Source organism: Ranitomeya imitator, chromosome 1 (genome assembly GCF_032444005.1).
Source record: "Ranitomeya imitator isolate aRanImi1 chromosome 1, aRanImi1.pri, whole genome shotgun sequence".
Lineage (NCBI taxonomy): Eukaryota > Metazoa > Chordata > Amphibia > Anura > Dendrobatidae > Ranitomeya > Ranitomeya imitator.
The window spans coordinates 839,951,633-840,023,721 of record NC_091282.1 but is presented as its reverse complement, the minus strand read 5'-3'; the positions used below and the strand labels follow the sequence as shown (position 1 = coordinate 840,023,721).

The following is a 72,089-nucleotide window of genomic DNA, read 5'->3' as shown; positions in this document are numbered from 1 at the left end:
TCCTATCAGAAATAGATGAAATATGTTCCTGAGCATGTGTATTTGTGATATTTCACCCATAATCCCCATACAGAACAATAATTATACTCATATTCCTATCAGAAGTAGATGAAATATGTCCCTGAGCATGTGTATTTGTGATATTTCACCCATAATCCCCATACAGATCAATAGATATACCCATATTCCTATCAGAAGTAGATGAAGTATGTTCCTGAGCATGTGTATTTGTGATATTTCACCCATAATCCCCATACAGATCAATAGATATACCCATATTCCTATCAGTAGTAGATGAAGTATGTTCCTGGGCATGTGTATTTGTGATATTTCACCCATAATCCCCATACAGAACAATAATTATACCCATATTCCTATCAGTAGTAGATGAAGTATGTTCCTGGGCATGTGTATTTGTGATATTTCACCCATAATCCCCATACAGAACAATAATTATACCCATATTCCTATCAGAAGTAGATGAAGTATGTTCCTGAGCATGTTTATTTGTGATATTTCACCCATAATCCCCATACAGAACAATAATTATACCCATATTCCTATCAGTAGTAGATGAAGTATGTTCCTGGGCATGTGTATTTGTGATATTTCACCCATAATCCCCATACAGAACAATAATTATACTCATATTCCTATCAGAAGTAGATGAAATATGTTCCTGAGCATGTGTATTTGTGATATTTCACCCATAATCCCCATACAGAACAATAGATATACCCATATTCCTATCAGAAGTAGATGAAGTATGTTCCTGGGCATGTGTATTTGTGATATTTCACCCATAATCCCCATACAGAACAATAATTATACCCATATTCCTATCAGAAGTAGATGAAGTATGTTCCTGGGCATGTGTATTTGTGATATTTCACCCATAATCCCCATACAGAACAATAGATATACCCATATTCCTATCAGAAGTAGATGAAGTATGTTCCTGGGCATGTGTATTTGTGATATTTCACCCATAATCCCCATACAGAACAATAGATATACCCATATTCCTATCAGAAGTAGATGAAGTATGTTCCTGGGCATGTGTATTTGTGATATTTCACCCATAATCCCCATACAGAACAATAATTATACCCATATTCCTATCAGAAGTAGATGAAGTATGTTCCTGGGCATGTGTATTTGTGATATTTCACCCATAATCCCCATACAGAACAATAATTATACCCATATTCCTATCAGAAGTAGATGAAGTATGTTCCTGGGCATGTGTATTTGTGATATTTCACCCATAATCCCCATACAGAACAATATTTATACCCATATTCCTATCAGAAGTAGATGAAGTATGTTCCTGGGCATGTGTATTTGTGATATTTCACCCATAATCCCCATACAGAACAATAGATATACCCATATTCCTATCAGAAGTAGATGAAGTATGCTCCTGGGCATGTGTATTTGTGATATTTCACCCATAATCCCCATACAGATCAATAGATATACCCATATTCCTATCAGAAGTAGATGAAATATGTTCCTGAGCATGTGTATTTGTGATATTTCACCCATAATCCCCATACAGATCAATAGATATACCCATATTCCTATCAGAAGTAGATGAAGTATGTTCCTGAGCATGTGTATTTGTGATATTTCACCTATAATCCCCATACAGAACAATAATTATACCCATATTCCTATCAGAAGTAGATGAAATATGTTCCTGAGCATGTGTATTTGTGATATTTCACCCATAATCCCCATACAGATCAATAGATATACCCATATTCCTATCAGAAGTAGATGAAGTATGTTCCTGGGCATGTGTATTTGTGATATTTCACCCATAATCCCCATACAGAACAATAGATATACCCATATTCCTATCAGAAGTAGATGAAGTATGTTCCTGGGCATGTGTATTTGTGATATTTCACCCATAATCCCCATACAGATCAATAGATATACCCATATTCCTATCAGAAGTAGATGAAGTATGTTCCTGAGCATGTGTATTTGTGATATTTCACCCATAATCCCCATACAGAACAATAGATATATCCATATTCCTATCAGAAGTAGATGAAGTATGTTCCTGGGCATGTGTATTTGTGATATTTCACCCATAATCCCCATACAGATCAATAGATATACCCATATTCCTATCAGAAGTAGATGAAATATGTTCCTGAGCATGTGTATTTGTGATATTTCACCCATAATCCCCATACAGATCAATAGATATACCCATATTCCTATCAGAAGTAGATGAAGTATGTTCCTGAGCATGTGTATTTGTGATATTTCACCCATAATCCCCATACAGAACAATAGATATACCCATATTCCTATCAGAAGTAGATGAAGTATGTTCCTGGGCATGTGTATTTGTGATATTTCACCCATAATCCCCATACAGAACAATAGATATACCCATATTCCTATCAGAAGTAGATGAAGTATGTTCCTGGGCATGTGTATTTGTGATATTTCACCCATAATCCCCATACAGAACAATAGATATACCCATATTCCTATCAGAAGTAGATGAAGTATGTTCCTGAGCATGTGTATTTGTGATATTTCACCCATAATCCCCATACAGATCAATAATTATACCCATATTCCTATCAGAAGTAGATGAAGTATGTTCCTGGGCAGGTGTATTTGTGATATTTCACCCATAATCCCCATACAGAACAATAATTATACCCATATTCCTATCAGAAGTAGATGAAGTATGTTCCTGGGCATGTGTATTTGTGATATTTCACCCATAATCCCCATACAGAACAATAATTATACCCATATTCCTATCAGAAGTAGATGAAGTATGTTCCTGAGCATGTGTATTTGTGATATTTCACCCATAATCCCCATACAGAACAATAATTATACCCATATTCCTATCAGAAGTAGATGAAGTATGTTCCTGGGCATGTGTATTTGTGATATTTCACCCATAATCCCCATACAGAACAATAATTATACCCATATTCCTATCAGAAGTAGATGAAGTATGTTCCTGGGCATGTGTATTTGTGATATTTCACCCATAATCCCCATACAGAACAATAATTATACCCATATTCCTATCAGAAGTAGATGAAGTATGTTCCTGGGCATGTGTATTTGTGATATTTCACCCATAATCCCCATACAGAACAATAATTATACCCATATTCCTATCAGAAGTAGATGAAGTATGTTCCTGAGCATGTGTATTTGTGATATTTCACCCATAATCCCCATACAGAACAATAGATGTACCCATATTCCTATCAGAAGTAGGTGAAATATGTTCCTAGGCATGTGTATTTTTGATATTTCACCCATAATCCCCATACAGAACAATAATTATACCCATATTCCTATCAGAAGTAGATGAAGTATGTTCCTGAGCATGTGTATTTGTGATATTTCACCCATAATCCCCATACAGAACAATAATTATACCCATATTCCTATCAGAAGTAGATGAAATATGTTCCTGGGCATGTGTATTTGTGATATTTCTCCCATAATCCCCATACAGAACAATAATTATACCCATATTCCTATCAGAAGTAGATGAAATATGTTCCTGGGCATGTGTATTTGTGATATTTCACCCATAATCCCCATACAGAACAATAATTATACCCATATTCCTATCAGAAGTAGATGAAATATGTTCCTGAGCATGTGTATCTGTGATATTTCACCCATAATCCCCATACAGAACAATAATTATACCCATATTCCTATCAGTAGTAGATGAAATATGTTCCTGGGCATGTGTATTTGTGATATTTCTCCCATAATCCCCATACAGAACAATAATTATACCCATATTCCTATCAGAAGTAGATGAAGTATGTTCCTGGGCATGTGTATTTGTGATATTTCACCCATAATCCCCATACAGAACAATAGATATACCCATATTCCTATCAGAAGTAGATGAAATATGTTCCTGAGCATGTGTATTTTTGATATTTCACCCATAATCCCCATACAGAACAATAATTATACTCAAATTCCTATCAGTAGTAGATGAAGTATGTACCTGGGCATGTGTATTTGTGATATTTCACCCATAATCCCCATACAGATCAATAATTATACCCATATTCCTATCAGAAGTAGATGAAGTATGTTCCTGAGCATGTGTATTTGTGATATTTCACCCATAATCCCCATACAGATCAATAGATATTTCATCTACTTCTGATAGGAATATGGGTATATGTTCCTGGGCATGTGTATTTGTGATATTTCACCCATAATCCCCATACAAAACAATAATTATACTCATATTCCTATCAGAAGTAGATGAAATATGTTCCTGAGCATGTGTATTTGTGATATTTCACCCATAATCCCCATACAGAACAATAGATATACCCATATACCTATCAGAAGTAGATGAAGTATGTTCCTGGGCATGTGTATTTGTGATATTTCACCCATAATCCCCATACAGAACAATAATTATACCCATATTCCTATCAGAAGTAGATGAAGTATGTTCCTGAGCATGTGTATTTGTGATATTTCACCCATAATCCCCATACAGAACAATAGATGTACCCATATTCCTATCAGAAGTAGGTGAAATATGTTCCTAGGCATGTGTATTTGTGATATTTCACCCATAATCCCCATACAGAACAATAATTATACCCATATTCCTATCAGAAGTAGATGAAGTATGTTCCTGAGCATGTGTATTTGTGATATTTCACCCATAATCCCCATACAGAACAATAATTATACCCATATTCCTATCAGAAGTAGATGAAATATGTTCCTGGGCATGTGTATTTGTGATATTTCTCCCATAATCCCCATACAGAACAATAATTATACCCATATTCCTATCAGAAGTAGATGAAATATGTTCCTGGGCATGTGTATTTGTGATATTTCACCCATAATCCCCATACAGAACAATAATGATACCCATATTCCTATCAGAAGTAGATGAAATATGTTCCTGAGCATGTGTATCTGTGATATTTCACCCATAATCCCCATACAGAACAATAATTATACCCATATTCCTATCAGTAGTAGATGAAATATGTTCCTGGGCATGTGTATTTGTGATATTTCTCCCATAATCCCCATACAGAACAATAATTATACCCATATTCCTATCAGAAGTAGATGAAGTATGTTCCTGGGCATGTGTATTTGTGATATTTCACCCATAATCCCCATACAGAACAATAGATATACCCATATTCCTATCAGAAGTAGATGAAATATGTTCCTGAGCATGTGTATTTTTGATATTTCACCCATAATCCCCATACAGAACAATAATTATACTCAAATTCCTATCAGTAGTAGATGAAGTATGTACCTGGGCATGTGTATTTGTGATATTTCACCCATAATCCCCATACAGATCAATAATTATACCCATATTCCTATCAGAAGTAGATGAAGTATGTTCCTGAGCATGTGTATTTGTGATATTTCACCCATAATCCCCATACAGATCAATAGATATTTCATCTACTTCTGATAGGAATATGGGTATATGTTCCTGGCCATGTGTATTTGTGATATTTCACCCATAATCCCCATACAGAACAATAATTATACTCATATTCCTATCAGAAGTAGATGAAATATGTTCCTGAGCATGTGTATTTGTGATATTTCACCCATAATCCCCATACAGAACAATAGATATACCCATATTCCTATCAGAAGTAGATGAAGTATGTTCCTGGGCATGTGTATTTGTGATATTTCACCCATAATCCCCATACAGAACAATAATTATACCCATATTCCTATCAGAAGTAGATGAAGTATGTTCCTGGGCATGTGTATTTGTGATATTTCACCCATAATCCCCATACAGAACAATAGATATACCCATATTCCTATCAGAAGTAGATGAAGTACGGTATGTTCCTGGGCATGTGTATTTGTGATATTTCACCCATAATCCCATACAGAACAATAATTATACCCATATTCCTATCAGAAGTAGATGAAGTATGTTCCTGAGCATGTGTATTTGTGATATTTCACCCATAATCTCCATACAGAACAATAGATATACCCATATTCCTATCAGAAGTAGATGAAGTATGTTCCTGGGCATGTGTATTTGTGATATTTCACCCATAATCCCCATACAGAACAATAATTATACCCATATTCCTATCAGAAGTAGATGAAGTATGTTCCTGAGCATGTGTATTTGTGATATTTCACCCATAATCCCCATACAGAACAATAATTATACCAATATTCCTATCAGAAGTAGATGAAGTATGTTCCTGGGCATGTGTATTTGTGATATTTCACCCATAATCCCCATACAGAACAATAATTATACCCATATTCCTATCAGAAGTAGATGAAGTATGTTCCTGGGCATGTGTATTTGTGATATTTCTCCCATAATCCTCATACAGAACAATAATTATACCCATATTCCTATCAGAAGTAGATGAAGTATGTTCCTGGGCATGTGTATTTGTGATATTTCACCCATAATCCCCATACAGAACAATAGATATACCCATATTCCTATCAGAAGTAGATGAAATATGTTCCTGAGCATGTGTATTTTTGATATTTCACCCATAATCCCCATACAGAACAATAATTATACTCATATTCCTATCAGTAGTAGATGAAGTATGTACCTGGGCATGTGTATTTGTGATATTTCACCCATAATCCCCATACAGATCAATAATTATACCCATATTCCTATCAGAAGTAGATGAAGTATGTTCCTGAGCATGTGTATTTGTGATATTTCACCCATAATCCCCATACAGATCAATAGATATACCCATATTCCTATCAGAAGTAGATGAAATATGTTCCTGAGCATGTGTATTTGTGATATTTCACCCATAATCCCCATACAGAACAATAATTATACTCATATTCCTATCAGAAGTAGATGAAATATGTTCCTGAGCATGTGTATTTGTGATATTTCACCCATAATCCCCATACAGAACAATAGATATACCCATATTCCTATCAGAAGTAGATGAAGTATGTTCCTGGGCATGTGTAATTGTGATATTTCACCCATAATCCCCATACAGAACAATAATTATACCCATATTCCTATCAGAAGTAGATGAAGTATGTTCCTGGGCATGTGTATTTGTGATATTTCACCCATAATCCCCATACAGAACAATAGATATACCCATATTCCTATCAGAAGTAGATGAAGTATGTTCCTGGGCATGTGTATTTGTGATATTTCACCCATAATCCCCATACAGAACAATAGATATACCCATATTCCTATCAGAAGTAGATGAAGTATGTTCCTGGGCATGTGTATTTGTGATATTTCACCCATAATCCCCATACAGAACAATAATTATACCCATATTCCTATCAGAAGTAGATGAAGTATGTTCCTGGGCATGTGTATTTGTGATATTTCACCCATAATCCCCATACAGAATAATAATTATACCCATATTCCTATCAGAAGTAGATGAAGTATGTTCCTGGGCATGTGTATTTGTGATATTTCACCCATAATCCCCATACAGAACAATAATTATACCCATATTCCTATCAGAAGTAGATGAAGTATGTTCCTGGGCATGTGTATTTGTGATTTTTCACCCATAATCCCCATACAGAACAATAGATATACCCATATTCCTATCAGAAGTAGATGAAGTATGCTCCTGGGCATGTGTATTTGTGATATTTCACCCATAATCCCCATACAGATCAATAGATATACCCATATTCCTATCAGAAGTAGATGAAATATGTTCCTGAGCATGTGTATTTGTGATATTTCACCCATAATCCCCATACAGATCAATAGATATACCCATATTCCTATCAGAAGTAGATGAAGTATGTTCCTGAGCATGTGTATTTGTGATATTTCACTCATAATCCCCATACAGAACAATAATTATACCCATATTCTTATCAGAAGTAGATGAAATATGTTCCTGAGCATGTGTATTTGTGATATTTCACCCATAATCCCCATACAGATCAATAGATATACCCATATTCCTATCAGAAGTAGATGAAGTATGTTCCTGAGCATGTGTATTTGTGATATTTCACCCATAATCCCCATACAGAACAATAGATATACCCATATTCCTATCAGAAGTAGATGAAGTATGTTCCTGAGCATGTGTATTTGTGATATTTCACCCATAATCCCCATACAGATCAATAGATATACCCATATTCCTATCAGAAGTAGATGAAGTATGTTCCTGAGCATGTGTATTTGTGATATTTCACCCATAATCCCCATACAGAACAATAGATATACCCATATTCCTATCAGTAGTAGATGAAGTATGTTCCTGGGCATGTGTATTTGTGATATTTCACCCATAATCCCCATACAGAACAATAGATATACCCATATTCCTATCAGAAGTAGATGAAGTATGTTCCTGGGCATGTGTATTTGTGATATTTCACCCATAATCCCCATACAGAACAATAGATATACCCATATTCCTATCAGAAGTAGATGAAGTATGTTCCTGAGCATGTGTATTTGTGATATTTCACCCATAATCCCCATACAGAACAATAATTATACCCATATTCCTATCAGAAGTAGATGAAGTATGTTCCTGAGCATGTGTATTTGTGATATTTCACCCATAATCCCCATACAGAACAATAATTATACCCATATTCCTATCAGAAGTAGATGAAGTATGTTCCTGGGCATGTGTATTTGTGATATTTCACCCATAATCCCCATACAGAACAATAATTATACCCATATTCCTATCAGAAGTAGATGAAGTATGTTCCTGGGCATGTGTATTTGTGATATTTCACCCATAATCCCCATACAGAACAATAATTATACCCATATTCCTATCAGAAGTAGATGAAGTATGTTCCTGGGCATGTGTATTTGTGATATTTCACCCATAATCCCCATACAGAACAATAGATATACCCATATTCCTATCAGAAGTAGATGAAGTATGTTCCTGAGCATGTGTATTTGTGATATTTCACCCATAATCCCCATACAGATCAATAATTATACCCATATTCCTATCAGAAGTAGATGAAGTATGTTCCTGGGCATGTGTATTTGTGACATTTCACCCATAATCCCCATACAGAACAATAATTATACCCATATTCCTATCAGAAGTAGATGAAGTATGTTCCTGAGCATGTGTATTTGTGATATTTCACCCATAATCCCCATACAGAACAATAGATGTACCCATATTCCTATCAGAAGTATGTGAAATATGTTCCTGGGCATGTGTATTTGTGATATTTCACCCATAATCCCCATACAGAACAATAATTATACCCATATTCCTATCAGAAGTAGATGAAGTATGTTCCTGAGCATGTGTATTTGTGATATTTCACCCATAATCCCCATACAGAACAATAATTATACCCATATTCCTATCAGAAGTAGATGAAATATGTTCCTGGGCATGTGTATTTGTGATATTTCTCCCATAATCCCCATACAGAACAATAATTATACCCATATTCCTATCAGAAGTAGATGAAATATGTTCCTGGGCATGTGTATTTGTGATATTTCACCCATAATCCCCATACAGAACAATAATTATACCCATAATCCTATCAGAAGTAGATGAAATATGTTCCTGAGCATGTGTATCTGTGATATTTCACCCATAATCCCCATACAGAAGAATAATTATACCCATATTCCTATCAGAAGTAGATGAAATATGTTCCTTGGCATGTGTATTTGTGATATTTCTCCCATAATCCCCATACAGAACAATAATTATACCCATATTCCTATCAGAAGTAGATGAAGTATGTTCCTGGGCATGTGTATTTGTGATATTTCACCCATAATCCCCATACAGAACAATAGATATACCCATATTCCTATCAGAAGTAGATGAAATATGTTCCTGAGCATGTGTATTTTTGATATTTCACCCATAATCCCCATACAGAACAATAGATATACCCATATTCCTATCAGAAGTAGATGAAGTATGTTCCTGGGCATGTGTATTTGTGATATTTCACCCATAATCCCCATACAGAACAATAATTATACCCATATTCCTATCAGAAGTAGATGAAGTATGTTCCTGGGCATGTGTATTTGTGATATTTCACCCATAATCCCCATACAGAACAATAGATATACCCATATTCCTATCAGAAGTAGATGAAGTATGTTCCTGGGCATGTGTATTTGTGATATTTCACCCATAATCCCATACAGAACAATAATTATACCCATATTCCTATCAGAAGTAGATGAAGTATGTTCCTGAGCATGTGTATTTGTGATATTTCACCCATAATCCCCATACAGAACAATAGATATACCCATATTCCTATCAGAAGTAGATGAAGTATGTTCCTGGGCATGTGTATTTGTGATATTTCACCCATAATCCCCATACAGAACAATAGATATACCCATATTCCTATCAGAAGTAGATGAAATATGTTCCTGAGCATGTGTATTTTTGATATTTCACCCATAATCCCCATACAGAACAATAATTATACTCATATTCCTATCAGTAGTAGATGAAGTATGTACCTGGGCATGTGTATTTGTGATATTTCACCCATAATCCCCATACAGATCAATAATTATACCCATATTCCTATCAGAAGTAGATGAAGTATGTTCCTGAGCATGTGTATTTGTGATATTTCACCCATAATCCCCATACAGATCAATAGATATACCCATATTCCTATCAGAAGTAGATGAAATATGTTCCTGGGCATGTGTATTTGTGATATTTCACCCATAATCCCCATACAGAACAATAATTATACTCATATTCCTATCAGAAGTAGATGAAATATGTTCCTGAGCATGTGTATTTGTGATATTTCACCCATAATCCCCATACAGAACAATAGATATACCCATATTCCTATCAGAAGTAGATGAAGTATGTTCCTGGGCATGTGTAATTGTGATATTTCACCCATAATCCCCATACAGAACAATAATTATACCCATATTCCTATCAGAAGTAGATGAAGTATGTTCCTGGGCATGTGTATTTGTGATATTTCACCCATAATCCCCATACAGAACAATAGATATACCCGTATTCCTATCAGAAGTAGATGAAGTATGTTCCTGGGCATGTGTATTTGTGATATTTCACCCATAATCCCCATACAGAACAATAGATATACCCATATTCCTATCAGAAGTAGATGAAGTATGTTCCTGGGCATGTGTATTTGTGATATTTCACCCATAATCCCCATACAGAACAATAATTATACCCATATTCCTATCAGAAGTAGATGAAGTATGTTCCTGGGCATGTGTATTTGTGATATTTCACCCATAATCCCCATACAGAACAATAATTATACCCATATTCCTATCAGAAGTAGATGAAGTATGTTCCTGGGCATGTGTATTTGTGATATTTCACCCATAATCCCCATACAGAACAATAATTATACCCATATTCCTATCAGAAGTAGATGAAGTATGTTCCTGGGCATGTGTATTTGTGATATTTCACCCATAATCCCCATACAGAACAATAATTATACCCATATTCCTATCAGAAGTAGATGAAGTATGCTCCTGGGCATGTGTATTTGTGATATTTCACCCATAATCCCCATACAGATCAATAGATATACCCATATTCCTATCAGAAGTAGATGAAATATGTTCCTGAGCATGTGTATTTGTGATATTTCACCCATAATCCCCATACAGATCAATATATATACCCATATTCCTATCAGAAGTAGATGAAGTATGTTCCTGAGCATGTGTATTTGTGATATTTCACCCATAATCCCCATACAGAACAATAATTATACCCATATTCCTATCAGAAGTAGATGAAATATGTTCCTGAGCATGTGTATTTGTGATATTTCACCCATAATCCCCATACAGATCAATAGATATACCCATATTCCTATCAGAAGTAGATGAAGTATGTTCCTGGGCATGTGTATTTGTGATATTTCACCCATAATCCCCATACAGAACAATAGATATACCCATATTCCTATCAGAAGTAGATGAAGCATGTTCCTGGGCATGTGTATTTGTGATATTTCACCCATAATCCCCATACAGATCAATAGATATACCCATATTCCTATCAGAAGTAGATGAAGTATGTTCCTGAGCATGTGTATTTGTGATATTTCACCCATAATCCCCATACAGAACAATAGATATACCCATATTCCTATCAGAAGTAGATGAAGTATGTTCCTGAGCATGTGTATTTGTGATATTTCACCCATAATCCCCATACAGAACAATAATTATACCCATATTCCTATCAGAAGTAGATGAAGTATGTTCCTGGGCATGTGTATTTGTGATATTTCACCCATAATCCCCATACAGATCAATAGATATACCCATATTCCTATCAGAAGTAGATGAAATATGTTCCTGAGCATGTGTATTTGTGATATTTCACCCATAATCCCCATACAGAACAATAGATATACCCATATTCCTATCAGAAGTAGATGAAGTATGTTCCTGGGCATGTGTATTTGTGATATTTCACCCATAATCCCCATACAGATCAATAGATATACCCATATTCCTATCAGAAGTAGATGAAGTATGTTCCTGAGCATGTGTATTTGTGATATTTCACCCATAATCCCCATACAGAACAATAGATATACCCATATTCCTATCAGAAGTAGATGAAGTATGTTCCTGGGCATGTGTATTTGTGATATTTCACCCATAATCCCCATACAGATCAATAGATATACCCATATTCCTATCAGAAGTAGATGAAATATGTTCCTGAGCATGTGTATTTGTGATATTTCACCCATAATCCCCATACAGATCAATAGATATACCCATATTCCTATCAGAAGTAGATGAAGTATGTTCCTGAGCATGTGTATTTGTGATATTTCACCCATAATCCCCATACAGAACAATAGATATACCCATATTCCTATCAGAAGTAGATGAAGTATGTTCCTGAGCATGTGTATTTGTGATATTTCACCCATAATCCCCATACAGATCAATAGATATACCCATATTCCTATCAGAAGTAGATGAAGTATGTTCCTGAGCATGTGTATTTGTGATATTTCACCCATAATCCCCATACAGAACAATAGATATACCCATATTCCTATCAGAAGTAGATGAAGTATGTTCCTGGGCATGTGTATTTGTGATATTTCACCCATAATCCCCATACAGAACAATAGATATACCCATATTCCTATCAGAAGTAGATGAAGTATGTTCCTGAGCATGTGTATTTGTGATATTTCACCCATAATCCCCATACAGAACAATAATTATACCCATATTCCTATCAGAAGTAGATGAAGTATGTTCCTGAGCATGTGTATTTGTGATATTTCACCCATAATCCCCATACAGAACAATAATTATACCCATATTCCTATCAGAAGTAGATGAAGTATGTTCCTGGGCATGTGTATTTGTGATATTTCACCCATAATCCCCATACAGAACAATAATTATACCCATATTCCTATCAAAAGTAGATGAAGTATGTTCCTGGGCATGTGTATTTGTGATATTTCACCCATAATCCCCATACAGAACAATAATTATACCCATATTCCTATCAGAAGTAGATGAAGTATGTTCCTGGGCATGTGTATTTGTGATATTTCACCCATAATCCCCATACAGAACAATAATTATACCCATATTCCTATCAGAAGTAGATGAAGTATGTTCCTGAGCATGTGTATTTGTGATATTTCACCCATAATCCCCATACAGAACAATAGATGTACCCATATTCCTATCAGAAGTAGGTGAAATATGTTCCTGGGCATGTGTATTTGTGATATTTCACCCATAATCCCCATACAGAACAATAATTATACCCATATTCCTATCAGAAGTAGATGAAGTATGTTTCTGAGCATGTGTATTTGTGATATTTCACCCATAATCCCCATACAGAACAATAATTATACCAATATTCCTATCAGAAGTAGATGAAGTATGTTCCTGGGCATGTGTATTTGTGATATTTCACCCATAATCCCCATACAGAACAATAATTATACCCATATTCCTATCAGAAGTAGATGAAGTATGTTCCTGGGCATGTGTATTTGTGATATTTCTCCCATAATCCCCATACAGAACAATAATTATACCCATATTCCTATCAGAAGTAGATGAAGTATGTACCTGGGCATGTGTATTTGTGATATTTCACCCATAATCCCCATACAGAACAATAGATATATCCATATTCCTATCAGAAGTTGATGAAATATGTTCCTGGGCATGTGTATTTGTGATATTTCACCCATAATCCCCATACAGAACAATAATTATACTCATATTCCTATCAGAAGTAGATGAAATATGTTCCTGAGCATGTGTATTTGTGATATTTCACCCATAATCCCCATACAGAACAATAATTATACCCATATTCCTATCAGAAGTAGATGAAGTATGTTCCTGGGCATGTGTATTTGTGATATTTCACCCATAATCCCCATACAGAACAATAATTATACCCATATTCCTATCAGAAGTAGATGAAGTATGTTCCTGGGCATGTGTATTTGTGATATTTCACCCATAATCCCCATACAGAACAATAGATATACCCATATTCCTATCAGAAGTAGATGAAGTATGTTCCTGGGCATGTGTATTTGTGATATTTCACCCATAATCCCATACAGAACAATAATTATACCCATATTCCTATCAGAAGTAGATGAAGTATGTTCCTGAGCATGTGTATTTGTGAAATTTCACCCATAATCCCCATACAGAACAATAGATATACCCATATTCCTATCAGAAGTAGATGAAGTATGTTCCTGGGCATGTGTATTTGTGATATTTCACCCATAATCCCCATACAGAACAATAATTATACCCATATTCCTATCAGAAGTAGATGAAGTATGTTCCTGAGCATGTGTATTTGTGATATTTCACCCATAATCCCCATACAGAACAATAATTATACCCATATTCCTATCAGAAGTAGATGAAGTATGTTCCTGGGCATGTGTATTTGTGATATTTCACCCATAATCCCCATACAGAACAATAATTATACCCATATTCCTATCAGAAGTAGATGAAGTATGTTCCTGGGCATGTGTATTTGTGATATTTCACCCATAATCCCCATACAGAACAATAGATATACCCATATTCCTATCAGAAGTAGATGACGTATGTTCCTGGGCATGTGTATTTGTGATATTTCACCCATAATCCCCATACAGAACAATAATTATACCCATATTCCTATCAGAAGTAGATGAAGTATGTTCCTGGGCATGTGTATTTGTGATATTTCACCCATAATCCCCATACAGAACAATAATTATACCCATATTCCTATCAGAAGTAGATGAAGTATGTTCCTGGGCATGTGTATTTGTGATATTTCACCCATAATCCCCATACAGAACAATAATTATACCCATATTCCTATCAGAAGTAGATGAAGTATGTTCCTGGGCATGTGTATTTGTGATATTTCACCCATAATCCCCATACAGAACAATAATTATACCCATATTCCTATCAGAAGTAGATGAAGTATGCTCCTGGGCATGTGTATTTGTGATATTTCACCCATAATCCCCATACAGATCAATAGATATACCCATATTCCTATCAGAAGTAGATGAAATATGTTCCTGAGCATGTGTATTTGTGATATTTCACCCATAATCCCCATACAGATCAATAGATATACCCATATTCCTATCAGAAGTAGATGAAGTATGTTCCTGAGCATGTGTATTTGTGATATTTCACCCATAATCCCCATACAGAACAATAATTATACCCATATTCCTATCAGAAGTAGATGAAATATGTTCCTGAGCATGTGTATTTGTGATATTTCACCCATAATCCCCATACAGAACAATAGATATACCCATATTCCTATCAGAAGTAGAAGAAGTATGTTCCTGGGCATGTGTATTTGTGATATTTCACCCATAATCCCCATACAGATCAATAGATATACCCATATTCCTATCAGAAGTAGATGAAGTATGTTCCTGAGCATGTGTATTTGTGATATTTCACCCATAATCCCCATACAGAACAATAGATATACCCATATTCCTATCAGAAGTAGATGAAGTATGTTCCTGAGCATGTGTATTTGTGATATTTCACCCATAATCCCCATACAGAACAATAGATATACCCATATTCCTATCAGAAGTAGATGAAGTATGTTCCTGAGCATGTGTATTTGTGATATTTCACCCATAATCCCCATACAGATCAATAGATATACCCATATTCCTATCAGAAGTAGATGAAGTATGTTCCTGAGCATGTGTATTTGTGATATTTCACCCATAATCCCCATACAGAACAATAGATATACCCATATTCCTACCAGAAGTAGATGAAGTATGTTCCTGGGCATGTGTATTTGTGATATTTCACCCATAATCCCCATACAGAACAATAGATATACCCATATTCCTATCAGAAGTAGATGAAGTATGTTCCTGAGCATGTGTATTTGTGATATTTCACCCATAATCCCAATACAGAACAATAATTATACCCATATTCCTATCAGAAGTAGATGAAGTATGTTCCTGAGCATGTGTATTTGTGATATTTCACCCATAATCCCCATACAGAACAATAATTATACCCATATTCCTATCAGAAGTAGATGAAGTATGTTCCTGGGCATGTGTATTTGTGATATTTCACCCATAATCCCCATACAGAACAATAATTATACCCATATTCCTATCAGAAGTAGATGAAGTATGTTCCTGGGCATGTGTATTTGTGATATTTCACCCATAATCCCCATACAGAACAATAATTATACCCATATTCCTATCAGAAGTAGATGAAGTATGTTCCTGAGCATGTGTATTTGTGATATTTCACCCATAATCCCCATACAGAACAATAATTATACCCATATTCCTATCAGAAGTAGATGAAGTATGTTCCTGGGCATGTGTATTTGTGATATTTCACCCATAATCCCCATACAGAACAATAATTATACCCATATTCCTATCAGAAGTAGATGAAGTATGTTCCTGGGCATGTGTATTTGTGATATTTCACCCATAATCCCCATACAGAACAATAGATATACCCATATTCCTATCAGAAGTAGATGAAGTATGTTCCTGGGCATGTGTATTTGTGATATTTCACCCATAATCCCCATACAGAACAATAATTATACTCATATTCCTATCAGAAGTAGATGAAATATGTTCCTGAGCATGTGTATTTGTGATATTTCACCCATAATCCCCATACAGAACAATAGATATACCCATATTCCTATCAGAAGTAGATGAAGTATGTTCCTGGGCATGTGTAATTGTGATATTTCACCCATAATCCCCATACAGAACAATAATTATACCCATATTCCTATCAGAAGTAGATGAAGTATGTTCCTGGGCATGTGTATTTGTGATATTTCACCCATAATCCCCATACAGAACAATAGATATACCCGTATTCCTATCAGAAGTAGATGAAGTATGTTCCTGGGCATGTGTATTTGTGATATTTCACCCATAATCCCCATACAGAACAATAGATATACCCATATTCCTATCAGAAGTAGATGAAGTATGTTCCTGGGCATGTGTATTTGTGATATTTCACCCATAATCCCCATACAGAACAATAATTATACCCATATTCCTATCAGAAGTAGATGAAGTATGTTCCTGGGCATGTGTATTTGTGATATTTCACCCATAATCCCCATACAGAACAATAATTATACCCATATTCCTATCAGAAGTAGATGAAGTATGTTCCTGGGCATGTGTATTTGTGATATTTCACCCATAATCCCCATACAGAACAATAATTATACCCATATTCCTATCAGAAGTAGATGAAGTATGTTCCTGGGCATGTGTATTTGTGATATTTCACCCATAATCCCCATACAGAACAATAATTATACCCATATTCCTATCAGAAGTAGATAAAGTATGCTCCTGGGCATGTGTATTTGTGATATTTCACCCATAATCCCCATACAGATCAATAGATATACCCATATTCCTATCAGAAGTAGATGAAATATGTTCCTGAGCATGTGTATTTGTGATATTTCACCCATAATCCCCATACAGATCAATAGATATACCCATATTCCTATCAGAAGTAGATGAAGTATGTTCCTGAGCATGTGTATTTGTGATATTTCACCCATAATCCCCATACAGAACAATAATTATACCCATATTCCTATCAGAAGTAGATGAAATATGTTCCTGAGCATGTGTATTTGTGATATTTCACCCATAATCCCCATACAGATCAATAGATATACCCATATTCCTATCAGAAGTAGATGAAGTATGTTCCTGGGCATGTGTATTTGTGATATTTCACCCATAATCCCCATACAGAACAATAGATATACCCATATTCCTATCAGAAGTAGATGAAGTATGTTCCTGGGCATGTGTATTTGTGATATTTCACCCATAATCCCCATACAGATCAATAGATATACCCATATTCCTATCAGAAGTAGATGAAGTATGTTCCTGAGCATGTGTATTTGTGATATTTCACCCATAATCCCCATACAGAACAATAGATATACCCATATTCCTATCAGAAGTAGATGAAGTATGTTCCTGGGCATGTGTATTTGTGATATTTCACCCATAATCCCCATACAGATCAATAGATATACCCATATTCCTATCAGAAGTAGATGAAATATGTTCCTGAGCATGTGTATTTGTGATATTTCACCCATAATCCCCATACAGAACAATAGATATACCCATATTCCTATCAGAAGTAGATGAAGTATGTTCCTGGGCATGTGTATTTGTGATATTTCACCCATAATCCCCATACAGATCAATAGATATACCCATATTCCTATCAGAAGTAGATGAAGTATGTTCCTGAGCATGTGTATTTGTGATATTTCACCCATAATCCCCATACAGAACAATAGATATACCCATATTCCTATCAGAAGTAGATGAAGTATGTTCCTGGGCATGTGTATTTGTGATATTTCACCCATAATCCCCATACAGATCAATAGATATACCCATATTCCTATCAGAAGTAGATGAAATATGTTCCTGAGCATGTGTATTTGTGATATTTCACCCATAATCCCCATACAGATCAATAGATATACCCATATTCCTATCAGAAGTAGATGAAGTATGTTCCTGAGCATGTGTATTTGTGATATTTCACCCATAATCCCCATACAGAACAATAGATATACCCATATTCCTATCAGAAGTAGATGAAGTATGTTCCTGAGCATGTGTATTTGTGATATTTCACCCATAATCCCCATACAGATCAATAGATATACCCATATTCCTATCAGAAGTAGATGAAGCATGTTCCTGAGCATGTGTATTTGTGATATTTCACCCATAATCCCCATACAGAACAATAGATATACCCATATTCCTATCAGAAGTAGATGAAGTATGTTCCTGGGCATGTGTATTTGTGATATTTCACCCATAATCCCCATACAGAACAATAGATATACCCATATTCCTATCAAAAGTAGATGAAGTATGTTCCTGAGCATGTGTATTTGTGATATTTCACCCATAATCCCCATACAGAACAATAATTATACCCATATTCCTATCAGAAGTAGATGAAGTATGTTCCTGAGCATGTGTATTTGTGATATTTCACCCATAATCCCCATACAGAACAATAATTATACCCATATTCCTATCAGAAGTAGATGAAGTATGTTCCTGGGCATGTGTATTTGTGATATTTCACCCATAATCCCCATACAGAACAATAATTATACCCATATTCCTATCAGAAGTAGATGAAGTATGTTCCTGGGCATGTGTATTTGTGATATTTCACCCATAATCCCCATACAGAACAATAATTATACCCATATTCCTATCAGAAGTAGATGAAGTATGTTCCTGAGCATGTGTATTTGTGATATTTCACCCATAATCCCCATACAGAACAATAGATGTACCCATATTCCTATCAGAAGTAGGTGAAATATGTTCCTGGGCATGTGTATTTGTGATATTTCACCCATAATCCCCATACAGAACAATAACTATACCCATATTCCTATCAGAAGTAGATGAAGTATGTTCCTGAGCATGTGTATTTGTGATATTTCACCCATAATCCCCATACAGAACAATAATTATACCAATATTCCTATCAGAAGTAGATGAAGTATGTTCCTGAGCATGTGTATTTGTGATATTTCACCCATAATCCCCATACAGAACAATAATTATACCCATATTCCTATCAGAAGTAGATGAAGTATGTTCCTGGGCATGTGTATTTGTGATATTTCTCCCATAATCCCCATACAGAACAATAATTATACCCATATTCCTATCAGAAGTAGATGAAGTATGTTCCTGGGCATGTGTATTTGTGATATTTCACCCATAATCCCCATACAGAACAATAGATATACCCATATTCCTATCAGAAGTAGATGAAATATGTTCCTGAGCATGTGTATTTTTGATATTTCACCCATAATCCCCATACAGAACAATAATTATACTCATATTCCTATCAGTAGTAGATGAAGTATGTACCTGGGCATGTGTATTTGTGATATTTCACCCATAATCCCCATACAGAACAATAGATATATCCATATTCCTATCAGAAGTTGATGAAATATGTTCCTGGGCATGTGTATTTGTGATATTTCACCCATAATCCCCATACAGAACAATAATTATACTCATATTCCTATCAGAAGTAGATGAAATATGTTCCTGAGCATGTGTATTTGTGATATTTCACCCATAATCCCCATACAGAACAATAGATATACCTATATTCCTATCAGAAGTAGATGAAGTATGTTCCTGGGCATGTGTATTTGTGATATTTCACCCATAATCCACATACAGAACAATAATTATACCCATATTCCTATCAGAAGTAGATGAAGTATGTTCCTGGGCATGTGTATTTGTGATATTTCACCCATAATCCCCATACAGAACAATAGATATACCCATATTCCTATCAGAAGTAGATGAAGTATGTTCCTGGGCATGTGTATTTGTGATATTTCACCCATAATCCCATACAGAACAATAATTATACCCATATTCCTATCAGAAGTAGATGAAGTATGTTCCTGAGCATGTGTATTTGTGAAATTTCACCCATAATCCCCATACAGAACAATAGATATACCCATATTCCTATCAGAAGTAGATGAAGTATGTTCCTGGGCATGTGTATTTGTGATATTTCACCCATAATCCCCATACAGAACAATAATTATACCCATATTCCTATCAGAAGTAGATGAAGTATGTTCCTGAGCATGTGTATTTGTGATATTTCACCCATAATCCCCATACAGAACAATAATTATACCCATATTCCTATCAGAAGTAGATGAAGTATGTTCCTGGGCATGTGTATTTGTGATATTTCACCCATAATCCCCATACAGAACAATAATTATACCCATATTCCTATCAGAAGTAGATGAAGTATGTTCCTGGGCATGTGTATTTGTGATATTTCACCCATAATCCCCATACAGAACAATAGATATACCCATATTCCTATCAGAAGTAGATGAAGTATGTTCCTGGGCATGTGTATTTGTGATATTTCACCCATAATCCCCATACAGAACAATAATTATACCCATATTCCTATCAGAAGTAGATGAAGTATGTTCCTGGGCATGTGTATTTGTGATATTTCACCCATAATCCCCATACAGAACAATAATTATACCCATATTCCTATCAGAAGTAGATGAAGTATGTTCCTGGGCATGTGTATTTGTGATATTTCACCCATAATCCCCATACAGAACAATAATTATACCCATATTCCTATCAGAAGTAGATGAAGTATGTTCCTGGGCATGTGTATTTGTGATATTTCACCCATAATCCCCATACAGAACAATAATTATACCCATATTCCTATCAGAAGTAGATGAAGTATGCTCCTGGGCATGTGTATTTGTGATATTTCACCCATAATCCCCATACAGATCAATAGATATACCCATATTCCTATCAGAAGTAGATGAAATATGTTCCTGAGCATGTGTATTTGTGATATTTCACCCATAATCCCCATACAGATCAATAGATATACCCATATTCCTATCAGAAGTAGATGAAGTATGTTCCTGAGCATGTGTATTTGTGATATTTCACCCATAATCCCCATACAGAACAATAATTATACCCATATTCCTATCAGAAGTAGATGAAATATGTTCCTGAGCATGTGTATTTGTGATATTTCACCCATAATCCCCATACAGAACAATAGATATACCCATATTCCTATCAGAAGTAGAAGAAGTATGTTCCTGGGCATGTGTATTTGTGATATTTCACCCATAATCCCCATACAGATCAATAGATATACCCATATTCCTATCAGAAGTAGATGAAGTATGTTCCTGAGCATGTGTATTTGTGATATTTCACCCATAATCCCCATACAGAACAATAATTATACCCATATTCCTATCAGAAGTAGATGAAGTATGTTCCTGGGCATGTGTATTTGTGATATTTCACCCATAATCCCCATACAGAACAATAGATATACCCATATTCCTATCAGAAGTAGATGAAGTATGTTCCTGGGCATGTGTATTTGTGATATTTCACCCATAATCCCCATACAGAACAATAATTATACCCATATTCCTATCAGAAGTAGATGAAGTATGTTCCTGGGCATGTGTATTTGTGATATTTCACCCATAATCCCCATACAGAACAATAATTATACCCATATTCCTATCAGAAGTAGATGAAGTATGTTCCTGGGCATGTGTATTTGTGATATTTCACCCATAATCCCCATACAGAACAATAATTATACCCATATTCCTATCAGAAGTAGATGAAGTATGTTCCTGGGCATGTGTATTTGTGATATTTCACCCATAATCCCCATACAGAACAATAATTATACCCATATTCCTATCAGAAGTAAATGAAGTATGCTCCTGGGCATGTGTATTTGTGATATTTCACCCATAATCCCCATACAGATCAATAGATATACCCATATTCCTATCAGAAGTAGATGAAATATGTTCCTGAGCATGTGTATTTGTGATATTTCACCCATAATCCCCATACAGATCAATAGATATACCCATATTCCTATCAGAAGTAGATGAAGTATGTTCCTGAGCATGTGTATTTGTGATATTTCACCCATAATCCCCATACAGAACAATAATTATACCCATATTCCTATCAGAAGTAGATGAAATATGTTCCTGAGCATGTGTATTTGTGATATTTCACCCATAATCCCCATACAGAACAATAGATATACCCATATTCCTATCAGAAGTAGAAGAAGTATGTTCCTGGGCATGTGTATTTGTGATATTTCACCCATAATCCCCATACAGATCAATAGATATACCCATATTCCTATCAGAAGTAGATGAAGTATGTTCCTGAGCATGTGTATTTGTGATATTTCACCCATAATCCCCATACAGAACAATAGATATACCCATATTCCTATCAGAAGTAGATGAAGTATGTTCCTGAGCATGTGTATTTGTGATATTTCACCCATAATCCCCATACAGAACAATAGATATACCCATATTCCTATCAGAAGTAGATGAAGTATGTTCCTGAGCATGTGTATTTGTGATATTTCACCCATAATCCCCATACAGATCAATAGATATACCCATATTCCTATCAGAAGTAGATGAAGTATGTTCCTGAGCATGTGTATTTGTGATATTTCACCCATAATCCCCATACAGAACAATAGATATACCCATATTCCTACCAGAAGTAGATGAAGTATGTTCCTGGGCATGTGTATTTGTGATATTTCACCCATAATCCCCATACAGAACAATAGATATACCCATATTCCTATCAGAAGTAGATGAAGTATGTTCCTGAGCATGTGTATTTGTGATATTTCACCCATAATCCCAATACAGAACAATAATTATACCCATATTCCTATCAGAAGTAGATGAAGTATGTTCCTGAGCATGTGTATTTGTGATATTTCACCCATAATCCCCATACTGAACAATAATTATACCCATATTCCTATCAGAAGTAGATGAAGTATGTTCCTGGGCATGTGTATTTGTGATATTTCACCCATAATCCCCATACAGAACAATAATTATACCCATATTCCTATCAGAAGTAGATGAAGTATGTTCCTGGGCATGTGTATTTGTGATATTTCACCCATAATCCCCATACAGAACAATAATTATACCCATATTCCTATCAGAAGTAGATGAAGTATGTTCCTGAGCATGTGTATTTGTGATATTTCACCCATAATCCCCATACAGAACAATAATTATACCCATATTCCTATCAGAAGTAGATGAAGTATGTTCCTGGGCATGTGTATTTGTGATATTTCACCCATAATCCCCATACAGAACAATAATTATACCCATATTCCTATCAGAAGTAGATGAAGTATGTTCCTGGGCATGTGTATTTGTGATATTTCATCCATAATCCCCATACAGAACAATAGATATACCCATATTCCTATCAGAAGTAGATGAAGTATGTGCCTGGGCATGTGTATTTGTGATATTTCACCCATAATCCCCATACAGAACAATAATTATACCCATATTCCTATCAGAAGTAGATGAAGTATGTTCCTGGGCATGTGTATTTGTGATATTTCACCCATAATCCCCATACAGAACAATAATTATACCCATATTCCTATCAGAAGTAGATGAAGTATGTTCCTGGGCATGTGTATTTGTGATATTTCACCCATAATCCCCATACAGAACAATAATTATACCCATATTCCTATCAGAAGTAGATGAAGTATGTTCCTGGGCATGTGTATTTGTGATATTTCACCCATAATCCCCATACAGAACAATAATTATACCCATATTCCTATCAGAAGTAGATGAAGTATGCTCCTGGGCATGTGTATTTGTGATATTTCACCCATAATCCCCATACAGATCAATAGATATACCCATATTCCTATCAGAAGTAGATGAAATATGTTCCTGAGCATGTGTATTTGTGATATTTCACCCATAATCCCCATACAGATCAATAGATATACCCATATTCCTATCAGAAGTAGATGAAGTATGTTCCTGAGCATGTGTATTTGTGATATTTCACCCATAATCCCCATACAGAACAATAATTATACCCATATTCCTATCAGAAGTAGATGAAATATGTTCCTGAGCATGTGTATTTGTGATATTTCACCCATAATCCCCATACAGATCAATAGATATACCCATATTCCTATCAGAAGTAGATGAAGTATGTTCCTGGGCATGTGTATTTGTGATATTTCACCCATAATCCCCATACAGAACAAAATAGATACCCATATTCCTATCAGAAGTAGATGAAGTATGTTCCTGGGCATGTTTATTTGTGATATTTCACCCATAATCCCCATACAGATCAATAGATATACCCATATTCCTATCAGAAGTAGATGAAGTATGTTCCTGAGCATGTGTATTTGTGATATTTCACCCATAATCCCCATACAGAACAATAGATATACCCATATTCCTATCAGAAGTAGATGAAGTATGTTCCTGGGCATGTGTATTTCTGATATTTCACCCATAATCCCCATACAGATCAATAGATATACCCATATTCCTATCAGAAGTAGATGAAATATGTTCCTGAGCATGTGTATTTGTGATATTTCACCCATAATCCCCATACAGAACAATAGATATACCCATATTCCTATCAGAAGTAGATGAAGTATGTTCCTGGGCATGTGTATTTGTGATATTTCACCCATAATCCCCATACAGATCAATAGATATACCCATATTCCTATCAGAAGTAGATGAAGTATGTTCCTGAGCATGTGTATTTGTGATATTTCACCCATAATCCCCATACAGAACAATAGATATACCCATATTCCTATCATAAGTAGATGAAGTATGTTCCTGGGCATGTGTATTTGTGATATTTCACCCATAATCCCCATACAGATCAATAGATATACCCATATTCCTATCAGAAGTAGATGAAATATGTTCCTGAGCATGTGTATTTGTGATATTTCACCCATAATCCCCATACAGATCAATAGATATACCCATATTCCTATCAGAAGTAGATGAAGTATGTTCCTGAGCATGTGTATTTGTGATATTTCACCCATAATCCCCATACAGAACAATAGATATACCCATATTCCTATCAGAAGTAGATGAAGTATGTTCCTGAGCATGTGTATTTGTGATATTTCACCCATAATCCCCATACAGATCAATAGATATACCCATATTCCTATCAGAAGTAGATGAAGTATGTTCCTGAGCATGTGTATTTGTGATATTTCACCCATAATCCCCATACAGAACAATAGATATACCCATATTCCTATCAGAAGTAGATGAAGTATGTTCCTGGGCATGTGTATTTGTGATATTTCACCCATAATCCCCATACAGAACAATAGATATACCCATATTCCTATCAGAAGTAGATGAAGTATGTTCCTGAGCATGTGTATTTGTGATATTTCACCCATAATCCCCATACAGAACAATAATTATACCCATATTCCTATCAGAAGTAGATGAAGTATGTTCCTGAGCATGTGTATTTGTGATATTTCACCCATAATCCCCATACAGAACAATAATTATACCCATATTCCTATCAGAAGTAGATGAAGTATGTTCCTGGGCATGTGTATTTGTGATATTTCACCCATAATCCCCATACAGAACAATAATTATACCCATATTCCTATCAGAAGTAGATGAAGTATGTTCCTGGGCATGTGTATTTGTGATATTTCACCCATAATCCCCATACAGAACAATAATTATACCCATATTCCTATCAGAAGTAGATGAAGTATGTTCCTGGGCATGTGTATTTGTGATATTTCACCCATAATCCCCATACAGAACAATAATTATACCCATATTCCTATCAGAAGTAGATGAAGTATGTTCCTGAGCATGTGTATTTGTGATATTTCACCCATAATTCCAAAACAGAACAATAGATGTACCCATATTCCTATCAGAAGTAGGTGAAATATGTTCCTGGGCATGTGTATTTGTGATATTTCACCCATAATCCCCATACAGAACAATAATTATACCCATATTCCTATCAGAAGTAGATGAAGTATGTTCCTGAGCATGTGTATTTGTGATATTTCACCCATAATCCCCATACAGAACAATAGATATACCCATATTCCTATCAGAAGTAGATGAAGTATGTTCCTGAGCATGTGTATTTGTGATATTTCACCCATAATCCCCATACAGATCAATAGATATACCCATATTCCTATCAGAAGTAGATGAAGTATGTTCCTGAGCATGTGTATTTGTGATATTTCACCCATAATCCCCATACAGAACAATAGATATACCCATATTCCTATCAGAAGTAGATGAAGTATGTTCCTGAGCATGTGTATTTGTGATATTTCACCCATAATCCCCATACAGAACAATAATTATACCCATATTCCTATCAGAAGTAGATGAAGTATGTTCCTGGGCATGTGTATTTGTGATATTTCACCCATAATCCCCATACAGAACAATAATTATACCCATATTCCTATCAGAAGTAGATGAAGTATGTTCCTGGGCATGTGTATTTGTGATATTTCACCCATAATCCCCATACAGAACAATAATTATACCCATATTCCTATCAGAAGTAGATGAAGTATGTTCCTGAGCATGTGTATTTGTGATATTTCACCCATAATCCCCATACAGATCAATAGATATACCCATATTCCTATCAGAAGTAGATGAAGTATGTTCCTGGGCATGTGTATTTGTGATATTTCACCCATAATCCCCATACAGAACAATAGATATACCCATATTCCTATCAGAAGTAGATGAAGTATGTTCCTGGGCATGTGTATTTGTGATATTTCACCCATAATCCCCATACAGAACAATAATTATACTTATATTCCTATCAGAAGTAGATGAAGTATGTTCCTGGGCATGTGTATTTGTGATATTTCACCCATAATCCCCATACAGAACAATAGATATACCCATATTCCTATCAGAAGTAGATGAAGTATGTTCCTGAGCATGTGTATTTGTGATATTTCACCCATAATCCCCATACAGATCAATAGATATACCCATATTCCTATCAGAAGTAGATGAAATATGTTCCTGAGCATGTGTATTTGTGATATTTCACCCATAATCCCCATACAGAACAATAGATATACCCATATTCCTATCAGAAGTAGATGAAGTATGTTCCTGGGCATGTGTATTTGTGATATTTCACCCATAATCCCCATACAGAACAATAATTATACTTATATTCCTATCAGAAGTAGATGAAGTATGTTCCTGGGCATGTGTATTTGTGATATTTCACCCATAATCCCCATACAGAACAATAGATATACCCATATTCCTATCAGAAGTAGATGAAGTATGTTCCTGAGCATGTGTATTTGTGATATTTCACCCATAATCCCCATACAGATCAATAGATATACCCATATTCCTATCAGAAGTAGATGAAGTATGTTCCTGGGCATGTGTATTTGTGATATTTCACCCATAATCCCCATACAGATCAATAGATATACCCATATTCCTATCAGAAGTAGATGAAGTATGTTCCTGGGCATGTGTATTTGTGATATTTCACCCATAATCCCCATACAGAACAATAGATATACCCATATTCCTATCAGAAGTAGATGAAGTATGTTCCTGAGCATGTGTATTTGTGATATTTCACCCATAATCCCCATACAGATCAATAGATATACCCATATTCCTATCAGAAGTAGATGAAGTATGTTCCTGGGCATGTGTATTTGTGATATTTCACCCATAATCCCCATACAGATCAATAGATATACCCATATTCCTATCAGAAGTAGATGAAATATGTTCCTGGGCATGTGTATTTGTGATATTTCACCCATAATCCCCATACAGAACAATAGATATACCCATATTCCTATCAGAAGTAGATGAAGTATGTTCCTGGGCATGTGTATTTGTGATATTTCACCCATAATCCCCATACAGAACAATAATTATACTTATATTCCTATCAGAAGTAGATGAAGTATGTTCCTGGGCATGTGTATTTGTGATATTTCACCCATAATCCCCATACAGAACAATAGATATACCCATATTCCTATCAGAAGTAGATGAAGTATGTTCCTGAGCATGTGTATTTGTGATATTTCACCCATAATCCCCATACAGATCAATAGATATACCCATATTCCTATCAGAAGTAGATGAAGTATGTTCCTGGGCATGTGTATTTGTGATATTTCACCCATAATCCCCATACAGATCAATAGATATACCCATATTCCTATCAGAAGTAGATGAAGTATGTTCCTGGGCATGTGTATTTGTGATATTTCACCCATAATCCCCATACAGAACAATAGATATACCCATATTCCTATCAGAAGTAGATGAAGTATGTTCCTGGGCATGTGTATTTGTGATATTTCACCCATAATCCCCATACAGATCAATAGATATACCCATATTCCTATCAGAAGTAGATGAAGTATGTTCCTGGGCATGTGTATTTGTGATATTTCACCCATAATCCCCATACAGAACAATAGATATACCCATATTCCTATGAGATGTTGATGAGATGTATCACCAGGCGTGTGTAACCCGATATTCTACACATAATCCCATATAGTTACAATCTTTTTTCCCTGGTTCTATTATTAAACTTTAATCCAGCTTGTAGATGTTCTGATTCATTTAAGTATTTCCATTGAATTCCCTTCTTGCTATATTACAAGAAGTCATTTCCTGGGCTGCATTTGTAAAATGTGCTGCCATCTAGTGGTGGAGTCTAGTATTGCAGCCCATCATCCCAATATGCAGTTTAGTCCGTCCCAAACCCACAGAATTCAGCGGTGTGCTCAGACACCCGACTGCGGAGATTCCATGGAATCACCTCCATTTTGGACATTTACGCTATGTTCACATGTAGGCTAAATGCTATGTAGTTTCTTTTTTTTGCACAGAAATTTCAGTACGTTTTTCTGTCCAAGTGGATGTGATTTCATGAAAACCGCGCCCAATGGAGACGCGGCTGGACTGTGCGGTGTTTTTTTCCTCTGGAGCCTAAAAAATGCAAGTAAAAAAACTGCAGTTACTTTTTTAAATGCAGAAAGCAAGCTTTTCTGCATTATAAATAAAACACATTAGAGAAGAGTCTTCATGTGTGCACCAAAAACGCATCAATAACGGGGCACAAAAACGCTGCAATAGTCAGAGCAGATTGTTATTGAGTAGCTTGGTGCGTTCATCTGCAGAAAACTAAAGCACAGTGTTTATGCACCGTGTGAACATGTCCTTACAGACAGAGCCGGATGGCATGTAGTGAAGACATGGTAAATGGGCAGGACCGGGGTCTGTCCTCAAAGTCAGGACTCGGGTAATTAGGAAATAAACGCTGCTCTGGATTTTGTGTCTCCAGCCTTGTGTACTATGGCAAAGCAGTGAAAGGGCGGCCATTGCTGGTGCCGGAAGCTTCACACGCACTGTAGTCCGTGCACACAGCCTCGGAGCGCCTCTGTCCTACTGCGCGTGCGCGCGCTTCCCTTAGGACTACTAGTAATGCGTCGCTCCCCCTACCGTCCCCGCAACGCAATGACAGGAAGGCGCCGGAAGTGACGTAAACGCAGGAGACGGCGCACAGATGTGACGTCATTATTGTGATCCCAGGCCTACGTTACCGCAGCTGTAAGGACTGTTCCCTCTGTCGATTTCGCCAGGAAGCGTTTCAAGATGTCTATCGAGATCGAGTCGTCCGAGTAAGTGTGACGCTGCCGCCTCTCACCTGTGAGCACGAGGTGCCGCCATTGGCGCCTCACGACCAGTGATCGATACTGCAGAGCCTCTGCAGACTGGTGGCACGGAAACTAATGCTTCAGCTGAAGAGCAGATTTCTCTTCCAGTGACGGCCTGGAGAGCTGCCTGGTGCTGCCACCATCGCTGCCCCTCTCATCCAGGAGGCTTTCCAGCTGCACTCTTATAACATGTAGGCTATGCCTTAGAGGGCTTGTCCCTCTCCGAAAAGCCCATTATAACAAACCTGCGCTTTACTCACTGTTTCCGGTATCTGATATTGGCCGCAGTGCTGACGTCATGGCGGCAGGTCAGCCAATCGCTGAGTTCAGCGGCTCCGAATGATGCTCGATGTCAGCGCCGCAGCCAATGTCAGGAGCAGAGACTCGGACCCGGGGAGGGTGAGTAAGGCTACGTTCACACTAGCGTTCGGCTAGTGTGCATCGCGCTAGTGTCGGGCGACGCAGCGGCGATGCACGCGTCATGCGCGAGCCGCTGAACTCAGCGATTGGCTGACCTGCCGCCATGACGTCAGCACTGCGGCCAATATCAGATTCGGCTAGTGTGCGTCGCGCTAGCGTCGGGCGACGCAGTGGCGACGCACGCGTCATGCGCCCCTATGTTTAACATGGGGGACGCATGCGTTTTTGCTTGTTGCGTTTTCCGACACGTGCGTCTTTTTTGACGCTAGCGTCGGACCAAGAAAACGCAACAAGTTGCATTTTTCTTGCGTCCGATTTTCGTCAAAAAACGACGCACGCGTCGAAAAACGCAGCGTTTTTGCGTGCGTTTGCACGCGTTTTTCGGTGCGTTGCGTCGCCGACGCAGCGGCGCACAGCGCTAGTGTGAACGTAGCCTAAAGCAGTTGTGTATGTATATCTGCAGAGGGGTTTTCTGAAAGTGGACATCCCTGTAAGGGGGTTGCTCAAGACCTAACCATTGATATGTGTACATCATCGCTTATTTCGAGCACTGCCGGAGGAGTTTTCAGCTTTTTGTTGTAGTGCCGGGTGGTGGACTCCCCACATCTCATATTGAGGACCTGTCAGAAAGAGAAGGTATCAATTATTCGGTGTTCCACGAACATTTCAAGGGTATGCTTCAGGCAGAGATCATATTCTAGGTTGTATGTAGTGCAGGGTATGACATGGAGTTCACTTTTTGGAGTTGCGTAGTGTGCACCGTCTCCCAACCCTACATAATACATGGTATCATTTTACTTCACGTGTAACTACTGGAGGTTATTTATCAGCAGCAAGGTGTATGAGCGCCAGTATCTCTCCTTATTGTGTGCACTCACACTTTATTCTTTTATTCTGCAGAGGTGGTAATTGGTGATGAGGGAACACACTCTGATAAGGTGTTATCGGAGCAGCTCGGGTGCTAACCGAGTGTCTTTGGCGTAATCGAGTAATAAGTTCGAGTCCCCGCGGCTGCATGTCTCATGGCTGTTCGACAGCCGCAACACATGCAGGGATTGCCTGTTTGTTAGACAGCCATGAGACATGCAGCCGCAGGGACTCGAACATATTTTTCAAGCACGCCAAAGAAGCTCGGACAGCACCCAAGCATTCTTAGATAACAGCACGTTCGCTCATCACTAGTGCTAATGCATCTTTGTTTCCTTAGTGTCATCCGTCTGATCATGCAATATCTGAAAGAGAACAGCTTGCACCGGACATTGGCAACATTACAGGAGGAGACTACGGTGTCATTAAACACAGTGGACAGTATAGAGAGCTTTGTGGCGGACATTAACAGTGGCCATTGGGATACAGTGTTGCAGGCTATCCAGTCACTTAAATTGCCGGACAAGACTCTTATCGACCTATATGAACAGGTAAGGAGGTTTTTCTTTGCATGGGATGTATTTTCCACCTCGAATAATTTTTACTGGAAATAATAAAACGTCTCATGCAGAGGTGTTTGGCACTAGACTGCTGAGCCCATTGACCGACTGCACTACTCTCCAATAAATCAAGTGACAATTGGTGAACAGCAAAGCAGAATTATTATACAGTACAAGAAGCTGAATCGTTTACAAAAAACTTTTGTTGTCCCCATGTACTGAGTAGTCCAGTAAGTGCTCGGTGTTTAGGGTGTGTTCTCATCGCTAGCACCGCACGCTTGCTTGCTATGTATTGCTGTGTATCTCTTACGTTTCATTCTCACATCGCAGGTTGTTCTGGAATTGATTGAGCTCCGCGAGCTGGGAGCTGCCAGATCTCTTCTGAGACAGACTGACCCCATGATCATGCTGAAGCAGACCCAGCCTGAAAGATACATACATCTTGAAAACCTCTTGGCTAGATCTTATTTTGATCCCCGTGAGGTAAGATCCATATTGTTCTATTATAAAATTAGTGCCTTATATTTTGTAAGGAATAGTTAACTGCACAGATTGTGTCTAGTCCAGCTGTGGCACAAGCAGCAAAAAAGTCAGCAAGCCCTCTGAGGTAGTCTTGTCAAAAAAAAAAAAATTAACTCTAGTTTGTGTTGTCATTTTCTGAGACTTGTAGCTTTATTTTTCCATCCATGAAGCCGGATTTGTTTTTGTTTTTTATTACGTGCTTGACTGACATTTTATTGATGGCATTTTTGGGGTACATGCATTTTGATTGCTGTTTACTGTATTTTTGGAGGCCCATGCAGGGAATAAAAAGCTGCATTCTTGTTTATTTTGAAATTACCTTATGTTTATTTTTTGCAGTGACTTTATTTTTTTATGAGCTAAAAGGATGTAATTCAAATCTTTATTTTATTTTTTTTTTGTTTACATATCTTTTAAACCTACATATATTGTTATTTAATTTATTTTTTTCACTTCATATTTTTTAGTTCCTCTTAGGGAACTTAAACATGCAATTGTTTGAACAATTATACTTCATACTACAGAATTGCAGTGTATAGCGAAGTTGTGGTTCTAATGCAAAGTCGCCTGTGGAGCTTTACAGAAGGACCAAAATGGCAGTTATGGGGACGTTCTGCGGGCCCCCGCCTCCTATGGTAACCCACGAGCTTTCTGTGATCACAGATGAGAAGATGGGAAGAGATTTACAGCGGCATTTAAAGGGGTATTCCCATCTCCAAGATCCTCTCCCAATAAGTAGTAGGCATAATAATATTAGCAAATGCCTCCAATTAAAAATGTAGTATAGTTCTGATTCTTTGTCGCTTATTCCTTGTGCAGGCACTGCAGTAGCTTAGGTATCCATGGCTACGACCACTCGTACAGTGACTGCTGTTGGTGGTCGTAACCATGCATACAAAAGCTACTGCAAAGCGCTGCACATTAGGTAAGCGACATGGCTAATCAAAAGAACCATACTACAATTCTACTTTGTGGTCTTTGCTAATAACGTTATTATACCTACTACACATTGGGATAGTATCTTTGAGATGGGAATACCCCTTTAAATGCATAAACTGCTGTGATCAATGCAAGCTCTGGTTGCAGCAGACGCCAGTTATGTTACTCAGCCATCACCTTCTTGGTAAGAAGGTGACTCGGGTGCTAAGCTGGATTCATACGTTTCTTAGTGACCGTTGATGAAAATATATGTAATAGATCGTTAGAGTTGACATTTTTCTAACTATATCAAATGAATAATAAAGACTTAAAGGGTGCTTTTATTTTTTATTTTTTGCAAAAAAAATTTGAATTTTGCTCTTGTGCATTTTCTAAATTTGGATGAATTATTCCTACAGGCATATCCAGATGGCAGCAGCAAAGAGAAAAGAAGAGCAGCTATAGCCCAAGCTCTTGCTGGTGAAGTGAGTGTGGTACCTCCATCTCGTCTCATGGCTTTGCTGGGGCAGGTAAGCAAATAATAACTGGATGCAATTTTTTTCCCATTCCTGCAATTGGACTGACAATGTACAGTGGGGAAAGTAGGTATTTGATCTACTGCCGATTACGGACCTCTCCATTCTTAGGTGGTGTGAAAAGTTGTAAAATTGACATTGTATCAAATACTTCCTTTCCCCACTGTACATCAATAAGTAATTGGACACATGATGATCACATCTATGTCTTTCACCAGGAGAAGAAGAAAGGGTGTTATACCTCTGTTGTATGCAGTACTTTAGGCATACAGATGGCAAAGGAAGTTTTATTTCACAAATTGTCTTTTTCAGGCTTTAAAATGGCAGCAACATCAAGGGCTGTTACCTCCTGGAATGACCATTGATTTGTTCCGTGGTAAAGCGGCCGTGAAGGATGTAGAGGAAGAAAAGTTCCCTACACAATTGAGCAGACACATAAAGGTAAAGCAATTTATTCTTATTCTGCTCTTTCTGTGATGTGCAATTTCCCCACCATGTGTTATTAAACCTTTCACCTCCACCACCCCCCCCCCCCCCCCCAGCCTGTTTTTACAAGGGTAACTGGAAAAAATGCACTAATTAATTTGTATGTGCAATTTCTCCTGAGCACGTCGATACCCAATATTTGGAGGAAAACTACTGTTTGGGCGCATGGCAGGGCTTGGAAAGGATGGAGCGCAATTTGACTTTTTGAATGCAAAATTTTCTGGAATCATTAGCGGAAACTAGACCCCTCAAGGAATTTTAATAAAAGCTCAAAAATAATTATACATATACACCTGTGCCACTAAATTCTCTAGGGAAGTGCAAATGCATGCGTATAAATGACTACAGATATATAAACGTGTGTAAACATGTATATACGTATATGTATACACTAACAAATTAGCACGAGCGTATAATAGGGAGCATAGTGACCAATCGGAAATGAAAAATGAGACCAACATGAGAGAACCTGAAAAGCAATAATTATCAGTATATAAACAACTTTATTAGATCAAGAATAAAAAATATATAATTAGAAAACAACATATGAAAAAGGGGGATTGACAACCAGAATGAGAGCACTAATCAAGTTGTGTACTCCATGCTTGAACATCATTATTGAATATCGGAAGCAAAAAGACACGAGAATCAAGAACAAGATCAATTACACACATGTCACACTATTTGTATGTAGTAATTCATATATAAAATGCCATAGCACTACAGTGCATAAATGCACAGGTGCCATAATCGGCGGCTTGATGTTTTGACATAGATGTGGTTTATGATATAAAGCTTATGCCAAATTGATCATATGCAGCAATTCATATATAAAGTGCTACAGTGCATAAATGCATAGAAATCATGTTTGTCAGCCTAATTTTCTGATGTGATGCATGATGTAAAGCTGATCACAATTGCAAGAGATGAGTAATAATGAAATGTCTGGCTATATAATAATAATGATGATTAAATATACATACCTACCTACCTGGGTAGAGATGAGAGGACACCCGATGAGGCGCCCACATTGATGCGTGTTCACATCTACCTTAAGGTACCTTCACACTAAACGATATCGCTAGCAATCCGTGACGTTGCAGCGTCCTCGCTAGCGATATCGTTTAGTTTGACACGCAGCAGCGATCAGAATCCTGCTGTGATGTCTGGGCTAGAGGGCCAGACCTTTCTTTGGTCGCTGGATCTCCCGCTGACATCGCTGAATCGGCATGTGTGACACCGATTCAGCGATGTCTTCGCTGGTAACCAGGGTAAACATCGGGTTACTAAGCGCAGGGCCGCGCTTAGTAACCCGATGTTTACCCTGGTTACCATCCTAAAAGTAAAAAAACAAACGCTACATACTTACCTACGGCTGTCTGTCCTCGGCGCTCTGCTTCTCTGGTCTGGCTGTGAGCGCTGGGCAGCCGGAAAGCAGAGCGGTGATGTCACCGCTCTGCTTTCCAGCCGCTGTGCTCACAGCCAGACCAGAGAAGCACAGCGCCGAGGACAGACAGCGGTAGGTAAGTATGTAGCGTTTGTTTTTTTTACTTTTAGGATGGTAACCAGGGTAAACACCGGGTTACTAAGCGCGGCCCTGCGCTTAGTAACCCGATGTTTACCCTGGTTACCGGCATCGTTGGTCGCTGGAGAGTGGTCTGTGTGACAGCTCTCCAGCGACCAAACAGCGACGCTGCAGCGATCCGGATCGTTGTCTGGATCGCTGCAGCGTCGTTTAGTGTGAAGGTACCTTTAGTCAGGCAGACAGGGAGGAGGCATGCCAGCTCCTGCTGTAAGGTGCAGCTTACAGGCCACTGTCCCTGAGCGACACCCCTCCCCCGGCCATCTTTTGGCTCCCTCTGATGCCTATCAGTGTTGCTGTCACTATTGCCATTGGCATCAGAGATGTTAAACACCCACACTTGATCATGGTAACGCGATCCTGAAAACCACCGTACATATACGTTTTCACGAACGCAGCTACTGTAGCGCCGTACATATGCGGCACATATCGGGATGGGGGTTATAGTCCAGTGTGTTTCTCATGAACTGAGTGTGTTACATCTCCAAGTCACTTGAACATTGAAAACCTCCAGCTGACAAAAGTGCATGTGAAAAGCAGCATATACAGTGGTGTTTGAAAAGTTCTGAGCTCATCAGAATTTTCCTTATTTCTGCATAAATGTGACAAGTCCTAAAAGTAGGTAAACAAAATAAAACAAGTCAAAACATAGTAAAAGAAAAAAGTTGTTTTTTTTTTTATTGAGGGAAATGATCCGGTGTCACATGTCTGAGTGGCAAAGGAATGTGAACCTTGGCTTTTAGTATCTGGTGTGATTACGTTGGGCAGCAATCACTGCATGTAAACATTTCTGGTGCATAATCAGTCCTGCACTTTGGCTTGGAGGAGTTTTAGACCATTTCTCCTCACAAAACCGTTTCAGCTTTATGTTGGTGGGGTTTCTCACTTGAACCATAAGGCCGGGGTCACACTTGCGAGTGCCGGGTATTGAGGCGAGTTTCTCGCATTGCGCTCGCAAGTGTGACACCGGCCTAACAGAGATTCACTACTCTTAGTACAAAGTGATTCAAAAAGGATGGTGAAAAATTCTAGCCTTGGTATACATAAGCGAGGGCACATAATACAAATTTATTACCATGAGAAGACACATTATCTATCCAAGTGTTATCTACACACCACGGCTGTTCAACTGCAGATGTGTAGACAGTAGTCCACTTGTGTCCCAGCATATCCTTGGGTATGGATTTCACTCTTTCAGTGATCCTCTGGCTGGCGGAGGAAGAGGTTAAATATAGTCCTTGATGTATAGCCCCACAGAAAGAAGTCACAGTGTGATAGATAAGGCCATCTTGGAGGCCAGTGCAACATTAGTGAATTTCCCCAAAAATACAGTGGAGTCCCTTATCCAAGGATATGAGTGGAAGCGTCTGGACACAAGTGGACTACCGCCCGGACAACTACTATGTCACCAGTGGAAATCATGGAATATTGGTAACATAATGATAAAACTAGGATAATGTCTTCTGCTAATACATTTGTGTTCTGTTCTTTCACCTATGAATACCGAGGCTAGCATTTTGCACCATCCTTTTTTTCTTATATGTTGTCTGAATTTTTTTTTTTTTAAACACATTTCCCAGGACGTCCCTCCTGACAGCACCATGGAGGGAGTCCTCCTCCTTGCAGGGACGGGAAAAGCACACGAGAGGTTACATGGCCCCACCCCAAGTCCCTCATTGTTTTTTCCTGTCCCTACACGGAGGGACGCACAAGAGGAGCACGGCTTACCTGCAGGACTCAGGGGGATCGTGTGGCCCATCCATATCCTTCCTCCTGTCAAGCGGCCCAGTGCCAAAATTCCCTGGAGGGGAGTCCCTCTGCCCCAGAGACCAGCGAGCGGATGGGCTCCTGGGTTGAGCCGATCCCCACAGTGGGAGGCTCTCTGCTCGGACGCCGGCCTGCTGCTTCTTCCGGAAGTCACGCTATGCGGAGGTCTGTCTCCCTTCCGGTGACGTCACGGGCGCCGAGTGGTTGGCGTGCGTTCCAAGGTAGAACTCGGAACTGTAGCGAAACAGGCAGCATTCCTGTTTCCTGGAGCTCGCAGGGCGCACAGCGGTACAATGGAGGATTCGGGCAAGGCGGACCAGGATGGCAGGATAAGTCAGCTACGTGTAGCTCTGTCCTCAGCATTCATTCTGGCCCCAGCACTAGCCCGTCCTCACCACTCAGCCCCTAACTACTCCCTCTCTTGCATTGTACAGGATAAGGGAACCCCAGGTGTGCCCATGCCTATGCCCAAAAGGACCGGAAAAGCCTCAACAAAGTCCAGGCGATGCCCCATATGCCATGTGAAGCTCCCCGACACCTATGGCAGAATGCTCTGCGATGCCTGTGCTGCGAAGGTTGTAAGGGAGGAACAGCCATCCCTTCTATCTGAGATGAGGTCCCTGATCCAGGAAGAGGTACAGGCCTGCATATCCAGCCTCTCTCGCCAGCAGCCTCCCAGTCTGGGTCCATGCAATAAGAGGCCTAGGTGGGAATTGGAGCAGAGCTCAAAGGAGGAATCCCATTCCCCGGGGTCAGAACAGGAGGAAGAGGGTGAAATACTGACGGAGAGTCAGGAAAAGGGTAGAAGATATTTATTTTCCTCAGAGGATATGGGCGAACTGGTACGTGCCGTTAGAGGCACGATGCAGGTGGATGAGAACTCAAAGCCACAGTCCAGACAGGATTTAATGTTCAGTGGTCTAAAGGTACCGTCACATTTAGCGACGCTGCAGCGATACCGATCGCTGCAGCGTCGCTGTGTGGTCGCTGGAGAGCTGTCACACATCCGAAGTCCCCGGGTAACCAGGGTAAACATCGGGTTACTAAGCGCAGGGCCGCGCTTAGTAACCCGATGTTTACCCTGGTTACCAGTGTAAATGTAAAAGAAACCCAAACACTACATACTTACATTCCTGTTGCATCCCCCGGCTTTCTGCTTCCCTGCACTGTGTAAGTGCTGGCCGTAAAAGCAGAGCGGTGACGTCACCGCTGTAATTGCTTTACGGCTGGCCGGCGCTGACACAGGATGCAGGAGGAGTGCAGGGAAGCAGAACGACGGGGGGACGCCACAGACACCGGAATGTAAGTATGTAGTGTTTTTTTTTTTTTACATTTACACTGGTAACCAGGGTAAACATCGGGTTACTAAGCGCGGCCCTGTGCTTAGTAACCCGATATTTACCCTGGTTACCAGTGAAGACATCGCTGGATCGGCGTCACACACGCCGATTCAACGATGTCTGCAGGAGATCCAGCGACGAAATAAAGTTCTGGACTTTCTGCTCCGACCAACGATGGCACAGCAGGATCCAGATCGCTGCTGCGTGTCAAACACAACGATATCGCTAGCCAGGACGCTGCAACGTCACGGATCGCTAGCGATATCGTTGTGAAGTTGGTCAGTGTGACGGTACCTTAAGAGCAGAAAAACAGCTGGTGCTCCCGATAAGCAATCACAATCGCGCTATGGTGCTGGAAGAGTGGGAGGATGTGGAAAGGCAATTGGTATTGTCTGGGGACTTCAAAAGTCACCTACCCTTCGACCCTGAAGGCATCAGGGTCTGGTAGGAAATTTCAAAGATTGATGTCAGGGTCTGGTAGGAAATTTCAAAGATTGATGTCAGGGTCTGGTAGGAAATTCCAAAGATTGATGTGCCGGTCGCCAGAGTCACTAAAAGAGCATCCATCCCATTTGAGGACTCTTCAAGTCTACAAGACCCAATGGACAGAAAGGCCAATATTCTCCTGAGACGGGCTTGGAAGTCATCTGCGGCCCTGATCAGGACAAACAGAGCAGCTACTTCTGTGGCTAGATCTATGTTCTTGTGGATGGGGCAATTGGAGGAACATTTGTCCAAGAAGACCCCGAGAGACTATACCTTAGCCTCCCTTCTCCTAATGAAATCAACTACCGCCTTCCTGGCTGATACTTCTGCAGAGTCTGTCAGATTCTCAGCTAGGAATAGCTCTCTGACCAAAGCGGCTCGTAGAGCTATTTGGCTAAAATCTTGGTTTGGTGACAACGCCTCCAAGAACAAACTGTGCTCCATTCCCTTTTCGGGGTTGAGGGTTTTTGGGCCAGCATTAGGTAACATCCTAGAGCAGTTTTCTGATAAAAATAAGGGGTTCCCAGAAGACAGGCTTAAAAGGAACTAGTTCTTTTGAAAGTGAGGTCCCTCTCTGAGACAATATGAACACAAGAGCCAGGGGAAGGCGAGTAGGGGAACTTACATTAATTCCTATGGTAGAGGAGGAAAGAACAAGAGCTCTCTCTTTGGGTCAAGCTCTAGACCCAGGAGGCAATGACAGCATCCAGATGGGGGGGGGGGGAGGGGCTGTCATTACGCCGCAAGGTGGCTCCTGATTACCCTGAACCAATGTGTCCTCCAGACCATAGCAGAAGGGTACGCAATAGTTTTGCTCTCCTCCCCCCCCCCCCCCCAAAATATTTATTGCTACCATTACAGTGGCCGCAGACTCTATTATGTTGGCGGATTTAGAAGAGCTAGCCAGTTCGGCAGTCATAATCCCGGTCCCCCGGGCAGAGGTGGGCAAGGCTTACTGTTCCTCCCTGTTCTTCATTGTAAAGCCGTCAGGAGAGGCCCGTACAATAATAAATCTAAAACCTCTCAACGTAAGGGTCAGATACGAGAGGATCAGGATGGAGTCAATAAGATCCACAGTCCACCTCATAGACAAAGGCGCCTACTTGTGTATTATCGAACTGAAAAGCGCCTATCAGGTTCCTGTCCGCCCAGCATCCCAAAAGTATTTGAGATTTGCTGTAAGACTGCCAGATCAAACCTGCCACTACCAGTTTTTGTCTTCTTTTTGGCCTGGCTTTGGCTCCCCGAGTTTTCACCAAGCTGATATCAGAAGTAGTGGCCTACCTAAGAAACCAAGGGATCGTCTTAGTGCCGTACCTGAACGACTTCCTTCTGGTGGCGAGATCGGTGGATCGGCTAGCGCGTCACAGAGATCGGACCATTTCAACGATGGAATTCCTCGGCTGGTCCATGAACAGACGGACCTTATACTAGAGACCAGGAAGATCTTCCTGTGGGTGCTGCTGGACTTCGGTTGCAGAACATCCTTGCCAGCGGAGAAACAGGAGTCTGTTATGAACAGAGTCAGAGATGTTAAGGAACCGCGTCTCCATCAGATCAGCTATGAAGGTGCTGGGTCTGATGACAGCTTGCATCCCTTGTGTTTGGTGGGCCCAGTTCCACTCAAGAAATCTGCAAAGAGAGATCCTGTCAGTCTGGGATCGGCAGCAGTCCTCCCTCGACAGGACAATCTCTTTATCCCCAGCAGTAAAAGGATAACTACGGGTGGTCATCCAGTTGATCTCCTCCCCATGCGTGGTAATCAACACGGACGCCAGCATGTGGGGGTGGGGTGCCCACCTACTAGGAAGAATCCTTCAGGGCAGATGGCCGGATGAGATCCGCCACAGGTCTTCCAACTTCAGGGAGCTGCTTGCGATCTGGGAAGTCCTAAGACTGAGTCAGGCGTTGGTAAGGGATCAACACTTCAGAATACTGTCAGACACCAAGTGCATCGGGCACTTCAGGATCTAGCAGAAAGAATCTTTTCCTGGGCAGAAAGGACGATCCTCTCAATCACTGCTGTTCATCTCGAAGGCTCCCAGAACACCGTGGCAGCCTATTTAAGCAGATGGAAAATCTGGCTAACAGAATGGGAGCTGAACCAGGAGGTGTTTCAGTACCTGTGCGATCGTTTGGGGACTCCTCTGATAGACCTGTTCACGACCAGGAAAAATTCAAAGTTCCAAGCTTCTATTTGCACAACCCGTTGGACGTCCCAGAGGCGATAGATGCACAGAGGTGGGACAGGACCCTTTCTTACACCTTCCCACCGCTAGTACTCATTCCAGCTGTCCTTAGGAAAATTCATGAAGATGGGGCGAGGGTGGTCCCGATTGTCCCATACTGGCCGAGGAGAAGTAGGTTTCCACTGCTGGGAGCTATGGCAGTAGACGACCCGATCATGCTTCCTCAGAGAGAGGATATTATCCACCAGGGTCCAGTCTTCCATCAGAACCCAGAAGGGCTTCACCTTTCGGCTTGGATCCTGAAGGGGATATCCTGAGGGCTCGGGGCTTGCCGGACCAGGTCATAGCTATCCGGGCTAGCAGGAAACCAGTCACTTCTGCAATATACTGCAAGACTTGGAAGAGAATCTGCTCGGAGGGCGGCAAATTCTACTTTTCGGCAGGGGCTCCATATATCCCGGGTGTTTTAGATTATAAGGGACTTAGACCCAGTACATTAAAGGTCCAGTTTCTGCATTGAGCACATACTTTGACTACCCCTTAGCCACTCACCCGTGGATAATAAGATTTATTGGAGCAGTTCAGAAATTACAGCCTACAATCGGACAGTGTACCCTCCTGGGATCTAAACCTGGTCCTTAGAGCCCTATGCAAGGAACTCTATGCCCCAAGGGAACAGATGTCCATCTCAGTCCGGACATTAACAATGGCTTTATTTGTGGCCATTACCATGGCTAAACGTGTAGGGGAGATCCAGGCCCTTTCTACCCAGGACCCTTAAAATTGGACCCCTCCTTTGTACCCAAAGTAGCATCATGCCAAAACCTGAACAAGAGATCATTCTTCCATCATTCTGTGAAATGAGAAGGAGCGGGCCTTCCACTTGTTGGATGTTAGACGGGCGGTAATTGAATACCTAGAGGCTACTTGTAACTGGAGGCAGGACCATAACTTATTTGTCCTGTTCGGGGGTAAGAACAGGGGAAGGAAGGCCTCTAAAGCATCCATCGCTAGATGGATTACCACCTTAATTTCCTTAGCCTATCAGTCTGAAGGTGTCAGCACCCCGGAAAATTTGCGAGCCCACTCCACTAGAGCTTTGTCAACTTCCTGGGTTGAGAGAGCAGGTGCCTCAGTAGACCAAATCTGTAAGGCGGGAACCTGGGCCAGGCTCAACACATTCTGCAGGCATTATAAATTAGATGTGTTATCTGGCCATCAGACGGCCTTTGGGAGGAAAGTCCTCCAGGCAGTAATCCCACCCTGAGGAGGTACTTGGGTATTCTCCATGGTGCTGGAAAATAGGTTTGAGACCTACCGGTAATTAAGTTTCCAAGAGTCCGTCCTGACAGTACGGTTAGTTCCCTCCCTGATTATGCTATGTCATATGATGTAATATGATATTGTCTAATAAAAGTGTTATTTGCATTATCCATGTTTTGGTACTTGTTAAAACACGGAGGGGTCTTTTAACCTCTCATGTGTTTCCTGTCCCTGCAAGGAGGACTGCCTCCATGGTTCTGTCAGGATGGACCCCTGGAAACATAATTACCGGTAGGTCTAATACCTATTTTCCATGCCTAAAGTATGATGAAAAATTTTCCACGTTCCAATATACCTTTTTATTGCCATATTAATACTGTATGAATTTGACAGTCTATTTTTCCACTTATAATTAATAAATTCACTTTACATGCTATAAGTAATAAATGTACTGCTGCTTTCTTCAATGGAAAACCTGTATAGTATTGTAAACTATATATCAAGGCATTGGCTTAATACATGGGTTGTCATTGGTTTACAAATTGATTGGAATTTACCTTTTACTCTTGTCTTTACAGTTTGGTCAGAAATCGCACGTTGAATGTGCCCGCTTTTCACCTGATGGTCAGTATTTGGTGACTGGGTCAGTGGATGGATTTATTGAGGTGTGGAACTTCACAACAGGGAAAATAAGAAAGGCAAGTACTTTACTTTGTATATAACAGTAAGTTTTGCTTTACTGAAATAAGGATTCTGCTGACATGATTGTGATTGAAATAGTCTGTGAGGGCATAAACTGCTGCCTGCATGGTATCTGGTTGTGGCCCCTGTACAGACATAGATGAGCGGTCAGACAGTGGCTTTCACAGTAGATCCTCTACATTCCACTCTAGACATCTACCAAATGCAGATGTTTGTCACACTACCTGATAGTGAATTGTGATTCCTTAGTCCTGAGACACATTGCTGACCACCCGGGCCAGCCCCTGCAAGACTATATAGTATAGTGAATGTAAAAGCATATATTTGTTAAAGGGGTTGACCCAAGAACAATGTACATTTTAATCACTAGATCTTGGATTAAAAATACATTCCACAAAAAAAATGTTCCTGTACTGGGATAATCTTATAAATGTGCCCCTGCTGTGTACTGTGTAATGGCCGTGTCTGACCGTACAGGAACATGGTCTGATCATATTTAAAAATTAGCTGGATTCTGCCTGACGGCTAAAAACTGATGTGTGAAAAAGGCCGTATGCATTTATTGTAAACATTTCTATTTCCAGCCAGAAGTTCATTCATTTCTACGTTGGGCTTTCAGACGATAAAAGCTGATCATGTAACACTTGGTTTTCTGTTCTACTGTCTCTTTAGGACTTGAAGTATCAAGCACAAGATAACTTCATGATGATGGATGATGCTGTATTGTGCATGTGCTTTAGTAGAGATACCGAAATGTTAGCGACAGGAGCACAAGATGGTAAAATTAAGGTACAATTATTTTTTAATTGCGTAAGCTTCCTTTTTTTTTCCTTTACATTATACAATGCAAATATAGTATGTGGAAATATGAAGGGAAAACTGACCACACCTAAAGTTTCCATGAATTCCATGTTTCTACTTCTTACCTTTTCTTTTTCTTGATGGTTCTATAACTGAACAACACTTGGATGGTTGAATTACAACAGTCTGTGTCAGGCTTCATTGTCATGCTTTTATATTTTCGCATTACAGAATGCACAGTACTGTGCAAAATTTAGGCAGGTTTGGAAAAAATGCTGCAATGTAAGAATGCTTTCAAAACTAGAAATGTTTAATAACTGAGACATAAAAAAATCCAAATTGATTGAACAAAAGCAAAATCTAAATCATATCAGTATTTGGTGCAACCACCTTTGCCATCAAACCATCATCAATTTTTCTGGGTATTCTTGTATACATTTTTTAAAACTGCCATGAGGAATAAGTAAATAGCACCACCCAGCTAGCGCAAATCCCACAAGTCACAGAGGATGCCCTGCGTCATTGGCCTAGATAGGGTTTGGAACCAATCGGAGCGGCTTAATCCCTTTAGATACCTCTGTCTGGCACAGCTGCATCTAAGTAGTTTAAAGGCTTTTTTTGTATTTTAACACCTTCAGCTTCCAGGAATTGTAATTGCAGGGCTGATGGTTGCCATGGAACCGTGAGGTCATCTGATGACCCCAGGGTATGGTGGACTGTTGGATCCAGCTATAAGCGGGGTGTGTCAGGCAGTACACGAGAACTGCAATGCATGAGCCCAGCGATCACCGTAAAAAATATTCATGTTCCACAATGGGACCAAGTGAAAAAGTAGTAAAAATAATAAATAAAAAGTGAATGTATTAAAATAGTCACCACTAAGAACAGTGTTTGTATCCAAACAAAAATAATGAACACACAAATGATATTGCTACATCTGGAACAACCAGAAACGCCATGTAAACGCCATAAAAAATAATGAAAAACATGCCAAAAATGTTTTTTTCATAATACTGACACAAAAAATTGCATAAAAGCGATCAAGAAGAGATATGTAAAAAAAAAAAAATGCACCAAATTAAACACCAATGATGTAATAGAAAGTTACTCTATTTTGCTTTTGCAGGTGTGGAAAATTCAGAGCGGCCAGTGTTTGAGGAGGTTTGAACGTGCTCACAGTAAAGGTGTCACTTGCCTTAGTTTCTCAAAAGACAGCAGTCAGATCCTCAGTGCTTCGTTTGACCAAACTATCAGGTGAGCTATTGTTTTCCATATTTCATCCCCCCCAACATTACTGTTCCAAGATTATAATTATAAATGTTTTAGCGGTCCCAAAACCTGTCCAAGAAAATTTGAAAAGGTAAGAAGCCGAAGAAATTAAAGAAGGGTACCACCTCGCTTTACAAGATTGCCAACGTTTCGCCCCTCCCATTATCCATTTTGGGTACCCATGACATGACATGCTGACAGATTAATAACAGACCAATAACTTTTGTCTATCGCGCCTCATTGGGGAACACAGGAACCATGGGTGTATGCTGCTGCCACTAGGAGGCTGACACTATGCATAAAAAAGTTAGCTCCTCCTCTGCAGTGTACACCCCACCGACTGGCATTATACTCTTCAGTTTAGCTTAGTGTCAGTAGGAGGTGGACACGGGTCTTTCATTAGACCCTTATCTACCTCAATGTACATCGTTTTCTTACAGGTTTTCCGGAGGGATACAGGGTGAACAGTCACACCTGTAATCCCACAATACGGACTATGAGTAGCCTCATAGATCCCCCAGCAGGACCAAGAGCCTAGCACACAAGCGTGCTCAGAAGTCCGGTCCTAGCTCTGTCCCCCACCCACTCGCCCACCAGAGCCTGTCGGTTGGCGGCGAAGAGGACGTCCATCACCAGCTCCCATGGACGTCTGATACATTCCCCAAGGTTTGAGGTTGGTAACGGACGACGTGGGATGTTATTAGGTGAGTATTCCCAGAATGTAGTCCCGGGGGGTCCTTGGGTTCCCTTTTGCTCGGCACAGCGTTCCAGGCTACCTTTGACCTGGTCGGTGTTGCTCCCCGTTCCTAAAAGGGTCCCAGGAGAGGACAGGGGCCATCACTGCATTTTGCAGCTCCTTCTCTGCGCGGTGGCCTCATAGGCAGCCGTGCCGTGTTCCCTGCGGCCACACTTTTTGACCGGCGTGGCGGCGTTACAGGCAGCCACGCTACCTTGCCTGCGGCCGCGCTCGTTCTTCTGGTGTGGCAGCCCAGCAGGCTGTCGCGCTACTCTTGAGGCCGCGCTTTCTGCACCGCTGCGGCCCTCTCCGGCGGTCGCCGTTTTCTAATTTAGGCCCCGGCTTCCCCCGGGGCCTACTTCCGGCGACGCGCTGCTCTGCTGCAGCGCCGCTCTTCCGAGGCCGCACTTCCAGCTGGGCAGCGCAGGCGCCGCGGCACTCTCCGGCGACGCCACTCCGCCCACTTCCCCTTCACTCGGGCGGGCTTTTCTCCCGCCCGACCATCATTCCCTTGGCGTTGCTCCGCCCATCGGCGCCATCTTAGTGCTCCTGAGCCCACGCACGCCTCTTATCTCCTCCGTGCACTGCAGTGGATGACTACGGGGTCCCGGTCCCCTTGGCTGGACTGCTGCAGATTCACATTCCCTTCCACGAAAGGCTATCGTCCCTGAGGGACCATCTACAGCGGGGCTGCGTCTTCCGTCTGGAACTTCGTCTGCAGTGAGTAGCTCTGCTCTGCAGACTGACACTCCCCTCTGCTCCCTGTCCCCTAACCCTCTTTCATTTTCTTCAGGGACCTTTTCAAAATGTCTACCTCTAAAGGTGGCTGCTCATGTCCTCCTACTTCTTCCTCTAATTCTTCTGCCTTAGTCAAGTACTTTGCATGTTCGTCCTGTAACTGCAAACTTCCCTCAGGTCAGTCCTCTCTACTCTGTCAGGCCTGCAGCAACCCGATTGTTCCCACCGCCCAGGATCCCCCAGCCACTCCGCTTGAGAGTGATACCCCCACCCCAGGCTGGGCTTCCTTTCTGTCACAATCGGTAGCAGATCTAACTCGGGTGTCTCAAACTCTATTGTCCGTGCTGGATCGATTACCCCTGCAACTCCCGCAGTAGCCAGCGGGCCGCAGGAGCCTCCGTCTGAGCCCTCCATTATAAGCCGCAAACGTCCAGGCGGGGACGCCGGTCTGAGTCCTCGTCTCGCTCCATCTCGCCACATGGTCCTTCTCTGCGGTCGGTTTCCCGCCAGTCCTCCTCCCCCGAGTCAGGCGAGGCGTTCTCTGATGCACCTTCAGAGGATATTTCGGAGCTGGATTCTAACCAAATCGCTACCATGAGGGATATGGTTCAGAATCTCATTGGAGCGATAAATCAGTCCTGTGGCATCAAGCAGTCCTCTATGGAACCAGCAGATCAGGCGGTTTCGTTTAGACAGTCTAAACCACCTTCCAAGTTCTTCACTCCTCATCCTGAATTCGGGGAGATCGTGACCAGAGAAAGAGAGAATCCGACCAGACGTTTTCAGAGGGGAAAGCGCCTTGGCGTTTTATATCCCTTTTCTCCAGAACTTACGGCCAATTGGACTGTTTCTCCCTCGGTGGACCCTCCAGTCTCCAGGCTGTCCACCAACACGGTCCTTCCACTGTCCGGCGGAGCATCTCTAAAGGATTCTAACGATAGTCATCGTAAAGGATTCTAAGTCAGCCTTTGAAGCAGCTGCATCTACTTTATGCCCTTCCTTTGCTGCCACTTGGGTTTCAAAAGCCTTATCCAAATGGGCCAAACCACTCCGTCGGGGCATTCTGGACGGGGCTCCACCCGGAGAGCTGGCGGAGCTTGCCAACCAGATTTCTCATGTGGGTGAATACCTGGTCTCCGCCTCTCTGGATGCCATGTCTTGTGCTGCTCAGGCGTCCAGCAATGCTGTTGCCATCCATCGGACCATTTGGCTCAAGGCCTGGCAGGCGGACTTGACGTCCAAGAAGTCCCTTACCAGCCTGCTTTTTCAAAGTTCACATCTCTTTGGTTCTAAGCTAGACCAAATCATTAAGGACGCCATCGAGGGTACAAGTTCTCTTCTTCCCCAGGCTAAATCTCGCCGCCCTCCTCTTAGATGGCAATTTTGGTCCTTTCAGCCTTTTCGACACTTCGCGGCGTCAAACTCCTTTTCCCAGCAGCAGCAGAGGCCACAGGCACGTCAAGAGAAGTAGACTGTATCCTTTAGACCCACTCCTTCCTGGCGCCCTCGCTACTCCCAAGGTAGATCCTCCAGGTCCAGGACTGGCTTATGGGTCAGGGAAGTTGTATCCTCAGGGTATAAAATAGACTTCGTTTCACGAACCCGGGATCGTTTCTTCGAATCCCGACCTCCAAGAGACCCCGCCCGAGTTCCTGGTTTCTTTGCAACCATCACTTCTCTCCTCAAATCCGGGGTAATCGTTCCCGTCCCAGAAAACGAACGGTTCACAGGATTCTATTCGAACCTTTTGTCGTACCGAAAAAAGACGGCAAGGTTCATCCCATTCTGGATCTCAAATTGCTGAACAAGAGGGTTCGTCTCAGACACATCAGGATGGAATCCCTTTGTTCAGTAATTGCTTCCATGGAGGCCCAGGAATTTCTCTGTTCCATAGATATTCAGGACGCCTACCTCCACGTCCCGATATTCCCGGGACATCATCGATTCCTGCGCTCTGCGGTGCTCCAGGACCATTTTCAGTTTGTCACCCTGCTGTTCGGTCTCGCAACAACTCCCAGGGTCTTCACGAAGATAGATCATGGTGGCACTGATAGCCATCTTGAGGGTCAAGGGACTGGTACTCTTTCCGTACCTCGACGATATCCTCATCAAGGCTCCCTCCTTTTCTCTGGCTCAGGAGAGCCTGTCCATCGTCCTCGACACTCTAGCCCATTTCGGGTGGCTCGTCAACAGGAAGAAATCCTGTCTTGTTCCTTCCCAGTGCCTCGTCTTCCTGGGCATGCTTTTTGACACTCGTCAGACCAAAGTCTTCCTTTCCAAGGGCAAGAGATCCATCCTTCGTCGGGACGTACGCTTACTCCAGGGTCCTCGTTTTCCCTCCTTCCGATCGGCCATGAAGGTTCTGGGGAAGATGGTAGCAACATTGGAAGTGATTCCCTTTGCCCAATTTCACTCTCGACCTCTTCAACAGGCCATTCTGTCACAGTGGGACAGGTCGGTATTCTCCCTGGATCGTCCGATCTGACTCTCTCCCCAGGTCAAAAGGTCACTCAACTGGTGGCTGACGTCACCTCTCATCTCCCAGGGCAGGTGCTTCCTTCCAGTTTACTGGCAAGTGGTGACGACGGACGCCAGCCTGCTCGGCTGGGGTGCGGTATTTCGCCACCTGACTGTTAAGGGTCGGCACAGGAGTCAACTCTGCCGATAAATGTCCTCGAGATTCGGGCCATTTTTCTGTCCCTTCGTCACTGGGAAAGGATTCTCAGGGGCCTTCCAATCCGAATCCAGACAGACAAAGTCACGGCTGTGGCTTATGTCAACCATCGGGGGGACTCGGAGTTCCTTGGCCCTTGCCGAGGTATCCAAGATCCTCCTCTGGGCAGAGGCAACGGTTCCAGTGATATCCGCGGTGCATAGCCCGGCGTGGACAATTGGGCCACCGACTTCCTCAGCCGCGAGGGCCTCGCGGCAGGGGAATGGTCCTTGCATCAGGAGGTCTTCCATCAGATTTGCCTTCGATGGGAGACTCCGGATGTGGTCCTCACGACATCCCGAATGAACAGGAAGGTTCTTCGGTTCGTCTCCAGATCATGCGACCCTCTCGCAGTGGGCATCGACGCTCTGGCCACTCATTGGTCGCAGTTCGCGCTCCCCTATCTTTTCCCACCCCTTCCATTTCTTCCCAAGCTGTTGAAAAAGATCAAGGTGGAAGGGGTGCCGATCATTCTCATCGCCCCGGACTGGCCCAGGAGATCTTGGTTTGCGGAGATCGTCAACCTTCTCGCAGTAGGATCTACTATCGTACCTGGAAGTCTTACTTCCGTTGGTGCGAGTCCAACAACGTTTCAACCATGTCCTTTTCCCTGCCTTCCATCTTGGCCTTCCTGCAGGCAGGACTGGATTCGGGCATTGCTCTTAGTTCCCTAAAGGGCCAGGTTTCTGCGCTCTCCATCCTTTTTCAGAAGACGTTATCTTCTCGGCCACAGGTTAAAACCTTTCTTCAAGGAGTAGCCCACGCTGTCCCTCCGTACAGGGCCCCGGTGGATTCATGGGATTTAAATCTTGTGCTGGACGTTCTGAGGGGTGCCCCCTTTGAGCCTCTCGGGGAGGTTTCCCTGTCACTTCTATCTTGGAAGGTGGCCTTTCTTGTGGCCATTACTTCTATCCGTCGCGTCTCCGAGTTGGCGGCCCTTTCTTGCCGACCTCCTTTCTTGGTCATCCACCAGGATAAGGTGGTCCTCAGGCCTCTGCCTTCCTTCCTTCCTAAGGTGGTTTCCACCTTCCACCTCAATGAGGACCTCGTTCTACCTTCCTTTTGTCCAGCTCTGACTCATCCTCTGGAGCGATCATTGAACAAGATGGACCTCGTCAGGGCAGTGAGGATCTACCTGACTAGAACGGCCGCCTTCCGGAAGACGGATTCTCTTTTCGTCATTCCTAATGGCACGCGTAGAGGCCTGCCGGCTTCCAGGGTGACAATTGCTTGCTGGATCAGAACGGCTATTCTGGAGGCTTACCGGGTCAGGAACAGAGTGCCCCCCTCTGGGATAAAGGCTCACTCTACCCAACGGGCAGTCGGCGCTTCCTGGGCGGTACACCACATGGCTTCCACCCTACAGCTTTGCAAAGCGGCAACCTGATCTTCCATCCACACGTTCGCCAAATTTTACATGGTCCATACCTATTATTCGGCGGACGCCAGCCTAGGCAGAAGGATCCTGCAGGCGGCAGTGGTGAGTCCTCTGACCTGATGGAAGTCTGTTTTTCCCACCCCAGGGACTGCTTTGGGACGTCCCATGGTTCCTGTGTCCCCCAATGAGAGGCGATAGATAAAACAGGATTTTTGGTTGCTTACCGTAAAATCTGTTTCTCGGAGCCTCCATTGGGGGACACAGCTCCCTCCCATGTTGGTTTTCGCTGTCCTGTTCTATGACTGTTCTCATGTTTACAGTTCTCATGTTTGTGGTTATGTTTCAACGTTACTGTTTTTCTCCTACTGCTATCTCACTAACTGAAGAGTATAATGCCAGTCGGTGGGGTGTACACTGCAGAGGAGGAGCTAACTTTTTTTGTGCATAGTGTCAGCCTCCTAGTGGCAGCAGCATACACCCATGGTTCCTGTGTCCCCCAATGAAGGCTCCGAGAAACAGATTTTACGATGAGCAACCAAAAATCCTGTTTTCTTCACTGCAACTAAGCAATGCTGTAGTCATTGGTTCACTATAGTAGAGACATCCATCCTACCCCTGAGTACCACCATCCGCCCGCAGTGCTGACCATAGCTTTTCTAAAGTAATGATGGAGTGAAATTTATTGTACTGAAGAACTATTGCTTTTTTATAAGTATGTAAAAGATCCATGGAAATCTTTGTGCTGTGGTTAAAAATGTCCTGTTGTACCCAGTTGAACTTCTTGAGGATTAAGAATGGTTTTACGGCTACATCTTTCTTATGGGCTATTTTATTTTTTTTTTTAAAGGTGAAAAGTAATCCTGGCCTGCGATAATTGGCCTCATGAAATATATTTCATTGCTTCTTTTATAGTTAAAGCTACACTTTAAAGAACTAGACTGGTTTTTTTAAGTGGAATAACTACCTTATGTTAATATAAGCACTGTAGACTCTTTTAATTATGATTTATTTTGAAACTTTCTTTTCAGAATTCATGGATTAAAATCTGGTAAAACCCTAAAGGAATTCCGAGGCCATTCCTCATTTGTGAATGAGGCTACATTTTCACAGGATGGTCACTACATTTTAAGTGCTTCCTCTGATGGCACTGTGAAGGTAAGTAAGAATCAGATTATTGGATATCAGGCTGGTAATATATGCTAGCGTCTTCAGGATTACATAGCATAGCATGCAAACATGAAATATCAAATTGAATTGCATTACTGCACTAGAAATATGAAAAATTGAGAAAGCTTAGCGTGCATAAATTGGCCAATTCATCTGTACCTGGAAGCTACGTTAAGGCGTTTCTCGTTTCCAGGTCCTAACAATGCCAATCCTCTCTTAGAATAAAGTCTTCATCTGTGTGGGAACTTGTGAATCCTCTCAATTTTTCCTATTTATGCGCTGAGCTTTCTCAATTTTTCATATTTCTAGTGCGGTAATGCAATTCAATTTTCATATTTCATGTTTGCAAGCTATGGCGCTACAGAGTGCTGCCTTATTTATTTGATACATAATAACAATCTGACCAAAACAGTGCAGGTTCCTTTGGTGCCGCCAAATGACTCCTACTCATGAAGCCATTGGCACTTTTTAAAGATCTGTTGTTAATATCTTAGTGCCAGATACCACAGGGAACCTCTAAGGGTCTTATGTAGAGTATCACCTATGTTTGGCTGCTATTGTTAGTCTAAGAAAACAATGGCTATGTACAGGTGACTTGACTAAATATACATAACAGTGCCTAACCAGTCTATAGGACCAATCATTTTTTGCAAAGGTGTGATCCAAATTTGGGTGTTGCGGAATCCCAGCTTGTTCAACTCCAAGCTTTGCTAAAAAGGCATTCTTACCAGCTTGGGGCTACAAACCCCAAACATAGCAAAATACAGTGCAGTGTATGTGTTCTGGCACGTTCCTGTCATAGCTAGCATTATGTTTTTTTAGCTTTTTGTGTTACTACTCACTCAGGGATAAGTATGCCTTGGTCACCCGTGACCTTGGTGCTGGTTCAACCGTTGTCCTTCCTTGGAATAAACTCTGATCTCACCCTAAAACACCTGTCAGTTTGAAGACGCTCTCGATCAATTGTCTTTCCATTACAATTTTGCTTTTTTTAAAGTCCACTGTCTTATGCTGGTCCATTTTCCTCTTTCCGTCACTTCAAGAACTGACTGTTCATTTGCTGCCTATTATTTCCATTGACAAATGCCATTGTAATTGACTAATCAATATTCACTTATAAGCTGATTTTTTTTTTTTTGTTCAGGCTGTAATTGGTGTTATCAGCTCATTCTATATTAATTTGTCTTGTTTTGTTAATCCAGGTTTGGAACGTAAAGACCACGGAATGTGCCAATACCTTTAAGTCCCTTGGCAGCACTGCTGGAACGGACATTACCGTAAACAGTGTTATCCTGCTGCCGAAAAATCCAGAGCACTTTGTTGTGTGTAACCGATCAAACACCGTGGTTATTATGAACATGCAAGGACAGGTAAGAAGAGGCAAAGTACTAGAGCATAGGTACAATGGGTAAAGAAAGAGCTGTAGACAGTTGACTACCAGCTAAGCTCTGGGAACAGTGGGCCATGTTATTCATGGTTGTAAAGTGATGCTTTGTGTAACCTAATAGTGCCGTTTTCTATTTAATGCCACGTAGATTGTAAGAAGCTTCAGCTCCGGTAAGCGAGAAGGTGGTGACTTTGTGTGCTGCACTTTATCGCCCAGAGGGGAGTGGATTTACTGTGTTGGAGAGGATTTTGTGCTCTACTGCTTCAGCACAGTCACTGGCAAACTGGAGAGAACTTTAACTGTAAGTGAAGACACTTTCATGGCCAAAAATCTTATTTTTTTGTAAAATATGACAACTGTTAACCATTTATTTGACAGTGAGCAAAGATTTCGACAGGGTATTTCTCTTACTTTTTTCTTTTTTATTATCATTCTGAAAATGTCTCCCATTCCTGTTCACACTTTGTGCCAACATTTCACTGAAAGCTGTCTGGATGTTCATCATAAGAAGCTAATGACAAATGTCTTTGCAGTCCTGCATCTTTTGTGAGAGACGCAGAAAATGTAAAGTAGTTTCACATCTAAACGTGGTTATTAATTTTCTTCTAGTTTATAGTAGACGAGAGAGAGCTTGATCTCTTCTGTGCCTGCTGTTACCACTTCTTCCTGTCTCTCCATCTTTGCCATCTCCACAGGGCCATGTGTCTCATGCTGGGCAGCAGATTGTGCAGTGTCAGTAGCAGATAAGTGATTTCTGTGAAAATGGGAGGTAATTTCAGTAGGACCTTGCACTTTGTAATTGAAGGTCTGGGAGGCCGCTAGTAGCAGGCAGTATCTTTAAAAGGACTTGTAGTCCTTTACATTAGTAATCCCATCCACCGGGCCAGCAAGCAGTGGCAGCACGGAAGTGGTACTTCACAGAAGTGGCAAGATAGTGTCATCAGATGATGAGCATTTGAGTCCTCTACATTTAACACTAGGACTACTGGACTCGTGAACCCTGACTAGAACTACTGCAAGTAAGTAGTCAAATGACTATACCAGTAGTCCCAGTGTTAAAGGAAATGTCATATAAACAAACCCTTTTTTTAACGAATGAAAACATTTTTTAATGTATTAATAATGTTTTATTTTTTAATGGTAAAAAACATACAGTGGGGCAAAAAAGTATTTAGTCAGTCAGCAATAGTGCAAGTTCCACCACTTAAAAAGATGAGAGGCGTCTGTAATTTACATCATAGGTAGACCTCAACTATGGGAGACAAACTGAGGAAAAAAAAATCCAGAAAATCATTGTCTGTTTTTTTATCATTTTTTTTGCATATTATGGTGGAAAATAAGTATTTGGTCAGAAACAAACAATCAAGATTTCTGGCTCTCACAGACCTGTAACTTCTTCTTTAACCCTGCTGTTCTGTTCGGTCTGGGGAGACCTATTTTGAACTTTGGTATTTTTTGGGGTGTTCAAGATGCGGTTCTGAAACTTGTGGTTGATTGACTTAAATGAGGATGGGTCGGTCGGCCACGGGTTTCAGAGCCGCATCTTGAATATTTTAAAGAATATTGAAGTTCAAAGTCGGTCACTTTTGACCAACAGAACAGCAGGGTTAAGAGTCTCCTCTTTCCTCCACTCATTACCTGTTGTAATGGCACCTGTTTAAACTTGTTATCAGTATAAAAAGACACCTGTGCACACCCTCAAACAGTCTGACTCCAAACTCCACTATGGTGAAGACCAAAGAGCTGTCAAAGGACACCAGAAACAAAATTGTAGCCCTGCACCAGGCTGGGAAGACTGAATCTGCAATAGCCAACCAGCTTGGAGTGAAGAAATCAACAGTGGGAGCAATAATTAGAAAATGGAAGACATACAAGACCACTGATAATCTCCCTCGATCTGGGGCTCCACGCAAAATCCCACCCCGTGGGGTCAGAATGATCACAAGAACGGTGAGCAAAAATCCCAGAACCACGCGGGGGGACCTAGTGAATGAACTGCAGAGAGCTGGGACCAATGTAACAAGGCCTACCATAAGTAACACACTACGCCACCATGGTCTCAGATCCTGCAGTGCCAGATGTGTCCCACTGCTTAAGCCAGTACATGTCCGGGCCCGTCTGAAGTTTGCTAGAGAGCATTTGGATGATCCAGAGGAGTTTTGGGAGAATGTCCTATGGTCTGATGAAACCAAACTGGAACTGTTTGGTAGAAACACAACTTGTCGTGTTTGGAGGAAACAGGATTTTTGGTTGCTTACCGTAAAATCTGTTTCTTGGAGCCTCCATTGGGGGACACAGGAACCATGGGTGTATGCTGCTGCCACTAGGAGGCTGACACTATGCAAATAAAAAAATTAGCTCCTCCTCTGCAGTGTACACCCCACCGACTGGCATTAAACTCTTCAGTTAGTGAGAAAGCAGTAGGAGAAAGAACAAGGTTGAAAAACCATAACCACAAACTTGAGAACTGTAAACGTGAGAACAGTCAGAGAACATATAACAAAAACATTGGGAGGGTGCTGTGTCCCCCAATGGAGGCTCCAAGAAACAGATTTTACGGTAAGCAACCAAAAATCCTGTTTTCTTTATCGCCTCTCATTGGGGGACACAGGAACCATGGGACGTCCCAAAGCAGTCCCAAGGGCGGGAAAACAGACTTCCATCAGGTCAGAGGACTCACCACTGCCGCCTGCAGGATCCTTCTGCCTAGGCTGGCGTCCGCCGATGCGTAGGTATGGACCTTGTAAAATTTGGCGAACGTGTGGATGGAAGACCAAGTTGCCGCTTTGCAAAGCTGTAGGGCGGAAGCCCTGTGGTGCACCGCCCAGGAGGCGCCGACTGCCCGGGTAGAGTGAGCCTTAATCCCAGGAGGGGGCACTCTGTTCTTGACCCGGTAAGCCTCCAAAATTGCCGTTCTGATCCAGCGAGCAATAGTCGCTTTAGAAGCCGGCTGGCCTCTGCGCGTGCCATCAGGAATGACGAAAAATGAATCCGTCTTCCGGAAAGAGGATGTTCTATCCAGATAAATCCTCACTGCCCTGACTAGGTCCAGCTTGTTCAACGATCGCTCCAGAGGATGAGTCGGAGCTGGACAAAAGGAAGGTAGAACGATGTCCTCGTTGAGGTGGAAGGTGGAAACCACCTTAGGAAGAAAAGAAGGTGGAGGTCGGAAGACCACCTTGTCCTGGTGAATGACCAAAAACGGAGGGCGGCAAGACAGTGCCGCCAGCTCGGAAACGCGGCGAATGGACGTGATGGCCACAAGAAAGGCCACCTTCCAAGATAAAACTGATAGAGGAATCTCCCTAAGAGGTTCAAAGGGAGAAACCTTCAGAACGTCCAGTACCAGGTTTAGGTCCCATGCCTCCACAGGGGCCCTGTACGGCGGGACGGCGTGGGCTACCCCCTGAAAGAAGGTCTTAACCTGTGGCCGAGAGGCCAAGGTCTTCTGAAAGAGGATGGAAAGCGCAGAGACCTGACCCTTCAGGGAACTAAGAGCCAGGCCCGAATCCAGTCCTGCCTGAAGGAAGGCCAAAAGAGAAGGCAGGGAAAAAACCATAGGCGGCACGCGGTTGGACTCGCACCAACGGAAGTAGGCCTTCCAGGTGCGGTAGTAGATCCTGGAAGACGAAGGCTTCCGAGCCTGAATCATGGTGTGAATGACCCGGTCCGAAAGGCCGGACGCTCTTAGAACCGCGGTCTCAACAGCCACGCCGTTAAACTGAGCGACCGAGAATTCGGGTGGCAGATAGGACCCTGGGACAGCAGATCGGGCCTGTCTGGAAGGCGCCAGGGAGCGTCCGCGAGAAGGTTGACGAGCTCCGCGAACCAAGCTCTCCTGGGCCAATCCGGGGCGATCAGGATGACCGGCACCCCTTCCGCTTTGATCTTCTTCAACAGTTTGGGAAGTAATGGAAGGGGTGGGAACAGATAGGGCATCTCGAACTGTGACCAAGGAATGGCCAGAGCATCGACGCCCACTGCGAGAGGATCGCGTGACCTGGAGACGAATTGTAGAACCTTCCTGTTGATCCGAGACGCCGTGAGATCCACATCCGGAGTTCCCCATCGAAGACAAATCTGATGGAAGACCTCCGGATGCAGGGACCATTCCCCCGCCGCGAGACCCTCGCGGCTGAGGAAGTCGGCGGCCCAGTTTTCTACGCCGGGGATATGCACCGCGGATATCACCGGAACCGTTGCCTCTGCCCAAAGGAGGATCTTGGACACCTCGGCAAGGGCCAAGGAGCTCCGAGTCCCCCCCTGATGGTTGACATATGCCACAGCCGTGGCATTGTCCGTCTGGATCCGGACTGGAAGGCCCCTGAGAATCCTTTCCCAATGGCGGAGGGACAGAAAGATGGCCCGAATTTCGAGGACGTTGATCGGCAGCGCGGACTCCTGTAGCGACCAACGGCCCTGAACCGTCAGGTGGCGAAAAACCGCACCCCAGCCGATCAGGCTGGCATCCGTTGTCACCACCTGCCAGTGAACCGGAAGGAAGGACCTGCCCTGGGAGATGAGAGGAGACGTCAGCCACCAGTTGAGAGACCGCTTGACCCGAAAGGAGAGTCTGATCGGCCGATCCAGGGAGAAGACCGACCTGTCCCACTGAGACAGAATGGCTTGCTGAAGGGGTCGAGAATGGAATTGGGCGAAGGGAATCGCTTCCAAGGTAGCTACCATCCTCCCCAGAACCTTCATGGCCGATCGGAGGGAGGGAGGCCGAGGACCCTGGAGCAAGAGAATGTCCCGACAAAGGGTGGATCTCTTGTCCTTGGGAAGGAAGACTCTGGACTGACGAGTGTCGAAGAGCATGCCCAGAAAGATGATGCGCTGAGAAGGAATAAGGCAGGACTTCTTCCGGTTGACCAGCCATCCGAAACGGGATAAGGTGTCGAGAACAATGGACAAGCTTTCGTGGGCCTGAGCAAAGGACGGAGCCTTGATGAGGATGTCGTCGAGGTATGGAAACAGAACCAAGCCTCTGACTCTCAAAATGGCCATCAGCGCCGCCATGATTTTCGTGAACACCCTTGGCGCGGTTGCGAGACCGAACGGCAGGGCGACGAACTGAAAATGATCTTGTTGCACTGCGAAGCGCAGGAAACGGTGATGTCCGGGAAATATTGGAACATGTAGGTAGGCGTCCTGGATATCTATAGAGCATAGAAATTCCTGAGCCTCCATGGAAGCAATTACTGAACGAAGGGATTCCATCCTGAAGTGTCTCAGGCGAACCCTCCTGTTCAACAATTTTAGGTCCAGAATGGGACGAACCTTGCCGTCTTTTTTCGGTACCACAAAGAGGTTCGAGTAGAAACCCGTGTACCGTTCCTTTTCTGGGACGGGAACGATTACCCCGGATTTGAGCAGAGAAGCGATGGCTGCGAAGAAGCCCGGAACCAAAGCGGGATCTTTTGGAGGACGAGATTGGAAGAAACGATCTCTGGGTCGGGAGGCGAACTCTATTTTGTATCCCGAAGACACAACTTCCCTGACCCATGCATCCTCTACTGCGGAAATCCAGACGTCCCTGAAACGGAGAAGACGGCCCCCCAACCTGGGAGTTGGGCTGGAGTCTTGCCGAGAGTCATGCGGAAGTGGATCTTCCAGTCCTGGGCCTGGACGATCTACCCTGGGAATAGCGAGGACGCCAGGACGGAGTGGGCCTGAAGGACACCGCCTTCTTCTCTTGACGTGCCTGTGGCCTCTGTTGCTGCTGGGAAAAGGAGTTTGACGCAGCGAAGCGACGAAAAGGCCGGAACGAGCGAAACTGCCGTCTAGGAGGAGGGCGACGAGGTTTAGCCTGGGGGAGAAGGGAACTTGTGCCCCCAGTGGCGTCCTTAATGATCTGGTCCAGCTGGGAACCAAAGAGACGAGAGCCCTGGAAGGGCAGACTAGTGAGGGACTTTTTGGAGGACAAGTCCGCCTGCCAGGCCTTGAGCCAAACGGTCCGGCGGATGGCAACGGCATTGCTGGAAGCCTGAGCCGCACAAGACGCGACATCCAGGGAGGCGGAAACCAGGTATTCACCAGCGTGGGAAATCTGGTTGGCAAGTTCCGCTAATTGCGCGGAAGGAGCCCCGTCCAGGATACCTCGCCGCAGATCCTTGGCCCATTTTGAGATGGATTTTGAGGCCCAAGTGGAAGCAAAGGCCGGGCATAGCGCTGCTGAAGCCGCTTCGAAGGCAGATTTTGCGAAGGATTCTATAACTCTGTCGTTAGAGTCCTTCAGAGACGCTCCGCCGGACAGTGGGAGCACCGTGTTGGTGGACAGCCTGGACACAGGTGGATCCACCGAGGGAGAGACCGTCCAATTGGCGGTAAGATCTGGTGAAAAAGGATATAACACCCCCAGGCGTTTTCCCCTCTGAAAACGTCTGGTCGGATTCTCTCTCTCTCTAGTCAGGATTTCCTCGAATTCAGGATGAGGGGCAAAAAATCTTGAAGGTGGTTTGGCCCGTCTAAACGAAACCGCCTGATCTGCGGGTTCCGTAGAGGGATCCTTAATGCCGCAGGTTTGGTTTATAGCCCGAATGAGGTTCTGGACCGACTCACTCATGGTGGCGATTTGGCTAGGATCCAACTCCGACATCTCCTCTGAGGGCGCATCAGATAAAGCCTCGCCTGACTCAGGGGAGGAGGAACGGTGCGACACCAACCGCGGGGGAGGGCCGTGCGGCGAGATGGAACGCGAAGAGGACTCAGACCGACGTTGCTGTCTGGACCTTTTGTGGCTAATCAAGGAGGGCTCAGGCGGCGGTTCCTGCGACCCGCTGGCCACTGCAGGGGTCTGCAGGGGTAACCGATCCAGCGCGGACACCAGGGTTTGAGACACCCGTGTTAAATTGGCCACCGATTCTGACAGAGAAGCGGCCCAGCCTGGGATGGGGGGATCACTCTCGGGCGCAACAGCCGGGGGATCCTGGGCGGTGGGAACAATCGGGTTGCTGCAGGACTGACACAGCGGGGAGGACTGACCTGAGGGAAGTTTGCTGTTACAGGACGAACATGCAAAGTACGTGACTAAGGCAGAAGATGAAGAGGTAGGGGGACGAGAGCGGCCCCCTTTAGAGGTAGACATTTTTAGGGACCCTGAAGATGCCAGTGGGTTAGGGGACAGTGGGCAGAGGGGGGTGTCAGTCTGCAGTGCAGCTACTCACGGACCCGGTCCTGGAAGATGTCCCACTTGTCCTCGGCGGAGAACTTCCCTGAGGTGCTGATTCTGCGATGCTGAGCCACAGAAGATGCGAGTGCTGCTGCTGTGAGAAGCGGTGCACACCGGCCGAGGGACCCACGAGGAAGGGGGTGGAGCCAGACGCAGAGGCGCCGGTGGGCAGGGCGCAGTATGTCGGGCGGGAAAGAAGCCCGCCCGCAGAACCGGAAGTGAGGAGCCGAGAAACCGGAAGTAGGCCCCGGCGTAAGCCGGGACCTAAATTAGAGACCGGCGCCGCCGGAGAAGGGAACCGCGGCGCCGGAGCAGCGCGCCGCAGAGTCCGAGAAGAGCGGCAGTCCGCCAAGGCTGCCCGAACGGAACCGGCGGGGCCGCGGCGCCAGAGGCAGGCCCCGGCAGAAGCCGGGACCCAAACTAGAGGCCGGCGCCGGAGAATCGCGGCGCCGGAGCGTCGCCAGAGGATCGCGGCGCCGGAGCGCCGCCTGAGAATAGCGGCGCCGGAGCGCCGCTGGAGAGTGGCGGCGTCGGAGCGCCGCAGAAAGCAAGCGGCACGGCACCCTGCCAAGGACGCCGTGCAGACACAGGACACACCGCGGCCGCCGAGAAGCGAGACCGCAAGGGGGAGCGGCGCGGCAGCCCGCCAGGCCGAGACTCCACAAGGGAGACACCGTGGCTGTGCGGCCGCCAATGAAGGAGAGCCCCGGAGGAAAATGAGCCACAGCCCCCGTGGCAGTCCCTGGGATCCCCCCCAAAACAAACGCCATGAGGGAGGACCGGGGGACATCTGGAGAAAGGATCCCGGGGGAATGGAGAGCCCGCCAGGGGAAATACTCACCTAAACATCCCACGCCGTTACTAACCTGAGGGGAATGAGACGTCCACGGAGCTGTGATGGACGTCCTCGTCTCCTCCGACCGACAGGCTCTGGTAGGCGAGTGGGTGGGGGACGGAGCCAGGACCGGACTTCTGAGCACGCTTCTGTGCTAGGATCTTGGTCCTGGAGAGGGATCTATGAGGATACGGGGTGGCAGTACACGCCGTACTCATAGTCCGTATTGTGGGACTACAGGCGTGACTGCTCACCCTGTATCCCTCCGGAAAACCTGAAAAGAAACGACGCACATTGAGGTAGATAAGGGTCTAATGAAAGACCCGTGTCCACCTCCTACTGACACTAAGCTAAACTGAAGAGTTTAATGCCAGTCGGTGGGGTGTACACTGCAGAGGAGGAGCTAATTTTTTTATTTGCATAGTGTCAGCCTCCTAGTGGCAGCAGCATACACCCATGGTTCCTGTGTCCCCCAATGAGAGGCGATAAAGAAAAAAGAATACTGAGTTGCATCCATCAAACACCATACCTACTGTAAAGCATGGTGGTGGAAACATCATGCTTTGGGGCTGTTTCTCTGCAAAGGGGCCAGGATGACTGATCCGGGTACATGAAAGAATGAATGGGGCCATGTATCGTGAGATTTTGAGTGCAAACCTCCTTCCATCAGCAAGGGCATTGAAGATGAAACGTGGCTGGGTCTTTCAACATGACAATGATCCAAAGCACACCGCCAGGGCAACGAAGGAGTGGCTTCGTAAGAAGCATTTCAAGGTCCTGGAGTGGCCTAGCCAGTCTACAGATCTCAACCCTATAGAAAACCTTTGGAGGGAGTTGAAAGTCCGTGTTGCCAAACGAAAAGCCAAAAACATCACTGCTCTAGAGGAGATCTGCATGGAGGAATGGGCCAACATACCAACAACAGTGTGTGGCAACCTTGTGAAGACTTACAGAAAACGTTTGACCTCTGTCATTGCCAACAAAGGATATATTACAAAGTATTGAGATGAAATTTTGTTTCTGACCAAATACTTATTTTCCACCATAATATGCAAATAAAATGTTAAAAAAACAGACAATGTGATTTTCTGGATTTTTTTTTCTCAGTTTGTCTCCCATAGTTGAGGTCTACCTATGATGTAAATTACAGACGCCTCTCATCTTTTTAAGTGGTGGAACTTGCACTATTGCTGACTGACTAAATACTTTTTTGCCCCACTGTATACTCTGCAGCGCGGTTCTGGCCGATGGGCGTCGCTGGTCTTGGTTTTCTTGCTGCTTTGTGTGGATGACGCGTCTCTTTGTCATTTGAGATTTACAATAAGAGTTGATTAATTTTATATTTTGATAGCCCAGACTTTAACGGATGCAGCAATAACATCTATTTATTTTTTAAATGTGTTTTTAATGAGGAAAAGTGGGAAGTAGAGTGATCCAAATTCATTTTTACTTTTTTTTTCTTTAATATTTTTTTTTATTTCTTGCTGGGGCATTGGTCTCTACTCGCTCATTCTTTACTCACCTTGTACAATGACAGACCAAGAGAGCTTATTGTCACTGTGCAGAGAGAAGAACAGTGCACAGTGACAATAATCTACTGAGCATCCATTAGAATTAAAAACTGAAGCATGCTCAGCATGGATTAGCCCGGACCCTGAAATGGAGGTCACTGATGACACTTTGTTTCAGGGAGGAGGCTTAGACTGCAGCAGGAACTGAAGCCTCTGCCCCCTGATGATCAGATGTGATGTAGAACATTGTCACTTATATATGAGTAGATGGTGGCCCGATTCTAATGCAACGGGTATTCTAGAATATGCATATTCACGTAGTATATTGCACAGCCCACGTAGTATATTGCACAGCCCACGTAGTATATTGCACAGCCCACGTAGTATATTGCCCAGTCACATAGTATATTGCCCAGCCACGTAGTATATTGCCCAACCAGGTATGTAACAGGTTAAAAAATAAATAAGAAACATATACTCACCTTCCGAGGGCCCCTTATAGTCCTGTCGCCTGTGTGCGGTGCACGCGGCAGCTTCCGGTCCCAGGGTTGGTATGAGCGCAGGATCTGTGATGATGTCGCAGTCACATGACCGTGACATCATGGCAGGTCCTTCTCGCATACCATCCTTAGCACCGGAACCTGCCGCTTGCACTGCCGAGGAAAGGGCGACACGTCAGAGGGTGAGAATAACTTTTTATTATTATTATTATTTGTAACATTAGATCTTTTTACTATTGATGCTGCATACGCAGCATCAATAGTAAAAAGTTGGTCACACACTGTTAATAGCCGCGTAACTGGAGTGCGTTACACCGCACTCCGGTAACGCTGGCATTAACCCTGTGTGAGGGCTGACTGGAGGGGAGTACGGAGCGGGCACTGACTGCGGGGAGGAAAGAGCGGCCATATTGCCGCCGGACTGTGGCCGTCGTTGATTGGTCGTGGGCGTTTTGCCACGACCAATCAGCGACTTGGATTCCATGACAGACAGAGGCCGCGACCAATGAATATCCGGGACAGGCAGAAAGACGGAAGTGACCCTAAGGCAACGTTCACACTAGCGTTGTGCTAGTGTGCGTCGGGTTAGCGTCGGGCGACGCTGTGGCGACGCACGCGTCATGCGCCCCTATGTTTAACATGGGGGACGCATGCGTTTTTGCTTGTTGCGTTTTGCGACGTGTGCGTCTTTTTTGCCGCAAGCTTCGGACCAAGAAAACGCAACAAGTTGCATTTTTCTTGCGTCCGATTTTCGGCAAAAAACGACGCACGCGTCTCAAAACGCAGCGTCTTTGCGTGCGTTTTGCCGCGTTTTTGCGAGCGTTGTGCGACGCAGCGGCGCACAACGCTAGTCTGAACGTAGCCTTAGACAATTATATAGTAGATATACTATGACTATAGAATATTAGCATATCATATACCATCACTTATTCTCCTGTATACTGTATGTGCTATGTACACCATTGTTATATGTAGGATGTTATGGGACTGGTATAATATCCAATAGTCTGTTAAATATACCATTCACACATTATGTATAATATAGTGCAAAATAAAACCCACAGTGTAAGTTTTGTCAATATTTTATCTTTTAATGACAAAAAAAATATTATTTTCTTGTCTAGGTGCATGAGAAAGATGTCATTGGAATTGCCCATCATCCTCACCAGAATTTGATTGGCACCTACAGTGAAGATGGCCTTCTAAAACTCTGGAAACCATAAGAAAACCATCTGAATTTGTGGAAAGAGACTGTTTAGATGACAATAGTTCGAGTAGTGTTTGCAAGTTTTTTGGGGTTTTTTTGCTTCCCCCCCCCATCCTTAAGGCAATATACAGTTAACGTGACTATTACTATTGTATTTTATGTCCAAATATACATGATTTTTTTTTTCTCTTTTTTTACTTCTGTTTGGAAAAACCTTGCAATACAAATGATCAATTTGCAAAGGTCCTCGCATCATTTTAAAATGGAAAAATATATTTAAAAATCTCCTGAATCGTCCAATTTACCTTAAGGCAGGGAACGTTTGTGGTGTGGTGCTGTCCTACACTTGCTGTTTTGCAGGTTAGTGGACCTGGCAGTCGGGCCATTTATTCCGATCCAAGCACAGTATGTATTTCACACACATCAAAACCACATTAGACAGAATCTTGCATACAAATGCTGGATTGACATATCTGTGAAACCTAATTCTTGCTCTGTTTGGAATGACTGCCTTACAGCCAGGTTCTCTGGCTTGAGCTAACTACTTCAGATCAGGAGAAATGATGGTTGGGCAGGTTATTATTTGAAACCCGCCTTAGGATTTAACATATGCTCTAAGCTCTTTCTTGTAAAGTCTTGGCTTTATAGTTGGTATGTGCTGTGTGAAACAGAACTTCTAATAATGGTTGTGCTTGTTATTGCTGCTTGGTCCATTTTTAAAAACAGATAACACCAGGGGACACTTGCTAATCAAGACCTGGGATTGTCCTCCGGGGACAGCAATAATTCGCCTCACTGATCCGCTTTTGCGTGGTGTGTCTGCAGCTTTATCCAGTCTCCACTAGACTTTTTTCCCCTCACAGGTGCCAGGTTCTCCTTTCAGAGCTAGCATCTCTATGCTCAGGAATTTGATTCAGATTAGCGCGGCTTTGTCTTGGGAGGGGGGAGGGGGAAGGCAAGAAGTCTTCCATCCTGAATCCACCGTACCTTTTTTTTCCCTCCATTTTTTCTAGGCAAAATAGTATAGGGCAAACCCCGGGAGGGATAACTTGACAGTTAGCTTGTCTGACTGTAGAGAATAGAATATTTACTCATTTATATAGCATCATTAATTCCACTGCACTTTACACACATTATCAGCACTGTCCCTATTGGGGCTCACAATCTAGAATCCCTATCAGTATGTCTTTGGCGTGTGGGAGGAAACCGGAGATCCCCGAGGAAACCCACGCAAACACGGGGAGAACATACAAACTCCTTGCACATTTTGTCCTTAGTGGGATTTGACCCCAACGCTGCAAGGCTACAGTGCTAACCACTGAGCCACTGTGTATGCACCAATCTGCTGTCACTTCGGTTATACATTTCAGCTGATGCTATTCGCAATTATAATTTTTTTTTCTTTTTTTGCCACGACAGCACCCACTGAGAGAGGGAACCTGCCCATAACAGGAAACCTACAGATAAAAAGGGGCGGTCCCCATGGCCTCCTCAGTTGGTTTCATGTTCCTACGGGAACCTGCAGAAGAAAAGGTTACCTGGGCCTTTTGCAGCCGCCTGTGCGGTCTCTGTGGAATGGCAGGGTCTGCAGCTCCAGAAACCACATCGGGGGAGCACTGCCTGTCAGACTCCCCCCTCGTCTGGCAGTGGATGGTGTGAGGCCAGGGTCCGGGAGGGGCTGCCCTGACTCACGGAGTGCGGTGCGCTCTGGAACAGCCGTCGCTTATCCTGGGGGGAGTGGGGTGCGTGTATCGACCACCCTGCTCTTCCGTCAGGCCTGGCTTCCAGGTTGCAGCATGCGCAATGGTCAGTTAGCGCTCCTGACCTGTAAGTGCCCAGGATTCACTTTTAGGGGCCGGCGAAGCGCGTCTCAAGCTTGGAAGTGGATGAACGGCGGGTGGTATGTATAAAATCTGGCGGCGTCCAGCTGCTGGTGTGCTCCAAAGATGCCCTCTCCAGGAGACTCCGAGGTGCAACCACAGGTTGTTGAAGTGCAGATGCGCAGCAAGTCCAAGAACAGCAGTGGGCTCTCCAAACGCGACATGGCATCTGATCTCAATTCCAGCCAATTCTGCATTGAAAAAGTGAAACTGTTCTCCTTTCCTTCTGAGCTCTGCCATGCGGCAAAACAGTGGTTTCCCTTCACATATAGGGTATCCGCGTACTCAGGACAAATTGCACAACATCTTTTGGGTCAAATGTCTCCTGTTACCCTTGGTAAAATAAAACAAATTCGATCTGAAGTACATTTTTTGTGAAGAAAAAAAAAAACTAAATATTTTTTTAAAGATTCCCCAAATTCCTGTGAAGCACCTGAAGGGTTAATAAACTTTTTGAATGTGGTTTTAAGCACCTTGAGGGGTGCAGTTTTTAGAATGGTGTCACTATTGGGTATTTTCTATCATATAGACCCGTCAAAGTGACTTCAAATGTGGTGTTGTCTAAAAAAAAAATGGTGGTGTAAAAATGAGAAATTGCTGGTCAAATTTTAACAAAAAAAATGTTGGTTCCAAAATTGTGCTGATGTAAAGTAGAAATGTAGGAACTGTTACTTTTTAAGTAGTTTGTGTGACATATCTGTTATTTAAGGACATGAAAAGTTGGAAAACTGCGACATTTTTCAAAATTTTCGCCAAATTTCTTTTTTTTCACAAATAAATGCAAGTCATATCAAAGAAGTTTTACCACTGTCATGAAGTACAATATGTCAGCATTCAATGCCTTTGTGAAAATATCTGCTGTCATATCTTCAGTTGGGCAGTACTTTAAATTTAGGATTCTTTGTGCCTGGTGATCTCAAGAAGTGAAACTTCACATCAATGTGTTTAGTTCTTGGGTTAGCTCTTTCCATCTGAGCAAGAACTAGACATCCATGATTGTCCTCGTACATCTTTGTTGGTCCCAATTGTTGTTATCCAAAGTCTATTAGCAGTTGTCTTAACCATAGAACTTCTTGACTGGCATGTGCTGCGGCGACATATTCTGCTTCTGTCGACGATGGTGTTACTATAGATTTCTTACTATTCCAACTAATTGAATCCTACAAATAGCTCATGGAGTAAAAAGTCCAGAAAAATGTATATAAAAAATTAGTTATATTTTATTAACAGAATATCAGCATATAATAATATACAGACTATACCGACAAGGTACATACAGACCTCATGCATGAAGGACAATCTGCTACTGTAGTAGCAAAAAAGGGTTTAAGTAGCATAGCTGTACAAAATAATTGCACCCTGCAGATATAACCATATAGTGTCTCTTCCAAAAAGTGCATAGTGCAAAGTAAAGTGCAAAAGGTAAACAATGGAGTCCTCCAAGTAGTAATATACACTGCTCAAAAAAATAAAGGGAACACTAAAATCCCACATCCTAGATATTACTGAATTAAATATTCCAATTGTAAATCTTTATTCATTACATAGTGGAATTTATTGAGAACAATAAAACCTAAAAATTATCAACGTAAATCACACCTAATATCCCATGGAGGTCTGGAGTTGGAATGATGCTCAAAATCAAATTGGAAAATGAAGTTACAGGCTGATCCAACCTCATTGGAAATGCCTCAAGACAAGGAAATGATGCTCAGTAGCGTGTGTGTGTTTGTCCTCCACGTGCCTGTATGACCTCCCTACAATGCCTGGGCATGCTCCTGATGAGGCGGCGGATGGTCTGAGGGATCTCCTCCCAGACCTGGACTAAAGCATCCCCCAACTCCTGGCCAGTCTGAGGTGCAATGTGACGTTGATGGATGGTGCGAGACATAATGTCCCAGATGTGTTCAATCGGATTCAGGTCTGGGGAACGGGCGGGCCAGTCCATAGCTTCAATGCCTTATCTTGCAGGAACTGCTGACATACTCCACCCACATGAGGTCTGGCATTATACTGCATTAGGAGAAACCCAGGGCCAACTGCACCAACATATGGTCTCACAAGGGGTCTGAGGATCTCATCTCGGTACCTAATGGCAGTCAGGCTACCTCTGGATAGCACATGGAGGGCTGTGCGGCCCTCCAACGAAATGCCAACCCACACCATTACTGACCCACTGCCAAACCGGTCATGCTGAAGGATGTTGCAGGCAGCAGATCGCTCTCGAAGGCTTCTCCCGACTCTGTCACATGTGCTCAGTGTGAACCTGCTTTCATCTGTGATGAGCACAGTGTGCCAGTGGCGAATTTTCCAATCCTGGTGTTCTGTGGCAAATGCCAAGCGTCCTGCACGGTGTTGGGCTGTGAGCACAACCCTCATCTGTGGACGTCAGGCACTCAGACCATCCTCATGGAGTCGGTTTCTAACCGTTTCTGCAGGGCTCTGGCAGTGCTCCTCCTGTTCTTCCTTGCACAAAGGCTGAGGTAGCGGTCCTGCTGCTGAGTTGTTGCTCTCCTACGACCCCCTTCCACGTCTCTTGGAGTACTGGCCTGTCTCCTGGTAGAACCTCCAGCCTCTGAACACTACTCTGACAGGCACAGCAAACCTTGCCACAGCTCACATTGATGTGCCATCCTGGATGAGCAGCACTACCTGAGCCACTTGTGTGGGTTGTAGAGTCTGTCTCATGCTGCCACAAGTGTGATGGCACAACCAACATTCAAAAGTGACCAAAACAGCCAGAAAGCATTGGTACTGAGATGTGGTCTGTGATCCCCACCTTTAGAACCACTCCTTTATTGAGTGTGTCTTGATAATGGCCAATAATTTCTATTTGTTGTCTATTCCATTTGCACAACAGCATGTGAAATTGATTGTCAAACAGTGTTGCTTCCTAAGTGGACAATTTGATTTCACAGTTTGATTTACTTGGAGTTATATTCTGTTGTTAAATGTTCCCTTTATTTTTTTGAGCAGTGTATATATACCCCCTCGGGGTAAATGTTTTTAAACCCATACAATTAGTGTAAGGGCATAACCAGGCTAGGATACCCACTCCTTAATAATGGAAAAAAATGTTTTCTGAGGCCCTCCACTATGTCTCTTCAAAGGGGTATTGGAGTGACTCCTAATTTTTGGCATCCTTTGCACTTAGGGCATAAGCTTTACCTCCATTTCATTCTGAGTAGATTTGAAACGCTCCACTAATATTCCCCAGCAGGGTTGAAATTACAGTCCTGGATGTTGCCACATTACACCGTGTTCCAAATTATTATGCAAATTGGATTTAATTATCATAAAGATTTAATTGTTTTGTTTTTCAAATAAACTCATGGATGGTACTGTGTCTCAGGGCTCAATGGATCACTGAAATCAATCTTAAACACGTGATAATTAGTTTTCCAGATGATTCTAATTAAAGGAAAACTACTTAACAATGTTGCTGCACATTATTAAGCAGGCCACAGTTTTCAAGTAACATGGGAAAGAAAAAGGATCTCTCTGCTGTCTAAAAGCATCAAATAGTGCAATGCCTTGGTCAAGGGATGAAAACATTAGATATTTCCCAAAAACTTAAGCGTGATCATCGTACTGTTAAAAGATTTGTGGCTGATTCTGAGCACAGACCTGTTCATGCTGATAAAGGCAGAATGAGGAAGGTTTCAGCCAGGTAAGTTCATCGGATTAAGAAAGCAGCTGCTAAAAAGCCATTAGAAACCAGCAAACAGATATTTGACGCTGCTGGTGCTTCTGGAGTCCCTCAAACCTCAAGGTGGTAGGATCCTTCAAGGGCTTGCTGTGGTTCATAAACCTACTATTTGGCCACCTCTAAACAGTATTCACAAGCAGAAATGGTTGCAGTGGGCCCAGACATACATGAAGACTAATTTTCAAACAGTCTTTTTTACTGATGAGTGTCGAGCAACCCTGCATGGTCCAGATGGATGGAGTAGTGGATGGTTGGTGGATGGCCACCATGTCCCAACAAGGCTGCGACGTCAGCAAGGAGGTGGTGGAGTCATGTTTTGGGCCAGAATCATGGGGAAACAGCTGATAGGGCCCTTTATGGTTCCTGAAGGTATGATAATGACCTCTGCAAAGTACTGTATATAGAGTTTCTGACTGACAACTTTCTTACATGGTATAAAAAGCAGAAACATGCCTTCAGGAGCAAAATCATCTTTATGCATGACAATGCACCATCTCATGCTGCAAAGAATACCTCTGAGTCATTGGCTGCTATGAGGAAAAAAAGGA

General features: G+C 42.5%; 1 protein-coding gene across 1 annotated transcript; it reads left to right on the top strand.

Annotated features, from left to right (window-relative positions):
- Positions 1-30,713: 30,713 nt before the first annotated feature.
- On the top strand, positions 30,714-66,194 carry SMU1 (SMU1 DNA replication regulator and spliceosomal factor). The gene is made up of 12 exons (XM_069740743.1): positions 30,714-30,865; positions 32,529-32,739; positions 33,079-33,231; positions 34,608-34,718; positions 35,037-35,165; positions 44,416-44,535; positions 45,212-45,328; positions 46,467-46,594; positions 53,203-53,329; positions 54,544-54,711; positions 54,877-55,029; positions 65,870-66,194. The coding sequence occupies exons 1-12, from the start codon at positions 30,840-30,842 to the stop codon at positions 65,966-65,968; spliced, it is 1,542 nt and encodes a 513-aa protein (XP_069596844.1). The 5' UTR covers positions 30,714-30,839; the 3' UTR covers positions 65,969-66,194.
- Positions 66,195-72,089: the final 5,895 nt, after the last annotated feature.

Bases quoted from the DNA above. Each gene is read 5' to 3' on its own strand.
- SMU1 (XM_069740743.1), top strand. From the start codon at position 30,840: ATGTCTATCGAGATCGAGTCGTCCGA. The intron at 45,329-46,466 runs GTACAATTATTT...TTGCTTTTGCAG, and splicing joins CACAAGATGGTAAAATTAAG to GTGTGGAAAATTCAGAGCGG. The intron at 46,595-53,202 runs GTGAGCTATTGT...CTTTCTTTTCAG, and splicing joins TCGTTTGACCAAACTATCAG to AATTCATGGATTAAAATCTG.